The 72,089-nt window shown below is 45.2% G+C and overlaps 1 long non-coding RNA gene across 1 annotated transcript; it reads right to left on the bottom strand.

The window, feature by feature from the left end:
• Positions 1-24,842: 24,842 nt before the first annotated feature.
• Positions 24,843-62,354, bottom strand: LOC138421714 (uncharacterized). Its single transcript, XR_011249606.1, has 2 exons — positions 62,272-62,354; positions 24,843-24,953 (listed from the first exon to the last, which is right to left on the bottom strand). It is a non-coding gene; the product is annotated as an uncharacterized lncRNA (long non-coding RNA).
• Between the last annotated feature and the right edge of the window lie 9,735 nt (positions 62,355-72,089).

Raw genomic sequence — 72,089 nt, 5'->3', positions numbered from 1 at the left:
ATGTGCTTAGAACTGATAGCATTATTGACTCAACGGACATGAGTCTGAGCAAACACCGGGGGATGCTGAAGGGCAGGGAAGCCTGGCGTGCTGCAGCCCATGGGCTCGCAAAGAGTCAGACACAACAATTGGAACTGAAGCTTCAGGAAGATGTATCATATCTATCCAGTATTTCAGGTGCCACCTTGCATTCTCAGGGTACAAAGAATCCAACGTCCTTGATTCTTAAAAGCAGGGCAAAGGGGAGGAGTGAGGAGTAATGGAAAAAGAGAAGCTGTCTGGCCAAATGAAGGGCAGAGTTAAATTTATTAGAAACCAAGAAGGAGAGCAAACCCCAGCCAGGCCTATTTCAAACAAGACTGTGCAAGTGAGTGTGAGCTTTGTGTCCCAGCCGTGCTGGCAACACAGCCACTACCTTGCAGAAAGGCGCGATTGTCGTAGGGCCGCTCAAGGGCTCGTTTCCCCGGCAGGGCTTCTGGTTTGCAACAAGAAGTCTGAGTCATTGAGATGCTTCTGCACTGACCCGGCCTGGAAACCCCCGGAGAGCTTTGCCGTCCTCCTCTCCTTCCCAGCACTGTGGTTCCCTGGGGCTGCGTCTCAGCTGACCCAGCTCAACAGCCCAGGTCTTCCCCTGACGGGGGGCCCCCGGATGGAGTGGGCACCAGGGTATGCAAGCCTGGCTGTCTGCCTGGCACGGCCCTGTGACAGCACCGAGGGCTGTTGTCACCGCCTTACCTGGCCACCTGTGTACGCTTGCGAGGACAGCTGCCATGGCACCCAGCCTGTGGGCTGTGCACATTGAGCGAGGTGGTGCTGGCCTGGGCTGTGCACATTGAGCGAGGTGGTGCTGGCCCAGCAGGGCTCCTCACAGGCCTGAGGGCATGTAGAGTGGTAGGACCTCCAAGAATCCTGGAGCAGGGCCTGACTGACCCTGCAGGGGTGAGGGTACTCAGTACAGGGAGGGGCAGGCAAGAGTCTGAAGACTCTGAGAGATTATGTCAGAGACTCCATAAAGAGCCATCAGACTTCTTCTCTTGCCAGAACTTCCTGGGCCACCACGGCTGCCTTTGGCTATCAGATTAGGCCAATTCTAAACAAAGATCAAGTAGATCTATGTATAAGGTTTTGAACTGTGGTGGAGAAGACTCTTGAGAGTCCCTTGGACTGAAAGAAGATCTAAGCAGTCCATCCTAAAGGAAATCAGTCCTGAATATTCATTGGAAGGACCGATGCTGAAGCTGAAACTCCAGTACTTTGGACACCTGATGCGAAGAACCGACTCATTGGAAAAGACCCTGATGCTGGGAAAGACGTGGGAGGAGAAGGGGACGACAGAGGATGAGATGGTTGGATGCTGTCACCAACTCGATAGACATGAGTTTGAGCAAGCTCTGGGAGCTGGTGATGGACAGGGAAGCCTGGCAAACTGCAGTCCATGGGGTCGCAAAGAGTCAGACATGACTGAGAGACTGAACTGAACTGAACTGAATGTATAAATATACAGTTTTATATGTTATTAAATATGCACATTATTAAATATGCATTATTGTGTGTGCAGCAATATTTCCTTTCCTAGAAAGGAAAAAACCCCAGCATATTTGAAAAAAAGTAAAGCTAAAATAATTTCTATAGTTTTCAAGTGAAGAAAGTATAATGGGAGCTAAACTCCTGTTTCCTCAGGAACGGTGGGGCATAAAGGAGCAGGAAAAGTAGCAGTGCCTTCTGGTGTGAGAGTGAAAAAGAGGAAGGGAGAGGAAAAGAAAAGGGGAAAAGAGAGTCTTCTCTGGTGGCCCAGTGGTTAAGATTCCATGTCTCCAATGCAGATAAGGCAGGTTCAATGCCTGGTCAGGGAACAAAGGTCCCACATGTCACATGATGAAGCCAAAATAAAATAAAATTGTTTAAAAAATAATGAGAAGAAGAAATTTGAAAAAAACAGAAAAGGAGAAAAGAGTAAAAAAAGGAGGGTAACTTGAGAGGAGGCTGAAGAGGCCATTTCATAGTTAGGCAGTCAATATGTTAAGGACTTTGAGAGCAAATAAACCTTAAGACTTCACCCCAATAGAACCCAAAGAAATTAAAAGTGTGAGTTAAGCAGAAGTCACAGCGCTGGGTTTTGAACTTGCTTCAATGTGAGCTGGACAGAGGAAATAGAGCTCGGGGCCCAGGAGGGCAATGATACCTTACAGGGCACATCCTTGTAAGAGTGTGCCGACCCTCTTCCAAGAGTGCCCCACATTTTAGTGTTCACAGCAACCCTGGGGGTGGGCAGTATGACTCCTCTTATTTCATAGAGGTGGAACCTGTGGCCCAGAGGGGTCACGTGGCTTGCTTAAGGTCACACAGCAAGTAAGTGGGGCACTCAGGATTTGAACACAGGTGGTCTGACCCAAACCCCCCTCTCTCTTAGCCACTGCCCTGTACCACTTATCCAGGGCAGTGGTTCTTGAGTGTGTGTTCACCATTCATAATTTCCCAAAGGAAATTATAAGTTTGAAAAGGAAAAACTGGGTAGAGGAAATTTTCAAGTAGTTTTTGAAAAGCAATCCGATGGAGAGCCGCATGTGGGAGGGCAGGGGAGGCCACCTCCTCAAGAAGGAAGGCCGTCTGTGGGGCTGGGAGGCTGGCGACACTCCCCACACGGGAGAAGGAGCCCAGCAAGCACAGAAAGTCCCCCTTCTGTTTGCTGTTCAGCTGGTTCTGAGCTCTAGGTAAGTAACGGAAGGGTTTCTCAGGACTGTCACCATCTCGCAGCCCCGAATCTTGCTGAAAAATGCTCAGGCTTGAGTTTTTCGGTGTCTTCAGGTCTTTTTTAAAAACTCAAACTGGAGTTGAAGTTTGAGCAAACTTCAAAAGCAAACAAATAACTGTTAATTGTAATTATCTAGCGCATTGTTTGTGTGTGTGTGTTTCAATTAATTAATCTATTTTAATTGGAGGATAATTCTTTACAATATTATGATGGTTTTGCTATATATCAACATGAATCGGCCATAGGTATACATGTGCTCCCCCCATCCTGAAACCACCTCCTATCTCGCTCACACTGTATCCCTGTGAGCTTTCCCAGAACACTGACTTTGAGTGCCCTGCTTCATGCATCCAAGTTGCCTGGGTCATCTGTTTTACATGTCTAATGCATTGTTGACTACACACACGAAGTACTCAGGTAGAGCAATATTGAGAATCCTTCAGACAGAGAATTCACTAGAGCAGAAGTCCCCAGCCTCCAGGATCTAATGTCTGATGATCTGAGGTGGATCCAATGTAATAATAATAGAAATAAAGGGCACAACAAATGTAACATTCTTGAATCATTCTGAAACCGTCGCCCTCCCCTGAGTCCATGGAGAAATTATCTTTCAAGTAACCACTCCCTGGGTTCAAAAAAGGTTGGGGATCATTGCCCTGGAGTATTCTTGGCCTTTTCAACATCATCTTACCTGCAAGCTTTGTCTTCTTCCCCTTGGCCTTGAAGAGAAATTGCTGGGAGAAAGTTGCCCCCAGATACCCTGGCCAAAGACCGGTCTTTCTGCCACTCCACCATAGTCAAGGAGGCCAGCATTTGGCATCCTCAGCTTTCCGTGGCCCTCGGGGGGCCTGAAGATCCACTGAATACTTGGAATACTATTTAAGTGGGCTACAGACATCAATTCCTTGCTGGAAAACACATACACATTTTCTTTAAAATAAGCAAACTTATTTATATAAATGAAACCTCAGAAAAAATTAAAAATTTTCATGGCTGTAACTTTTCTTCTCTGGATGCTACTGTGTGACCAACTTGGACAAGTAGGAATCACTCTCAAGATATAATCACTAAATGCCTACGTAAGAGATGAATGATAGATGCTCTGGCCTGGTTTCCAAACCTTGGGCTGCAGAGTTTCTGTAGATGAAGAGGGACATTGTTTCCAATAAGTGTCGCTGATTGAACCACTTGGGGCAATATAAAATCTTGTTCCGTGATGGGCTTTCTGTTGTCTTTTTGCTTTCCTTTTTGCAATGCCAGTTCAGGGGAGAGTGTGTTGTTTGCAGTGGGTGTGTAAGATGAAACCATTATGAACTGAAAATTCAATTCAAACTGACTGCTATGTTGCAATAACTTAAGAGTGTCACAAATAAGCTGATGCTTGTAAGTGGATACCAAAGTGTGGGAATGAGTTCCTCTACAAATTAGAGCCTACTCAACACTCTCCACAGGCTCACAATGAGTCAGACGTGACTGAGCGACTAACGTTTTCACTTTCTTTTTCCAACGCTCTCACACTTTCAGAGTCTCTCGTAAGCCCGTGTAGTCCAAAATGCTTTCCTAAACGACAGAGAGAATTATAGCTAATGAAAGAAATAACACATCCTTAATATCCAGCCATGGGCCAATTCCTGCCAATCAAGACAGATACTATTAAAAATAAATAAAAACAAAGAATTAAAGAAATAAGTGTTGGCAAGGATGTGGAGAAATTGGAAACCTTTGCACTGTTGGAGGAAGTGTAAATGGTGCAACTGCTATGGAAAATAGTATGGAAATGCCTCAAAAGTTGAATATAGAATTACCATATGATGCAATAATTCCACTCTTTGGTATATTCAAAAGAATAGAGCACACTATATCAGTAGCAGCGTTATTTACCATAGTTCAAGGGTAGAAGGTTACCCCTACTGTCCATTAGTAGACAGATGAATGGATAAAGAAAACATGGTATATACATACAATAGAATGTTATATTCAGCCTTAAAAAGGAAGGGAATTCTGATAACTACTACAACATGAATGAACCTTGGGGACATTACGCTAAGTGAAATAAGCCAATCATAAAAACAGATGCATGTATGAGAATACAAAAAAAAAAAAAACCAGATACTGTATGAGAATAGCTAAACTCAGAGAGATGGAAAGTAGAAGAGTGGCTGACAGGAGCTGGTGAGAGAGACGGGGAGTTGTTTAATGGGTTTCAGATTTGCAAGATGAGAATTCTGGAGATTACTTGCACACCAATGTGAATGTACTCAACACTACTGAACTGTACACTCAAAAGATAGTTAAGATGGTAAGTTGTATGTTATGAACATTTCACCACAATTTTTTAAATTAAAAAATTTTTTATGAGATCATGGAGTATGTTGCCCAGGAAACATCACCCAGCACTTGTGAAGGTAGAAAACCATTTTTCAGTATTGCGAAGCTGAAGGGTCCTCCTCAAACCGTCACCCTCTCTCCTCCTCCTCCTCCATTTTCATCATCTCCTTCAGTCTTGGTACATTTGCCACCAAGCCTACTACCTGCAAAATCTTGCTGATTTGCCTGTTCTTTTCCGTCTCTGCTGTCTCTGTCCTCTCGTACCATCTGCATCCTAACTCATCTGCCCGACTCTAGTTTTCTCTTCCCTCCAATTCTTTCAGTGTGCCATTTCCATTCAAGGATTTCTACAAGACACCTTCGTGCATGTCACTAGTCAGCCCAATAAAAATAATTTTGTTGTTTTTGAGTTGCTTAGTTGTAACTGACTCTTTTGCAACTCCTCTGTCCATGAGATTTCGCAGGCAAGAATACTGGAGTGGGTTGCCATTTCTTTCTCCAGGGGATCTTCCGGACCCGGGGATTGAACCTGTGTCCCCTGCACTGAGGGCAGACTTTGTCGCTGAGCCACCTGTGAAGTCCTAATAATTACCCCTGAACTTTTGCATTGTGCCTGACTTCAATGCTCTTTAGTACTAAACTACCACCCTTCTGGCAAACTTGGTTCTCTGTAGCTTTCTTACACAAGCTTTCACCTTTAGTCCAGCCAGACTCTCCATCAATCACCCCTCTGTGCCTCATACCAAATCTCCCCATCTTTAAATGCAGGAAAACCCTCATTCTACCTGCGAGCAGCCTGGAAGTTCTATGGCCTGTGCTTCTCTGTCATCCATCTGAGCCCTGCACCCAGGGGAAGACACGTGCACCACCCAGTTAGAAGGGAGCCTGCTTTCATCTGCACCTCAACATGGCCCATGGCTCTCCGTTTGCCACTGCAGAGGCAAAAAATCCTTGTGTTTGGCTGTAGCTTATGGAAGAAATGAAATATGATCATGGAATTGGTGAAACTGGGAGCTTACAAAAATCAAGGGTCTATTAGACCTTCCTTCTCTTCTCCACAGGTTCATTCTTTCCTTGTTTAAGAAGCCTCCCCTGGTTACTCTGAGGCTTGGGGTTCTCTGCCCTTTCTCTGTTCTGGTGACAAGAGAAGAAACTCTTTATCCCTAGACATTTGGCACAGGTTTATATTCTATCTGATATTGTTTCTTAATTTACCCGTTTGTATGATCCTTTCTTGTCCAACAAGATGGATGGAAAGATTAGGTACCATGACTTCTATGTCTCTTGATTTTTATAACAACACTAAGTCCAAAGCTGGAGAGATTACAGAACCCTAATATATCTAAAGAGTGTATCTGATGACCGCAGAAAACGATGCCCTAGGCTGACCCTCCTAGAGAACAGGGGTCTCCCATGAGGCAGAGCGTTCTCCTTTATTGGCATGTACCACTCTAGGGTTTTTCTTCTCAGTGTTGAGACATTCCTGACATGCGCTAGAATAATCCATCATTCTGGAATTCTATGTCAATGTGGAATCTTGGATGGGAAAATTCCAAGAAATTTACTTTCTTTTTTCGTATCCTATTTTCCTCATTTCAAAGTGGAATTGGTGGAGGTTCCCTGGCAGCCCAGGGATTAACTACCCTGTAAAATCTCATCAACTTGCAAATATAAAGCATTGCATTGTTGCCCCCATCATTCTGACATATAAAGTGAAAGTCAAATCTCCTGGTGGCTCTCACACTCCATGGAGCTTTTGGCGACATTGAGGAACCTCTGCCCGGGAAAGAACCTCTGAGAAATAGACAACAGATTATCTAGCAGCCTAAGAGAATTTTAACACACGTTGTCCTAAAGTCCCAACAGAGCCATGACTAGTCAGAAACCTGTCGGATAAGCCCACACCCTGGCAGGGCTACCCTCGATGGCTCCCAGTTCCTTGCAGGCTGTCTCGAACAGTCGGGGTTGGCTTCTATTGAAAACACCAAGGGGAATGAGAAACAATCAAAAACACTCCTTCCATCCCTGGCACAATAACCCTTTGTTTTGCATATTCTTTATGCAAGAACATGGCAATTATTTTCTGAGCCAACTTGTTTGAGCAATAGTGCAGAGGGGTGAAATGCAGAGATATAATTAGAATATCAAGGCTAATGAAACTAATAGTTTCAAATTAAGCCCATCTATGACTGCAGCACCACATAACTGCCTTCCCTTTTTTGCTTTCTCAGGGAAACTTTCCAGATATATTGGGGGTGAAAAAAAATAGCTGTCTTTTCTAAGAGTTAAAAAGGAACAGGCCCAATGCACAGAACACCCTTCAAGATTTTGAGGTGAGCCAAAGGAAGCTGTTATGGCCTCAGGGCACCCTCTCACAGGTGGAATCTAGCTGGCCCTCTAGCGATAGGGAGGACCCAGGCCCCTTCTTTGCCTGTTTCAACCACCCTCTCCCCTTTGTAACAGATGCATCACTAAGGAAAACACGGCAGCCTTTGTGCTTCTGTGGAGCTGAGTGATGGTGCAAAAGAAAAAGGAATGGGTTCAGCTTACAGTTTGAAATCAGAAGTATGATTTGGGGACATATTCCTAAAGAGCCCATGATTTGAAGAAATCGTTAGATGGCTAGAATATGCAAGACGGTTGTTACAAGTCAGTTAACTGCAGTCCTGGTTTGATAAAATGCTCACAAGTTCTCTTTAATTGACGGGGTCTGGTCAGTGGGTAAAGTTTCCAGGTGAGAAGAATTTGGTCTGTTAGACTTGGCACACCTTGGAGTTTGCCCTGTAATCTGAGGATCTGGCTCCAGGCGCAGAGCCGAGAGAAGTCCCAGATGTCTTTCGTGACAACTATTGTCACATACCGCTTTGTCCTCGCCCATGCTGAACCACCACACATGGGCTGTTGACTTCAGCTCTCTGTGGAGAAATTACACCCACCACATGCTTCAGCAGAAGGACTACAATGAACTGCTGGTTTTGCTTTTGAAAAGCTGAGTGATGTGGAAGACTCAAGCCTGCTCAGTCACCTCCCATGAGGACACATGGAGCCGCTTCCAAGCGACCTTCCAAATAATAATACATTGACTTGAATGCTACCAAGAGTGTTACCTCAGGATTCAAGAAGGGGACTGTTTATTGAAACAACTTAGGTTTGCCAATCTGAAGTCGTGATAGATTTTTTTTCTTCTACAGTGTAGTTACTTTATTTGTAAAAGTGAGCTTCCCTGGTAGGTCTGCTGATAAAGAATCCGCCTGCAATGCAGGAGAATTGGGTTTGATCCCTGAGTTGGGAAGATCCCCTGGAGAAGGGAACAGCTACTCACTCCAATATTCTGGCCTGGAGGATTCCATGGACTGTATAGTCTATGGGGTCTCAAAGAATCGGACAAGACTAAACGACTTTCACTTCACTTCTATTTGTAAAAGTGGACTCCTTAGTAGAGAAAAACTTTTTCTCAGCAGCGATGTTTCTTTTGCTTCACAGTATTCCCTCCCCTGGGCTTTCCAGGTGGCACTAGTGGTAAAGAATATGCCTGCCAGTGCAAGAAATATAAGAGATGCGGGTTCATTCCTTGGGTCAGCAAGATTCCCTGGAGAAGGGCATAACAACCCACTCAAGTAGTCTTGCCTGGAGAATCCCATGGATAGGGGAGCTTGGTAGGCTACAGTGCATGGGGTCGCAGAGTCAGACATGACTGAAGTGACTGGGCATTCATGCACATCCCCTCCACTATATGTTTTACAAACTCTTGTCCATCGTTGAAGTGAAGCGTTAGTCGCTCAGTTGTGTCTGACTCTTGCCACCCCATGGACTGTAGCCCACGAGGCTCCTCCTTGTCCATGAGATTCTCCAAGCAAGAATACTGAAATGGATTGCCATTTCCTTCTCTGGGGGATCAGAAGGCCAGCTGAGAAGGTGTCACAGGGCTGCCACAAGAAGAGGGTAAAGGATGTAAAATCATCTTTAACTGTGGGCCATCTTCAGGAATTGCCCTGGCTGAAGAAAACGGCCTCACCTGAGGTCACACCTCTTCACTTAGTGACGGACTGACAGGGGCATACAGAGGCTTAGACCCATGTCCCAGCCACAAAGGGCCATCCCGGATGCAGGGCATCCCATGGAGCGAGTTAGCGGAGGCCTTCGCCGGGACACCATCAGCTCTCCAAAAGCCCCTTTTCCCTGGGCTGCTTCTTTCTCTTCTCTTCCACAGGCACCTACCCTAAGAGTGCTCCCTTACAAACTTCCTTCATGTTCGTCTCTGCTCAAGGTCCCTGTATTAGTTTGCTAGAGCTGCTGTAATAAAAAACCACAGCCTGAGTACCTTAAAAAACAAATTTATTTTATCGGTTCTAGAGGCTAGACATCCACAATCGAGGAGGTGGCAAGTTTGGTCTCTTCTGAGGGTTGCGAGGGACGGATCTGTTCCATGCTTCCCTCTCTGACTTGCAGATGGCCACTTCATGTTCACATGACGCTCTCCCTGTGTGTGGGTCTGTCTGCAAATTGCCCATTTTCACAAGGACAGTCGTCTCGGTTTAAGGCCCACCCTAATGGCCTCATTTTCTCTTGCTAACTTCTGCAAAGACCCCATCTGCGGAAAAGGTCACATTCTAGGGGCCTGAGGGTTAAGACTTGGACATATAAACGGAAGAGGAGACACAATTCAATACCTAACAGCACCCAACCTGCAACCGCATTCAATTATGTTTTCAACCAAGAGTTCGATGAACACGGACCTGACAGCTTCCTGAGCCCTCTAGAGGATTCAAGTCCAGTCATATCAAGTCGCCTTTTTTAAAAAGGGTCTGCCCACTCAGAAAGCTGAGAGAAAGAGAGATGCTCGGCCAGGTTACATCCAGATTCTCCAACACAGTTGGCAAGATTTAAATCGGGAAGGGCAGAGTCTGGTTCCCAGGCTGGAGAGAAACCTGAAATGGGGAGTGGATTGGGAAATCGGCATTTACGAGGGAGCTCTTTCTGACACATAGCTGGGTGATGAGAAGCGTGGCTGATAGACTAACCTCTGGAAGGGTGTCTGGGAACCTAACATAATTAGCTTTTTATGTCCTTTGTTCTCAAAATTAATAACTGTTATGACATGAGAGGAGGGAGATGCAGGCAAATTGATGATGGGTTTTTCACTAGAGAGAGATGGATTCTTTTTTAATTTGTTTATTGGTAGAGTTATAACGGCATCACTGAGGTTTTTCTCCACACATGTATTGGTAGTTTCAAGCTGGAAAGGAAAGACGCATTGTTGTGGGAGGTACTGCTCCCATGAAAAGCCTTGAGCATCAACACTATGCTAGTGGAGGCAGGGCAGCAGGAAATGCAGGTTAGAGAAATTCATACATGAACTCTTAAAAGCCACTCGAAGCCAGCCTGCCATGCTGGAACTCCAGGATACGCTTACTCAAGTTGGTGTCACCAGCCGTATCTGGAGCCATCAAAACCGTGTTTGGATGGGGCGTGTGAAGGGGCACACACAGGCAAGGTTACAGTCTGGCCCCGGGCCCTGGTTCCCAAGAACGCTCACCTCAGAAACATCAGAAAGCCGTGGAGGTCTGAGAATCAAGTGCAAATGTGATCATGTGCCAAGAAAACCTAAGACGGCGATTTTCACAGCGTATTGGGGTTTGGCCGAGTTCCAGAAACCATCAGCAAAGTAGCCTGCCCTGATACTTCAAAGGAAGAACTCTCCCTGATAAATCCTGCCCCACACTTCCCACAGCACACACTTAATCTTGAGGCATATAATACCACAACAATGAGTCACCAGCCTGGAGCCTTGGGCCTGTCCACAGGACAGGGAGGAAGAAAAAAAGGCTCTCACATCTGTTGTCTGGGGCAATTCCCCTCACTCCTCAGAAGAGTACTAAAGCAGACTAATAAAAACCGTCACACGGCAGTGAGTTATGGCCTGGTTTACCTGCACAGACCCCAGCACAGAACCGTAACAAACTCAGTCTATCATTTTCATGACCCTGTTTTATCACGTTTTGATAAAAACCCATCAGATAGGCGCTAACCAACCTACTCGATTCCTCAGATTAAGTTCAGAGGCTTCTAGAGAACCTTTGGCCGTGAGACAAGCCGAGAGCTTTACTTTAACCCACACCTAAGGAGGTCTGAAACTTGCAAGGCCTGCGTCTCCTGAATTGTACTTCATACAAATTAAAATCCAACCAATATTCACTAGAAGACCCAAGATAAATGATATCCAGCCTAGGTGTGGCGGAAGAGAAGCAAGCAACAAGGGAGTGCCAAGGTCAAGGGGGAAGGTGTTTGCTTCTCTGTTAGGGGCGGGTTGGGGGGGTGGTTGTGGGGAGAATGATGCTAACACCTTTGCTACAAATTCCCTCTGTCTGGAAGGTTCATGGGCTGCTTGGCAGTTAGGTCAGGCAGTAGACAGTTTCCCACCTGGTCATTTAGCTGCGGTCTATGGAAGGATGGTGGAAACTGTCTAAATCTTTTCTTGAGTAAGACCAGCAAGCCAACAAATTGAGTGATTGAATAATAAACTCGTGGGGGCCTCTAAGGAGACAATTGTGGTAGGTATTTGCGTCTGACCATGTACGCACTGGGGCAGATTTCCCGGCGCACAGACCCTTCCCTGCCCCACCCCACCTCATTCTCTTCTTGAGGCCATTGCTCTGCACACCTCCTGAGGCGACACACGTTCCAGATGAACCTACACCACGGTCCTCTATTCCACAGCTCTTCCTAGTTTCAGTGAATTCTATTTCTTTCACCCAAGTTTTGACTGCTCTCTCCTGGGGTACCTGTGGTCAGATGAGTCTCTGATAGGCATCTGGGCACAGACTCCACTGTCACAACTGTGAGTGAAGGGGAAAACGAGGAGCCGCCAAGCTGCCTATTTGTAGGTCAATAAAATCCTGCCCGTGCCACCCCTTGGGCCCTCCAGAGCTCAAGTCGGTGAGACTGGTTCAGGAACGGTGGCCTCTCACTGGGAAGGGCCACCTTTCTCATCACCTATGAAATAAAACCTGTCAGGTCTCATGCAGAGCCTTCCATAAATCTTACTGAGTAATTGTGTGCACGTGAGCCACCCTAGCATGAAGAAAGTGAGAGCTGATGAGCGTGCGGTTGCCTGTCAAGGTAAGGAGCCTCGAGTCTGTGCTTCAGGGCCTGTAGGCATTAGCAAATGGTCCAAACCCCGGGGAGGGGTGGAAGAGGGGCATGTTCTTCAAACACCTCCGGAGTCTAGGATCCTGTTGACCCTCACACTGAGGCCCACAAGACCCCCCCAGAAGGAAAGGGCCCTGGAGGCAGGGGCTTCAGGGAGTTTCTGAATCTGGGATGAGGAGACTCAGACCCAAAATATACACTGGGGTTTCTTCTTCCAAGCCCCCTTTGGGAAAAAAACAGAATCCGGAAGAAAGTTTCTATCACTGAAACCTCCAAAACATCCTCCTGACGACAAGAGCTGTCGTGGGCAGGTCTGTTGGAGCACAAAGGCCACCTCACTCAAGTCAGAAGACTGGTTCCCTATTCAGACTCCATCACTTACTGCCTCCTGGAACTTGAGCAAGTTACTTGATTTCTCTGAGCTTCATAAAGTTCTTGTGACTAAATAAAATGGTATGTAATATTATAATAATAGGTAATGCTTACTAAAACACTTTCTGGAAGCCAGGCACGGGGCTAAGAAAAATAAATAGTGGACAAGAAACAAAATGAAGCCCAGAGACAGAGTAATTTGCCCCGGTTCACACAGCAGATATCCAACTCATATTTGATTATATTATTTGCCAATTTAGAACCAGGAGAATCTCAGGCGCCTCCACAATACATGATTTTTTTTTTTTTTAAGAAAAAAACTTCAGTGGCTATATTTTTGGTTGTTTGTTGGCAGAATAGAAAACTTGTACAAAGGTTTGCCCAGGACAGGTTGGGAGGTTGATTAAACTAATGGGAAGCCTTGGTAAAGAACCTGCCTCCCAGTGCAAGAAAATTAAGAGATATGGGTTTGATCCCAGAGTCAGGAAGGTCCCCTGGAGGAGGCAATGGCAACCCACTTGAGCATTCTTACCTGGAGAATCCCATGGACAGTGGAGCCTGGTGGGCTATAGTCCATGGGGTTGCAAAGTGTAGGACATGACTGAATCGACCTTGATGCATGGGGCCTTTTGATGTTGTTGTTGGGTTTTTTGCTGTTTGTGGCCCTTGGGCCACAAGCCTGTGGCTGAGCCAAGCAGAGATGTGACTGGGACACAGAGAGATAAAGTGTGAAAACTTAGAGGGCTGAAGAGAAATCTTAGAAAATACACCACTCCTTACAGAAGAGGCATATAAAGTGTTCCCTCTTCCCAGCCCCCTTTGGGAAGGAAACAGAATCCGGAAGAAAGTTTCTATCACTGAGACCTTCTCCAAAACATCCTCCTGATGACAAGGGCTGTCGTGGGCAGGTCTGTTAGAGCACAAAGGCCACCTCACTCAAGTCAGAAGACAAGAATTCCAGCTGCCCCAAATGGAAGGACAGCTCTTCAAGCCAATCGTGTTTCCATCTGCACACGTGCCTAAGTGGATGCCAACTGACCAGGGTGTCTGCTTTGTCACGATCATTCCTGTTCCCACATCCCACAGGGCTGCCTGCCTGTAAGAGCCCTGCTCCCACCTCTCTGAGAAGAAGGGGCTGGACCATGCAAAGTGAAGAGGGGGTGACCTCAAGGTGTCTTTCTATGCCCAAATCCAGAGACTCTTAACTGTGTCGAAGAAGCTACATTGATCTTTTGTTGGCGTTCAGTCGCTCCGTTGTGTCTGATGCTTTGCAACCCCATGGACTGCTCAAATTCATGTCCATTGAGTCAGTGATGCTAGCCAACCATCTCATCCTCTGCCGCCCCTTTCTCTCCCTGCCCTCAGTCTTTCCCAGCATCAGGGCCTTTTCCAATGAGTCAGTTTTTCGCATCAGGTGGTCAAAGTATTGGAGCTTCAGCTTCAGCATTAGTCCTTCCAATGAATATTCAGGGCCGATTTCCTTTGGGATTGACTGGCTTGATCTCCCTGCAGTCCAAGGGAATATCTCTCAAGAGAAGACTCTCAAGAGTCTTCTCCAACAACACAGTGAATTCTTCTGCACTCGGCCTTTTTTATGGTCCAACTCTACATCCGTACATGACCACTGGAAAAACCATAGTTTTGACTAGACAGACCTTTGTCAGCAAAGTGATGTCTCTGCTCTTTAAGCTGCTGCCTAGGTTTGTCATAGCTTTTCTTCCAAGAAGCAATCAGCTTTTAATTTCATGGCTGCAGTTGACCTTGGTAGTAGTGTTAGTTGCTCGGTTGCGTCCAACTCTTTGTGACACCACAGACTGTAGCTCACCAGACTGTAGCCCGCCAGGCTCCTCTGTCCATGGGATTCTTCAGGCAAAAATACTGGCATAGGCTGCCATTCCCTTCTCCAACTTACTTTAATAACCAGAACCCAAAACAATGCTCATCTTGGGCCAAGCATCCATTGTTGACCATTTTTACTGTCTAATATTTTAATTAATTTTTCAATTTTTGGCCATGTGGCATGTGGGATCTTAGTTTATCAACCAGGGATCAAACCCACCCCCCGGAATTGAAAATACAGAATCTTAACCACTGGACCACCAGGGAAGTCCCTGTTCCTGACCCTTTAAAGCTTGCATTTTATGTCTCTTTTCATGGTGGCTTGAGAAGGTATTTCAAAATCCCTACATTGTTCTTTCTCTCCTTCTCCTCCTCTTCCTTCTTCATCCCCCTTACCATCATCCTCTGCAGAGGCTGCCTTACTCAAGCCACTGCTCCTCCTTGCTGAGGAACAGGAAGTAAGCCATGAAACTCCCAGTCCTCACATAGTATCAAAGCTGAAGAACACCCACCAACAGACCCCTGCCCTCCCCACGCCACTCCAAGAGGGTCCCACCCACAGCCCCAGCTAAGGGGTTTTGATGCATAAACTCCTGGGTCCATACCACGTGACCCTACCTCCCAGGTAACTGGTCTGGGTATAGACGCCTGACCCATGAGCAGCCAGTCTCTGAGGTGGCTTAACACAAATGTCACATCTGGCAAAGACAGCGAGGATAAATGGAGCCACTTGGATCCTCTCTGCTGACGAGTCTGAATGGAAAATCAGAGAGAAAGAGAGACTGGAAACCTGGAGGGATGGGAGCTGAAGGCAAGGGAAGCTTGGGCAACAGGAGCATGTTCCCCGGACATAAGCCTGGGCTGCTAGAGACCGCACGATGCACCGGAGACAGGCTGAGCTCATTGGTTGTGGAACGGCTTGAACAGCAGGAAATTAGACCCCCTGGTTGCTCTAGGGCAACAAGATACTCGAGCTCCTAAAGTGGCTTTTGATTTTGTATAACCTTCCAGTTTCTGCTGGTTCTTCCATTCTCCATAAGACTTAAGTCTTTGTAATTTCCCGAAAGGGATGGTACGGATTTCTGCCTACGTCTACCCATCAATGAATCTCCATTTCCTCACTGTAATATGAGTCAGTCTCTCTTTATTATCATCAAAAATGCCTATTAAATGTAAAAGGCCACATGGACTCGTCTGAACAATAATTTCCTGTTCACAGCTCCACTGACATTGATGTTTCTGTTCCAGAAAATTCCAGGGTTCATCCTTCATTTTTATTGAATTGACCACTTGCCTGTTTTTAAAATGCTCTAAACTTTGCTTTCCATAAATGGCTCTTATACCCTCTTTCATATACTTCTTATACTCTCTCTGGCCACCCAAAGGTAAAAGCTCTGGCACTATTACTTCAATTGCCACCTTATATATGTACTTTTCCAGACCGATTTTTCCAAGTACTTTTCCAAGGGATTTCACACACATGATCTCTTTTGAACCTTGCAATAGCCTTATGAGGGAATAATAATAAAAACACCTAATCTTTGTAATGTGCTACACAATTTAAAGACCACTTTCGCGTATGTAATCTCCCTTGATGAGATCCCGTTAAACAATACTGTGAGGTTCTTTTCTCATTTTACAGATAAGAAAACTGAGACTTGAGGACAGTGAAGAACCCATCCAAGTTCACACAATAATAAAAAAAAGGGTGTCTATAGGGATTTAAGGCCTCCATAAAGGTGTTCAAGTGCTTTGCGGTCTTTTCCCACCACAAACAGGTGCTAATCTTGCATGTACTCATTTGGCATTAGAAATGTCTAGTTTCTTATCTCTATTAAGTCAAAGGTCCTTGAGGTTTACTGTGTACATTACACGTGACTATAGTCTGTCCGCATGGTCTGGCTGCCTCTGCTCAGCAATACTCGAAGGATGGCCGTTTAACAGGGTAACTCACCTTTGTTCTTGCACAGGTACAGAAATAATCTATTGATAATATTAACACAGAGACCTGTTTCTTCCTGGTCACGTGATTTGATATATATGTGTCCCATAACCTAGGCTATCTGAGGCAAAGCCTTGCTTGTATTAATGCAAGCACTTTTTTTTTTTTAATACCAGGGAAATTGATACTTTCAGAATAGTGACTCATATCAGCTTGCAGTAGATACACTGTGCCATTTCAACTTGTGGGACAGAATCTTGAAATCACTTTGGTTTAAAAGAGAGACTCAAAGTAAATATTGTTTGATTTCATCTACAGGAAATGTGGTTGTTCTAAATGATAGCACACAAAGCTCATTTTTATGCTCCCTGTTCTCTGCCTGGAATGTCCTTTGTCTTGCAGGTGACTTATAAACTCCTCCTGATCCTTCAAGATTAAATATTATATTATCATCAAGCCATAACTCACCTCTAGATAAAAACCCTAGAGAAACTTGTACACCAGAAAACAAACAAACCCAAACATTTACAGCACTGGGTAAATAGCCAGGAGGAATAGCTAAATTGTGGCATGTTCATACAACAGGATACTGCCACAAAGTAGTGATGTACTGAACGTTAATGACACTTGTAAGCAATGCAGCATGAAAGAAGCAAAGATGGAAAATTATATCTATGCTATGATTTTCTTCATAAAAATTTCCAAAGCTGGCAAAACTAAACCATAATGTCTAGGGATTTGATATAGATGTGTCCCATAGGTGGTGACACTATGAAGAAAAATGACAGCTATGATTGCCATAACAAAGAAGAGGAGAGGTTGTCAGGGCTGGTGGGAACACGTGAGGGCTTCCAGGGCACAGATGATGCTCCGTTCCTTGAAATCGATCCTGGTGACTTGGTGTTTATTCCTTGTTACACAGCACATTTGTGTTTTGTGCACCTTTCTGTGTGTATGCTACAGTTAATGGTTTTTAAAACGGTAAAGGAAAAAAAAAAGTCTGACGTCATACTGCCCTGAACATGTCCAATCTCATCTGATCTCGGAAACTAAGCAGAGTCAGGCCTGTTAGTACTTTGGGGCTTCCCAGGTGGCGCTAACGGTCAAGAACCCACCTGCCCAATGCAGGAGACAGAAAAGACATGGATTCGATCCCTGGATCAGGAAGATCCCTGGAGGAGGGCAAGGCAATCCACTCCAGGATTCTTGCCTGGAGAATCCCCACGGACAGAGGAGCCTGGCGGGCTACAGTCCATGGGGCCGCTAAGAGTCAGACAGACATGACTGAATCGACTTAGCACACAAAGGGGAAAAAATGAAATTGCCCAACTGGCATTTCATGGTTAAGAAATGTCATAAAAAATGCAGACATCATCTACTTGATTAGAGCCCCTGTGAATGGACAGAACCCCTCTGTGGTCCTTTGTTGATAAGGAAGATTCCTGCATCAATGTCAAACATACTGCTTCAGTAGAAGGTGAAAGAAATACACCCCCTTCCTCTGGTATACCATGACTGCTGTAGCATGGAATATATGTTTACAGAAAATAAATCGATCCAGTATTTTTTGAATATGCTAAATTCTTGCTTTGTCTTGTCTGCCTAGAGCAGGGCCTTCAGAAATGTGACTCACTACTTTGGTATTCTCCCTCCTGGGGTCACCTCTTCCATGGAGGCAAATTTTAAAGCTGTTTCTGGAAGCCAGCCTTGGCTGGCATTATGACATACACAATTTTGTAATTAAAAAAAAGAGTAAGGCAGAATCACAAACTCCCTTGAAGCTGGGAGGCAGAGAGGTGCATCAGAGGTTATCACATCCTGCCTCCTCCAATGCCCCCTGTGGCTGCAATTGGCTACCGTCCCCTTCTTCATTCCCAGGCCTGAACTGGTGTGCATGGTCGCTCTGGGTATTCAACAGCTGCCAGGCCTTCTGCAGGCAGCTGCTTATCAAGACTGTGCGTAATGAGCCTGGTACCCCAGCCCTTGGACCTCTTGGCTCCCAAGTCCACGATACACTCCAGTGTGCAGGTAGAAATTACATGCTCAGAACATAAGATTCTTTTTTGGCAGCTTTTTTTTTTTCAGTACAAGAGATCAGCATTTTATGGTGAAGCTCAGGTTCTCAGAAGGGGGTGGGAGGCTAATATGACCAGCTGAGTGTCTTGACATTTTGCCCGTGAACCACTGGAACTGAACCACAGCAGGCAGCAGCAGAGATGGGAGGCAATACTCAGACTATGCTGAAATCATGAAGAAAAATCTACCCACCTAGCCATCACTCTGGCTGCAGCTGACAAGGGGGCCAAAAATAAAAGGTGGGATGCTAAGAGTAAGGGCAAAGAGGTATCGGCTGTTGTTTTGTTTTTATTTCTCGAAGAATTTACATAAGTTGTTAGACTTTGTAACATTATATTGAAGGATTTTAGGATTTTATAAAAAGAGGCATCTGCCAGAAAAAAGAGACACAGAATGCAGAGAAAAACAGAGATGGAAAGAGAAGTTGGAAGCAGAGACAGACCAAAAGAGCGGCAGAGACAGTGAATGGGAACTTTCCTTGTCTGAGTTCACTTTTTTGTTAGGATGTCAGAACTCTTTGCACCTCTCCAGATTAGTGCTGCCCTTAAACCCATTTAATTACTGTGATGGATTGCATACTTGCCACCAATAGACTTGTTCTCACTTGCCCTAACTACTAATGTGCTGTAAATATGGCCTTTCAGAAAGGAACCAGGTTTGATGTGGATTTGTGCTCACCTATGTTAATGACACATGGGGCGATAGAGTAGTTGCTGTCTGCCAGTGACTCAGTGCACTGACTTGGCCTGGCCCAGTGCAGCTGGACAGAGGGCACTGCTCCGCCTGCAGGCAAATCCAGGCTTGGATCATCCATAGATATGTCTCCAGCAAAGGACAGCATTTCCAGCAGGAGCAGAAAGAGCTCTGGTTATTGTTTGGTGAACAGCTGAATCCTAGGGGACTCTTCCAAGCGATGAGCAGCTTCAGCTAGAAATAACTGAACAGCTTTCCACAAAAAGGGGTGGAGGAACAGGGGAGATTAAGGAGCTCCAAGCAGCAAAAGGGTTAGAGCATAATTAACTCCTCCTAGCTGCTGGGCTGCCGTCTAGGGGTCGCACAGAGTCAGACACGACTGAAGCGACTTAGCAGCAGCAGCGGCAGATGGTCTCATGGATGGTACTGCAGGGCTGTCCAAACCAACCCAGAGCTTCCTCCCCGGCTAGAATTAAGTTTATTTCAGTGTCAAAAGGGCATTGGTGGGGCGGGGGAGCCTGCACAGCATAAGAGGGAGAAATCAATGAACTTCACGGAGAAAATCACGGAGAAAGGGTCACAGTGTGGATGATCCTTCTTGCACACTTGGCCGAGTGGGCGGATTTTAAGAGGGTGACTATGAGATCGTCTGACCCAGACTGAAGGAAGTCTGAGTCTGGGCCATCTGGGAGAGAAGCTGATGGAAATATCTGCCTGATGCCTGGAGAAGCTATTTATTTTGACTACTGCTGCTGCTATTTTCCTTAAGGTTAGAGCCCACAGGACGGTGAAAAGCCAGTGCCCCAAGCCTGACAAAGTTTTCTCTTCAAGCAACTGGGAAGCCCTGTGTTCTGGCTCCCACCTGCCACAGTAGGTTCGGGGCGTTCAGGAAAAGGAGACCACAGTCCGTGGCCATTTCATGTATCTGATAGCAAGAGCAGGTCATTTTTAATATCCCCTCCTCTTTTCAACAAAATTACTTTCATCAAAATCTAGGAATGGAATAAAAAATAGCTTGGCCAAAAAAGGCAGGAAAATTTTCATAGTTAGTTAAAATTTTCCTTTATTATAATTTGTATTTATAATCTTGCAGTAAAAAAGAAAGGTTTATTTTACATGTATATAGAAAGATAAAAAGCACCATTTATTCAGTTTTATATCCACCTTACAGTTGAGACTTTGACCCTTTCTTCATAATATGCTATCATGCTTGTTATTTTACATGAAGCACTGCCCAATAACATCTAAATAAGTTTTATTAAAATCCAAATTTCTACAAAAAGTATAGTTGTTTAGTGCTATAACTGTGTGTGTTAATGTTTTATTTACTGGATTTTTTCTTAGTTTTAAAATAAATAATTATAATTTTTAAAGCAGAATACATTTCCATTTTAAAGACATTGTTCACAATCAGTAAAATATCTGATGTGTGAACTAAAATTTGCACTTCACAAAAATGTTATGCAGCACACGTTTATAGTGTTTGGGAGTGCATGTAAGAATTAAAGATTTTAAAATTTAAAAAATAAAAAACTAAAAAAAAAAAGAAATTGCGAAAAAAAAAGATAATCTTAAAAAAAAAAAAGAAAATATTTCAAGTTTTAGACACAAATACATACTCAAGATCTCCAAGGGGTATGACAGAAATTCAAATTCTGTTTCTTTATTTTTTGCAATTGTTGTTTACTTCAAATCTAGTGTTTAAAGGCAGGAATATGAAGTATGATGGAGCTGGAAAAATAAACTCTCATGATGCAAGTTCAAAATAGAATATACAGTCCATGGAATTCTCCAGGCCAGAAGACTGGAGTGGGTAGCTGTTCCCTTCTCCAGGGGATCTTCCCAACCCATGGATAGAACCCAGGTCTCCGGCATTGCAGGCAGATTCTTGTGATTTGAGGTTTACATGTAGCTTTAAAACTCAATATAACCTCAGAGATTATTCAAAATTTTGATCACTAACCTTTTTTTTCCCAGGGAAGATATTTTATCACCTTATTTAGAATCCAGGGCGCATGGTGATAATGAAAAGCAAATTTGATTTTAGTCAGTTTTACAATTGGTTTTAAATTCTTCACACTTTGCACCCTTTGTTGCTGGCATCAGGCTGACCATCTCCCGCTTCTCTGCCCTTCCTATGCCTCTGCCTCTTATTCTCTGCCCATGACACCAGACTGAGGAATCATCTCTGCAGGGAGAGCCCAGAGCACCTCCAGTAAGACTCATCAGGAGTGGGAAAGAAGGGTACTTGACAGAAGTAACATTTATTGAAGATCCCTTTACAAGCATTTTCACTCAAAATGACTCATTCTTCCCAATGATTCTTCACAAGAGGGGTTAAAATCCCAATATTTAGGAATGAGGAAAAGTGGACTATAAGAAGTTGAGTGGCTTACCCATGGCCCACTTCTCATAAGTAGCAGAACCCAGATTAAAACCCAGATAAGGCCGAGAACGAGGTTCCAGTTACCTCCTGAAGGTGCTGCAGATTCTGCAACATCCTTAGGAGATGACCCAGAACTCCCCAGCTGTGTAGAATGCACAGAAGGCACGCTGAGTATATTAGAAGAGCACAGCCTAATCAAAACACTGCTGTAATTGGAACAAACTCACCTCTCCTGGACTCTTTCCTGAATTCAAGTATCACCCCTTGAACGTCACTGGACCACTCATCCTATGCCAACAAAGGGCTTCCATCTACTCAGGAGGTAGAGAAAGTTTCATCGGAGGGTTTCTGAACCAACTCTCCTTCTTTCCTTCAATTCCTTCTTGTTTCTCTTCCTCTCTCTCTCCCTCTGCCCATCTTCATCTCTCTTTCCTTTCTTTTAACGACTTTTCAAACCTACTTCCTTACCAATATCTGCATCTTGGGTGAAATTGCTTCAGCTCTCACATTCTTTTGGAAAATTTCTCATTTGGGACCTTGCATATTACACACAGTTCCAAAGGACTGATAAATCTTTTTTATGTCCTCTTTATGACTAAAGCTTAAGGGGAACATCTTGTCTCTCTCTTTCTTCTTCCTGCTGCATTAAAAAATTATAATCTAGCTTTCCATATGTCCAGAGTTTAGATGAGGTCTTGCTTATTGGTTAGTATTGATCAGTATTCATTTATAACTGGTATAATATTTTCTCTACAGGGTGCATATTGCAATTTTCAGAATCAGGCTGCAGAAAGCTTTCAATCACATAATTGCATGATTGGGAAAAACCTGTAATCATAGTCTCTCTAATTCCCAGCAGAGCTATTTTGTCTCCATCTGTCTTCTTGCCTTTGTGTATGACTGGGGGCAACAAATACAATGCTGGCCATCTGAGACTAGTGGAGGAAGACTGCCCAAGAGGGCAAGATGAACAGCCTTGTGGGAATTAAGGTGCACAGCTAAGCTATGCAGGGCTGGGTGCACCACGAGCCTTCCTTGAACTTCCTTTCCTCCATAGGCATACCCTTGAGAGCCTTCATAGCAACCAGACAGGCGAGTGGAAAAGGCGGAGCAACTCAGTAGCTCCTCTCCTTCCACGGCTGGCAGAGGGACAGGTATCATACTGCTGTTTTCTCTTTACCAGTTGGTCTGTTCCAAACACGTACATTGGAGGATAATAAGCATCTTCAGAAGAACAAAAAAGTTCCAGTTAAGAGAAAGGTCAGTGCATATGAGAGTAGCCCAGATAAATGATTTAATTACACACAAGTCTTTCTCCTACATAAAAGAAGTGGCTGAAGTAGGCAGCCCAAGACCGAAATAGAAGTCCCCCAGTCATCAGGGACCCATGGCCCTTTTTTTTCTTTCTTCTCCATCAGGCTTAGCACATGGCTTAAATCTTTGAGGTCACCTCGTGATCCAAGATGGCTGTTGGAAGGCAGCCATCGTCTCTGTTTTCTAAGAAAGAAAATGAAAGTGAAAATGAAGTCACTCAGTCGTGTCTGACTCTTTGTGACCCCATGGACTACTCTGTCCATGGGATTTTCCAGGCAATAGTACTGGAATGGATTGCCATTTCCTTCTCCAGGGGATCTTCCTGACCCAGGGATCGAACCCAGATCTCCCACATTGTAGACAGACGCTTTACCGTCTGAGCCACCAGGGAAAGGCTGGGCAAAAAAGGAACCTCTCCCAGCTGAGGGAGAATTCTTGACTATTTTGAGAAACTCAACCAAGTCTTCCTAGGAGACTAGGAAAGGCATCTCTTTATCTAGGCACATCACCACCCAGAATAAAATCATAGCTCTGCTGATGAGGAAGAGAGGAAGCAATACAGAATGGCAGCCGCAATCTCTGCCCCAAGCTAGGCACCAGTCCCCCAAAGCTGAGGATATTATGCACTCGCTACAAGCCCATAGAGCAAGAGAAGTCTTAGAAATCATCGATCTAACAACCCAGGTTTATCTTAACATTTGAATAAAGTGTTAGCATTATAGAACTTTCTCCAAACCTCATTTAATTCTCAAAAACACACACTTAAGGTAAATGATATTTTTACCTTAATTTTCCAGATGAGAAAACAAATCTAGAAAGGTTTAAGTGATTGTTTAAGGTTACATATAATAGCTAATTAGAGACGCTGGCTCAACCCTTGGATTAGGAAGATCCCCTGGAGAAGGAAACGGGAACACTCTCCAGTATTCTTGCTGGAGAATTCCTCAGACAGAGAAGCCTGGCAGGCTACAGTCCATGGGCTTGCAAAGAGTCACATTTTTTTTATTGAGTGACTTAACACAACACACAGAGGCAGAACCAATACGAGCAACTCAGAACTCCTGACACCTGGCACAACGTTCTTTTCTTTTTAAAAAGAAATTAAAGATACAGAAAAGTACAAATGTCTAGCTATTTTACCATTTTGCTTTAAATATTTTTATATTTAAAAAATTGCTGAGAAAGTTGAACTCTATTTTGTACCTCTCTCCGATCACATTCCCCTTGCTCCCCAGAGATCAGTTCAATTTAGTTCAGTCACTCAGTCATATCTGACTCTTTGCGACCCCATGGACTGCAGCACACCAGGCTTCCCTGTCCATCACCAACTCCTGGAGCTTGCTCAAACTCATGTCTATTGTATTGGTGATGCCATCCAACCATCTCGTTCTCTGTTGTCCCCTTCTTCTTCTGCCTTCAATCTTTCCCAGCATCAGGGTCTTTTCCAGTGACTCAGTTCTTCACATCAGGTGGCCAAAGTTCTGGAGTTTCAGCTTCAGCATCAGTCCTTCCAATGAATATTCAGGACTGATTTCCTTTAGGATAGACTGGTTGGATCGTCTTGCTGTCCAAGGGACTCTCAAGAGTCTTCTCCAACACCACAGTTCAAAGGCATCAATTCTTCAGCGCCCAGCTTTCTTTATAGTCCAGCTGTCACATCCATACATGACTACTGGAAAAACCAAAGCTTTGACTAGATAGACCTTCGTTGGCAAAGTAATGTCTCTGCTTTTTAATATGCTGTCTAGGTTGGTCATAGCTTTCCTTCCAAGGAGCAAGTGTCTTTTAATTTCATGGCTGCAGTCACCATCTGCAGTGATTTTAGAGCCCAAGAAAATAAAGTCTGTCACTGTTTCCATTGTTTCCCCATCTATTTGCCATGAAGTGATGGGACCAGATGCCATGATCTAAGGTTTTCGAATGTTGACTTTTAAGCCAACTTTTTCACTCTCCTCTTTCACTTCCATCAAGAGGCACTTTAGTTCCTTCACTTTCTGTCATAAGGGTGGTGTCATCTATGTATCTGAGGTTATTGATATTTCTCCCGGCAATCTTTATTTCCACTTGTGCTTCATCCAGTCTGGCATTTCATATGATGTACTCTGCAAATACATTAAATAAGAGATAATAAGTTAAATACGAGATAATGAGATTTGTTTTTCTCACTGGAAATCCCCAGAGATAATATCATTAATTTGGTGTTATCTTCCTGGCCCATACTTCTCTATTTTAATCTCTCATATGCATCCACAAATACATTATTTTTATAGCTTTTTTCATTTAACAATTTTTTTGAATTCTGTTTAGGTTAATGCATATGATGAACTATAGCTCGATCATTTTGATTGCTATGATATTCTATTATATAAATATGTGTTTTATTTATTCATTTCCACTTTCCTACTAGAAATATTGAGTGGTTATTCAATAAACAGATGAGGAAGTATTCCAAGAGTTTATCTTCACAACAAATCTATGAGAAAGGACTGGTGATAATCCCTGCAGTACATGGCGAGCCAACTAAAGCAAGCAAGAAGTAGGAATCTGCCCAAGGTTTCATAGCTGATCAGCAACCGAGCCAGAATTGAACCCCAGAGAATCTGAATCCAGAGCCCCTACCCTTGATTTCTACTCTCTATAACCCAAGCCTAATATTCAGGCATCCTTACCAAGATAGTCCTACCTGTTGTGAAAACATTGCCCCCAACACTTTATTCCCACCAGATAAGGTTCTGTCCAGGCCCATGGCCAACATCTGCTTTGATGGCTTGATGCCTGTACCCTAGTTTATGGCTAACTATGTTGAAGATCACTCCTATATTGACTAGACAGACACTTGTAAAATGTAAATGTGTTAGTCACTTAGTCATGTCCAGCTCTTTATGACCCAGCTGGAATTCCTCCATCCATGGAATTCTCCCGGCAAGAATACTGGAGTGGGTTGCCATTTCCTTCTCCAGAGGATCTTCCCAACCCAGGGACCGAACCCGGATCTCCCGCATTACAGGCAGAATCTTTACTATCTGAGCCACCAGGGAAGCCCAACAGACATTTGAGTTGATTCCAGTTCTTCACCCCTACAAACAAAGGAACCTAAAAGTAGGAAATACTGACTCACAAATTACACCCAAATATACCTTTGATAAAATTATATATCAAAGGTTTTACTGAAAACTACTGACTACTCCGGAAAGTTGACTATACAAATGAACTAATAAATTATATAATAAGCTACTATAAACTCCCATTCTTCCCTAATATTTTATGTCATCAAACTTTCTCATTTTGCCAGTTTATTGGATATAAAATAATATCTCCTTATCTTTACTTGCATTTTGCCCATTACTAATAAGGTGGATAGGGTTTTTTTAATATAAATTTATTTATTTTAATTGGAGGCTAATTATTTTACAATATTGTATTGGTTTTGCCAACATCAACATGAATCCGCCATGGGTGTACATGTGTCCCCCATCCTGAACACCCATCCCATCCCTCAGGGTCATCCCAGTGCACCAGCCTTGAGCACCCTGTCTCAAGCATCAAACCTGGACTGGTGATCCATTTCACATATGATAATATACATGTTTCAATGCCATTCTCCCAAACCATCCCACCCTCGCCCTCTCCCACAAAGTCCAAAAGACTGTTCTATACATCTGTGTCTCTTTTGCAGTCTCACATACAGGGTTACTATTACCATCTTTCTAAATTCCATATATATGCATTAGCATCACAAGCACGGAGATTGAAACTGTAATCAGAGATCTTCCAGCAAACAAAAGCCCAGGACCAGAGGGCTTCACAGCTGAATTCTACCAAAAATATAGAGAAGAGCTAACACCTATCTACGCAAATTCTTTCAGAAAATTGCAGAGGAAGGTAAACTTCCAAACTCATTCTATGAGGCCACCATCACCCTAATACCAAAACCTGGATAGGGTTTTTAATATGTTTATTGGCCATTTTGGTTTACTCTTCGTTGAATTTCCTTTCTCTCTCTTTGAGCATTTTAAAAATAGCTTTCTTCTTTTATGTATTTTATTTTTCTCTGTATAACTTGGACATTAATCTTTTCCCAGTTATATCTAGTACAAATTCTCCCCACCACCTCTTACCTCTGGCCCCCATTTCTCATGTCTTATGCCATATAGAAGTTTTTTTTTTTTCATATAGAAGTTTTAAATTCAATACTATCAAATCTATAAATCTTTTCCTTAATACTCTACACTTTTTTTTGTTGCTTCTCATTCTTGAAGTAGTGAAGAAAGTCTATATTTTCTTCTAGTTATCTTATAATTTGGTTTCTTCTGTTTATTTCTGTGTGTGGTATAGGAGGGAATTCAAATGATTATTATTCTACTTTGAAGTCACTCCAACACCATTAATTTAATAACATATCTTTTCCCCAATGATTTTTTTAGTACCACTTCTAGTATAAATGACCAAGTTCAATAAATACACTGGTTTGCTTCTTGATCATCTATGCTATTTCACTAATCTGTTTTTTATTCTTTTTTTTTTCAGTTTAATTCTCTGGCTAAACAATAATGTATGTCTGAGACTTACACCCTCCATCTGCTCATATAATTCTTATTGTCCTAACACTGAACATAAGCCTAAAAGTTTAGTAAGTGCATGACAGTTCTTCAAGATAGTAGGCTAGAAATCAGGTGGTCTCTTTGGTTTCCCTATTGGAGATTCCTCTTGCACTGCTGAGGGATCTAGGAGTTTAGAATGCTTTCTTCTGCAGTAGAGGGAAGAACAAATTCTAGATGTCATGAACAAGAAGGAATGAGTCTCAGGCTCTGCATCCACAGAGGTACCCACTACTGATATTCACTCTTCAGCATCTTATGAATAAATCTCAGTGAGAGCACATCATTCATAATCATCATTCTTATTAACTTAGGTTGGCCAAATATCCCAGTTTCTGATTACACAAGTATAGAAAGAAGCTTGGGGGGAAAAATCAATTTCAGAGAACAAATAAAATTTTTATATCACAATGCTTTCTATAAAGGACTGCATTTATACTACATAATGGTCTGTGGTTTTTAGTCCTTTACAGGGTTCATCTGTCTGTTTGTACTCATGATCTGGAGTCTGGCTAGGGAAAAACTCCCTTCTAGCACAAGTTATATGCACTGTAGGCTGAGACTGCAAACATGATGGACTGATGTTCTGCACACAACTCCCTGAAGTAAAGAAGGGTAGGAAAGAAACAGACCCCTCACAGCAATCCTGAGTGTGGCTGCAGCAGTATCTCTCTGCCTGAGCAACAGGACTCAGGTCAGGGATGGGGGCATGAGGAAGAGGGGGGCAGTCCAGAAATGAGCATCTCGTGGAGCCTAGCTTCTGACCATCACCCACCCCAACCACAATGATTAGAAAGATGAGCCACATTCTTAGTTAGCATTAAGAAGAAGAGCATAGGCAGGCCTGACAAAAATGTTTTTTAACTCAAATCACCAACTAAATTAAGCCACCAGCTTTATTTTTCATATTCTAGAAATCATAAAGTACCTGGTCTGCAGAATTTTTAAGATCCTGCTAAAGATTCCTGCATGGCAGCTTTGAGAATATGCCACAGTCCAATCAGAAGATTGTTTTCAATATTAGAACGCATTTTCCCACAGGCAATTTGACTTTCCCTAGGCTGGTGAACGGTAGAGGGTGGGAGAGTGGAGAAGAGCTACTTCTGAAGACATGAGAACTTTCTGTTTCTGCCGATGAGACTGCATAAAAATGGCATAATGTGGGTTGCACGGAACCAACATTAGAGATTCACAGATTCTATACTTTCTGGTCACATTCCCTCCCCCTACCCTAGCCTTATCCTCACCTCCATCTTCTCCTAAGAAAAATTTTACAAAAGTGAAGTGAGATCGCTTTTAATCATTCAAGGAATTTGAGGATATTTCTGATTTGTAGTGTAGGAGAAGACTCTTGAGAGTCCCTTGAACTGCAAGGAGATCCAACCAGTCAACCCTAAAGGAAGTCAGTCAGTCCTGAATAGTCATTGGAAGGACTGATGCTGAAGCTGAAAATCCAATAATTTGGCCACCTGATGGGAAGAATTGACTCATTGGAAAAGACCCTGGTGCTGGGAAAGATTGAAGGCAGGAGGAGAAGGGGACGACCGAGGATGAGATGGTTGGATGGCATCACCGATTCAATGGACATGAGTTTATGTAGTCTCTCGGAGTTGGTTATGGACAGGGAAGCCTGGTGTGCTGTAGTCCATGGGGTCACAAAGAGTCAGGCACGACTGCATGATTGAACTAAACTGAACTTATTTGTAACCTTTAATTTCTATAATGAAAATTATATGCAGCTCAGATTAAATTTGAATAAATAGGCAACTGACTATATATCCAAGGATATTTCCATTAAAACTTTTTTTGTCTCCTGCGTTAGAGTTGATATGTCTCCTCTTAGCTTCACCAAACAAAAATGTTGTTATAAAAAAGGAGAACAACCCAAGCTACCCATTTGCTCAAAGCAGGTTGAACAGAGAATGAGGTGAGTACTCCATCGCCTTCTTACAAACCATATTGGACCTCCCCTGTAATATTGCTCTCTGAGTCCATGTCTGAGACCATGGTTTAAGTAAGCCTTGTTTTAACAAGAATCTCCTGCTTCAGCCAGTAATAAATCACCTTGAGCAGGATTCAAGACTCAAATGCCATGCAATGTAGTATATGCCACATGTCACATTTATGCAAGTCCCCAGTGCAACTGGTGGTACATTTTTTTTTCTTTTTATGCTATTTCTTAACATGCAGGCTTGATTGGCATGCTTATGTCAGTTACTCTGATACTCTAACTTTGTTGCAGTTGTACATTTTAATGAAAACTCTTCCTCCTGAAAGACAGGATCTATGGAACCTAAAGATTTTCTTCCTGGATAATAAAACAAGAGCTTGGATTCAGTTGGCCAACACACACATTCGCTAAATGAGGTTTTCCTCAAATGTCCCTCATTCATTCAACAAGCATGTACTGAGCACTTCTTAGACTCCTGGTACTGTGCTTCTCTGTGAGCGCAGTAGTGAATGAAAGAGATGCGCAGGGTCCCTGCCTGCGTGACGGGTACCGTCCACTGGCGGATGAAGAAGAGCAAATATTTAGTTCCTTGGCAGGAAGGAAAACACTGGATGCTCCAATAGAAAATAGTGCTGTTACTAGGCAGAAGAGCGGGGGAAGACCTCTTGGAAATGTGACATTTAAGCCAAGTCCTAAAAGATGAGGCCAACCCACCATCCAAATGGAAGCGGGAAGAGTGTGGGCTGAACAGCAGCTGTGAAGGCCCTGCAGAGTACTTCGACTGCCTCCGCTCACCACGCTGCCCATCTGCCCCCAGCCAGCTTGCAGAGGGCAAGTCCAGTCCTTCCGCCCCCGGGCGGGCTTCCGGGCCAACCCTCAGCCTGGTCCTCTCTCCTCTGTGGCCTCCTCCAGCCCTTCACTGGTTTCCCCCACAAATTCCCACCTAACCATGTACTAGGTTATAGTATCTTCAGGTAGTCCCTGTGGTTAAACCTGACCGCCCCCCAGATTGTGTGACCCCACTGAGAACAGACGGGTATGAGCCCCTTGGCACCACCCCCCACAACATCCGTGGCGGCGCCTAAGCAGAACCTACGCGGGCTGCATGGAAATGACCTGGCGGAGCAGGTGAGCAGCCGTGGCTAAGCCGCTTTTCTATCTGCATCTGCTCATATTAGACAAAATGCAAATAGATGGGCCCCATCTCTCTCTGTTCTATTTAGCATTTATATGACACCTTTCAACAGAGAAATGAGTAAGTGGAACCAGAAGTGGCTGTTCGGTGCTCATCCCCCAGCTCCGCTGCAACCAGGCATCTGGTCCCCACCTGCCCCACCCGCCCAGCCCTCCTTCCCGAGGGGCACAGGCCCCGCACTTTGCTTTCAGCAGCGCCCTTCCCTCTGAGCTGCACGCTGTTGAAAGAATGCATTGTCTGCTCTACAGGGAGAGTGCGGGCAGCACGTTACAAATCTGAGCTGTTAGTCATAAATGAGCAATGAAAAGCGTCCTGACATTATTAAGGTATTCCGGAACGCTTGCCCCGCTCAGTATCGGCCGCATGCAGGCGCGAAGACAGACTGGCTTGTACGGTGACCTATCCTGGCCTAGGAGTCACAAACGGGATCATTCCTACCCTATGGGGTTTTCCTAGATTCTGCCAGTTGGGAACACAGTCACTTTATAAAGACTGTTAGTCTCGGACCTTTGCAGACTTTCTTAGAGGATAGGGGGCTTCCCTTGTGGCTCAGCTGGTAAAGAATACACCTGCAATGAGGGAGATCTGGGTTTGATCCCTGGGTTGGGAAGATCCCCTGGGAAGGAAAAGGCTACCCACTCCAGTATTCTGGCCTAGAAGATTCCATGGACTGTAGCAAAGAGTCAGACCGGATTGAGCGACTTTCACTTTCACTTTAGAGGATTCAGTTCAGTTCAGTTCAGTTCAGTTGCTCAGTCGTGTCCAACTCTTTGCGACCTCATGAATCACAGCACGCCAGGCCTCCCTGTCCATCACCAACTCCCGGAGTTCACTCAGACTCACGTCCATCGAATCCGTGATGCCATCCAGCCATCTCATCCTCGGTTGTCCCCTTCTCCTCCTGCCCCCAATCCCTCCCAGCATCAGAGTCTTCCAATGAGTCACCTCCTTGCATGAGGTGGCCAAAGTACTGGAGTTTCAGCTTTAGCATCATTCCTTCCAAAGAAATCCCAGGGCTGATCTCCTTCAGAATGGACTGCTTGGATCTCCTTGCAGTCCAAGGGACTCTCAAGAGTCTTCTCCAACACCACAGTTCAAAAGCATCAGTTCTTCAGCACTCAGCTTTCTTCACAGTCCAACTCTCACATCCATACATGACCACTGGAAAAACCGTAGCCTTGGCTAGACGGACCTTTGTTGGCAAAGTACTGTCTCTGCTTTTGAATATGCTATCTAGGTTGGTCATAACTTTTCTTCCAAGGAGTAAGCGTCTTTTAATTTCATGGCTGCAGTCACCATCTGCAGTGATTTTGAAGCCCAAAAAAATAAAGTCTGACACTGTTTCAACTGTTTCCCCATCTATTTCCCATGAAGAAATGGGACCTGATGCCATGATCTTCGTTTTCTGAATGTTGAGCTTTAAGCCAACTTTTTCACTCTCCTCTTTCACTCTCAACAAGAGGCTTTTCAGTTCCTCTTCACTTTCTGCCATAAGGGTGGTGTCATCTGCATATCTGAGGTTATTGATATTTCTCCCGGAAATCTTGATTCCAGCTTGTGTTTCTTCCAGTCCAGCGTTTCTCATGATGTACTCTGCATAGAAGTTAAATAAGCAGGGTGACAATATACAGCCTTGACGTACTCCTTTTCCTATTTGGAACCGGTCTGTTGTTCCATGTCCAGTTCTAACTGTTGCTTCTTGACCTGCATACAGATTTCTCAAGAGGCAGGTTAGGTGGTCTGGTATTTCCATCTCTCTCAAAATTTTCCACAGTTTGTTGTGATCCACACAGTCAAAGGCTTTGGCATAGTCAATAGTGTTCTTCAACTGTATGAAAACGAACTTGCCTTTTCACTGTCTGGAGTATTCCCAGATATGAAGCAGTCCCTCTCCCCTGCCAGCCCCAGGTTCTGGAAGCCCCCCTGAAAACCCACAGGACAAACTTCTGGACTGGCCCCTCTTGCAGAATCCACACCACATTCTCCAGATCCTCCTGACTACTCCAGGACCCAGCACTGATAGGGAATCCAGGATGGACTGCCTGGTTGGCGAAAGAGCAGCTTATGTGATATTAGAGATAACGTTTGCCAGGGCCAGAAAGGGCATTTCTTTAAGATCCTTTAAAGAGCATCTTAATCCCTGGAATGCTGTGGGGCAGCCGGGGGGGGGGGGGGGCGGGGGGCAGGTAGAGCAACCCCTGTACTTCTACCTACTAGGGTTATAAAATTCTAAGTTTCTAGAGAAGAGTTCAGGTGTTGGTCAGCAGAACCAGTGGAGGTGCTGGATTAATGTCCTTATGGCTCAGTAACTGCTAATTTGCTTTTAGGAATCTGAAGACCATTGGTGCAGAGGAAGAAACAGAATTCCATGATAAAATATTGTAACAATATGGGTATAAATCCTGACTCTGTCTCTTAGCAGCTGAGTTACCTTGGACAAGTCACTTAGCATCTTGGTTTCCTTACCTGTAAACTAGGGGCAAATGGTGACAGATATCACATAAAATATTGTAAGGATCACATGAAGGCAAAAGTTCCATGGTCGGGGCAATGTCTGGCACATAGAAGGAATGTCGTAAATATTTACTGCTTATCGCAGACCTACTTAATATGTCACGCACTGAATCGCATGTTTCATTTGGTTCTCTAATTTAATCCTACAACAACTCTCAAAGGTAAGGCCTGTATTTATAATCACTATGCTATTCTACTCACTTAGTTTCCCTACGAGAAATATTTTCATGTCAGTGGCTATTCCTGCCTGCAATTTTCCCTTGAAAAATTGCTCCAGGATGGGTACTTCCTAAGGGGAAGCTTTCTCCATTAGCTAGACAGGAGGGGAAATGCAAGGGCAAGCCTTGACCCCCCATTACCAAGAAATCAACCGTGGAAGTGAGTCATCTTTCTCTCGCCACTGGGCTGTATGTGGTGATTAATGAGAGATGTTTAAGATTAACACACTTTCTTGTTCAAGTTTTGAAAATTAAAGCCCTTGGAAATGTGAGCCCAGAGAATGAACGAAAAAGAAGTAAAACAAGATTCTCTTTCTAGTGGCCTGCTTTCAAAAACTCAACCCCCTCCTGGCAAAATGTAGAAGATCACCTGGCCTTGTCTATGTCACGTTGCTTTCCTTTTCTCGATCCTCGCCTCCAAAACAACCTTAGTTCCAGCCAAAAGGGTTATCATAGATCCTCGGCGCAGTTTCCAAGTTACCAAATGAGACAGTGGAACAATTGATTGCGCTGGCACAGGCCAGCGGTAGGAGATAAGGGATTAACACGTGGGCCCAAACAGCTATTGTCGCTGAGTTTTTTCCAAAGCGTGAGTGCACAGGCTGTACTGGCCTGAGTCCTTGAGCTTCTTGGGAAAGAGAAGATAGCTCAGCTAAAGTCTTATCAAGGCCAGACTCCTCAGGGCTCCGTGCTGCCCTGGTCACCTTAGCTAAGCTCACACCACCCCATCCTGAGATGGGCTCTGAGACCCAGCCACCAAGATCAGCCTTTGACTCTGTATGTCACCATCAGAGTTAGGCCACTTGAGCACTTTCTGCTGTGATGAAAGTGCTTCTTTGCTTTCCCTTTAAATAGCAAACAGAGGCGCTGAAGAAGGAACTTTCATTTTTATTCATAAGGCTAAGGAAGACAAAGCTGAGAGACGTTGAGAAGCTCACCTACCACTGGACAGCTATTTATGGCAGGGCCGGCATAGGAGCCCAGACCTTGGACCCTAAACACACTGGCTGAGGATGAGGCGAGACAAAAGAGAAGCACAGGAAGCGAGGAGAAGGAAGGAGATCAAAGCAGAAGATGTGATGCAAGACTTAACGTGAAGATTCAAAGCGTTCTGTGCAGCTTTGATGACTGACAGCATGGAGGCCCTCACACGGCAAGCACAGCTCTTCTCCTGCATTCCCCGGGATGAGGTCCCCCAGCCAAACTATCCTCCTTCTCAACAAGGAGCTCTGGTTCTAAGCCCTCCAAACTGCCCTGGCCTTTAGGAGAGAGGGATGACGGGGAAAGCTATTCTCAGTCCTTCAAGCAAAAGGAATCTGCAAGCACCCTGTAAAGCTGGAGCAGCTGCTGGGGAGAATGTTTGAACATTTCTTCACCAAAGGGCACTCACAGTTACTCAGTGTTTTTTCTGGGGCAGGCACCAAGAGAAAAGCATTTACACGTAAGAACTCATCTCATGCATTCTCACCATAGCCCTTGACATCCATCCAAGTCTCCCCCTAACTTTGCCAATAGGACACGGAAGGACAGACAGATGCATCACTTCACTTGAGGTTCCTAAATTCTGTGTAGCTGCTCTGGGGACAGGGCCCAGGCAGTGGGCTATTTTCAAAGCACACCCTGGGGATCTCATGTGCTGCTGGGATCAAGAACCACTTGACTGAACCAGTGCAAAGATCCTATAATCACATAATGCCTTGCACTGTGAACTATTCTCTACAAATGTTTTATGTCTCCAGTTAGATGGTAAACTCCCAGGTCTGATAAGGTTGAACAGGAACAAGGTCTTAACCTGAAGTCTGTTCTTTCGGTACTGGCACCACGGGGTGAAGTTGGGGTGTCCACCTCAGCAGACTCAGATCAGGCATAAGGACAGCACCCTTCTCATTGTCAAGGCCGGCTGGGCACCAGTTCTTTCACGTATTTGATGAGGTCAGTATTACTCTTATTATTCCCATTTTACAGATGAAGAAACACAGGCTGTGTCCCAATGGTTAGAGACATACAACTAGTAAATAACAGAGCTTTGAGTCGAACACAGTCTGGCTTCAGAGCCCGGTTTAATCCAATATGATCAGCAAGGGCAGAGGGGGAAGGAGAGAGAAAAGGAGGAACTATCTCTACAAAGATGGAGGAAAATAGAGAATTGAGAACTCCAGGTTCTACTGGTTTGGTTTGCAAGGCCTGCCAAAACAAAGTACCATAGACTGAGGGGCTTAAATAACACAAATGTATTGTCGCATCCTCTCAGAAGTCAGGAGCCCAAGATCAAGGTGTCAGCAGGGTGGGTTTCTTCTGAGGCTTTAAGGCAGAATCTGTTCCAGGCCTCTCACCCAGCTCCTGGTGGTTTGCTGGCGATCTTTGGTGTTTCTTGGCTTGTAGAAGCATCAGTGATCTCTGCCTTTATCCTCCATGTGACATCCCTCTGGTGTGGGGGTCTGACTCCAAATTTCCCCTTTTATAAAGACATTGGTCATGTTGGGTTAAGGCCCACCCTAATACCTCATTTTAACTTGATGATCTCAGTAAAGACCCTATCTCCAAATAAAGTCACATTCTGAGCTGCTGTGGGTTAGGACTTGAGTGTATTAATGAAGAGGTGGTGTGTGTTAGTCACTTAGTTGTGTCTGACTCTTTGCGACCCCATGGACTGTAGCCCACCAGGCTCCGCTGTCATTGGGATTCTCCAGACAAGAATACTAGAGTGGGTAGCCATTCTCTTCTCCAGGGGATCTTCTCAACCCAGGGACTGAACCTGGGTTTCCTGCATTGCAGAATTCCTTACCATCTAAACTGTGGTTCAACCTGTAAAACATGTTAAGGGCCATGTGGGTTAATAAGCCAGAGCTCCATGAGAATGGAGACCTGCGACTCAGAGCTGCCTGGAGAAGGGCTCTAGTTTCCAGGGGAGGTGGGGCCACATGCAGCGGAGGCCAGCCTGGAAGGGCCAGGCGCACGCTTTCTCCGGCACCAAGAATGAATGGCCTCCGACTGGCTGCCCACTTCTCCTGGCAGTGCCTCAGCCTCTGTGTTGTGCAGCTGCCTCATCAATGAAAACCAATAAGTTTAAATCAAAAGGAGAACCCTCAACAATAACAACAAAAAGAAACACACCTCAAAAAGCATAACCTTATGTTGTCTGTGCTGCTGCTGCTAAGTCACTTCAGTCGTGTCCAACTCTGTGCGACCCCATAGACAGCAGCCCACCAGGCTCCCCTGTCCCTGGGATTCTCCAGGCAAGAACACTGGAGTGGGTTGCCATTTCCTTCTCCAATGCATGAAAGTGAAAAGTGAAAGTGAAGTCGCTCAGTCATGTCTGACTCTTAGCAACCCCATGGACTGCAGCCTACCAGGCTCCTCTGCCCAAGGGATTTTCCAGGCAAGAGTACTGGAGTGGGGTACCATTGCCTTCTCCATATGTTGTCTGTAAAAAGCTTCAAAAAATGCCAACTAGTGCTGAGTCAGGAAGTTCTCCCCTAATAGCTTTTGTTGGAATAGTTTAACATTTCAACTTTATCTCTTCTTTTCTTGCAGACAGCTCCTCAGAGGTATTCAAGTGCAACAATACCATCATTCAGGCCTTCTGGCTCCCAGAGCCCTGGCCAGCATACACAGGCGCGCGCGAGCACACACACACACACACACAGTCACGCACACACACACACACACTCACACTCTCATGGAATCAGAGCAGCATACACATTCTAGGGAGCTGACTTCCTCCAGCCCTACCCAGCTGGGGGAGAGGGGAATATACCTGCCTTGTTGCCATCTCCACACCCTCGAGGGCATCCCCGAGGCAGGGGCTGAGAAGCAGGCACACCGCAAGGGCTGAGGCTTCATCTCTGGCCGTGGCCAAGAAACCCCGGGGAACCCCCGTCCTGGGCCCTCCAGTGCCACATCACAGGACAGGAGTCTGGCCACGGCAGGACCACGCCGCTCCCTCAGCTTTCCCACCCTTCAGTCTTCCGCAAGGGACCCCAGGCCGCTGAGCCATCGCCGCGCCCTGTCAGTATCGCCCCTCAGGTGGCTGTCGGGCCTCTGGGCGCCTCCACTGTGTCTCCACTGCAGTCTACCCTGAGTGGGACGCCACCCTCTTCAGACCCAAGCAGGCAAGCACGAGGCCAGAAGGGGAGGTGCTCGAGTGGGGTCAGGGTGGAGAGAGTACCCGAGGGGAGCAGAAGCAGCCTCCCTGGCGCGGCCTAAGCGGGTTGCTGGCCTTCCTCAGTGAGACACCATCTCTCTGGCCAGAGGCATGAAGAGGCCTCTTTTAATGGAGAACAATAAGTAACAAGGAAAAGACAGCGTGTTCCCTTTGTCCCCACACTCAGCCCCAAAGGCACAATCTACTCCCCAAAGGGGATACATGAGCGTCCAGGCCAGCACGCGTGACCCTTACTCGGCAAAGCCCATTTTTCTCCCAAACTTGGATGGAATCAGTGAACCCACTGCACTCAAGACTGAGCTGAGAAATTGTACGTACAGACAAAAGAGCCAGTACTAGAGATAATCTTTGGCCACCTGATCATCATGCTAGAGTAAATAATGCATCAATAAGCATTGATTAGAAAAGGATATGGCAACCCATTCCAGTATTCTTGCCTGGAAAACTCGGTGGCTAGAGGAGCCTGGTGAGTCACAAAGAATTAGACACTCCTGAGCACCCGTGTGTGCAGAAAAGGACATATTGACTGTCCAAATATCATGAGGATCTTATGCCCAGATTTGAGAGCTAAAGAAAGAGGCTGAGCTGGCAGCTTTTGCCCTTTTCAGCATAAGCGTGAAATTTCACTGAAGACACAGCAGAAAGGGCCAGGCTCACCATCGGGACACAGCCCAGCAGCCAATCCAGAAAAGGCCAGGGAGACTGAGGCACAGGTGTCACTCACGCAAAACTGAGTGACATTGCTCACCTTGAACAGTGTTGATACACATCACCTGGAAGAGAAAGGCGAGGGAAATGAGGGGTCTGTCGGGCCCTTGCTCACCTCATGAGCAGATGCACCATCCTCAGGACAACACAAAGAGAGCATAAGTGACCCACACTCAAGGACCTGCTATCGAGTCAGCATCCATTTTCCCTGAAAAAGGATGTTCAAGTCAGATTCGAGGCCAAGGAAAGGGGGTCCCTAGTTTGGTGTTGGGTTATTATAAACACAGGATCTTTGAGAGCATAATCAGGTTAATCCCCTTGTTGAGGTGCAAAAGGAAGAGAGGTCATCCCCCCCCCACCACAAGGTCTCACAATGTGAGGCCCCCCTTCCCCACCCCCATACAACCTCGTGTGTTCACTCTAGCCTCCTGAGCTGCTTCCGTCCATAAGAACAAATCCTGTTTGGTCCATTAAGAGCTTTTCAGGCATTAAAATGTCCCATCCAGGACCAGACTTCTCTGTCCCTCCATACTGAAACTTGCCTCTTCCTGAAGCTGAGGCCAATTCCACTTGGGTGAGAAGTGATGAGGGATGTGGGAATCTTTCTTCCCCTTTTTCTCACCCATCACTCCTCTCCCTACTTCTCGGTCTTTCTGGGTCAGAGCAGGGTTGAGGGGATGAGGAGGTACTCTGGGGTTTTGCTTGTTCTCTTAGCAGTGATCTCTTGAACATTCTATGTCACAGGCATCACCTGCTGCCCATGAAGACCCTGAACAAGGGCCCTCCTCCCAACACAGTTCCAGCTTGTGATCGAAGAACATTCTGGCATATCTCGTGTGGATGCCCTCAGCGTCCCACCTTTGCCCCTGAGCTTCACAGGGAGCCCCTGATCTTCGTAGAAAGCCCCTGACCCTCACAGGAAGTCCTCCCCTGAAGGTGCCAAAGCCTTCCTGACCCACAGGAAGCTCACACATGCCTGCCACACCAAACAGAGGGTACGCAGACTGCCCACAACCATCTTGCCCTCTCACCCTGCCCTGCTGGACTCTTTCAGCTAGGCCCCCTGCCCCACGTCTGCAGTATGCTCCAGGCGACCTCCCCACTCTGGGTCCACATCTGCCTCTCGCCTCTCAGGGGAAGGTGTCACCCTCTCCCAAGGCACTGGGTGAGCCTCTGCTCCTTTGTAGCTCCCAGCAAGCCACCCAGAGAGCAAGAGCACAGCCCCTTCCTGTCGGCATGCCAGTCCCCCTGAGTGGCAACCCCCCAGTACCACAAGGCCCAGGGCAAGAGTCCACATGGAGCCCCATGTGCCGAATGTCCAAGCATTTAAGTTACAAATCTAGCTAATGATACTGTTGAATAAAATATCTTCTTACCTCCTTCCTTTACAAATATACCTCCGTGTTGGCCTGGAAGGTCAGTTTGAATTTAGAATTCCCCATCTCCTTGGAATTTGAAGCTGAGAGAGGCATTCCACCCAACCCCAGACCCCGCACCTGGCAGACAGCCTGCTCTGTGATTCTTCCTGCCCTCATCCCATCCTGCACACACAGGAGGGGTGTGTGTGTGTGTGTGTGTGTGTGTGAGTGTGTGAGTGTGTGTGTGTAGGATGGCTCAAGCGCACACACGTGGCCACCCAGGCTGCATCCCCAGGTTCCACCCAGAGCCCCCCCAGAGCTGCCCCATCTATCACTGTCGTCAGGTCCAGGGCTGAGCCCCGTCCACCTCGGGTCAGAGGACCTTGGATCGGGTCTGAGCAGGCCCCAGAAGGGAATCTGGGAGCCTGGGAGACCTGCATTCCTGGAATATGGGGATGCGGGGGTTCCAGGAGGACATGTCCCCTCCGGGCTGCAGATGAGAGGCTCTGTGCCTAGGAGACTGCTGGAGGGATTCTTGAGAAGTTCTTTCTAGAATGTAGAGGTCAGAGCAGGGATGCTGCTGGAGGGGGGTTTCTGGGGAGCATTCTCTTGGACTTGCTTCCCTGACCCCGGTGTTCTGGCCTAGACAATTCCACGGGCAGAGGAGCCTGGCGGGCTGCAGTCCGAGGAGCTGCAGAGTCAGACACGACTGAGCGCGCACACACCCCTTGACTTCAGGGCACAGCGTGGGACGGAGGCGGGGCTGGGGGCCGGGAAACGCCGCAGCCCTGTGCTTCGAAGCCCTTAGTCACCACTCAGCAAGCCGCCTTCCTGTGAGTCTGTTCCTCCGGCTTCTACAGGCCGTGAAGGATGGTCCTCGGGCAGGGCCGCCTGCTGCTGGACTCCAGAGGGCGCGCTCCAGCAGCCCCCCGTCTGCTCTCACAGGACCACGGAGGCTTCTAACCTGCTGTCCTCAGCTTGGTGGCTTCGGCCATAACTCCGAGACCTCCGGTTCCGGCAGGCAGTGAGATGAACACATGTGGTCAGTTAAGCAGGAGTGTTTTACATGCCCTTGTTTTAACACCACACAAGGGAGGGAAAGATGGACAGGGTGGTTCTCCCTGGGGCAGCTTTCCAACCAGGTCTGACCTGTGCAAGACCGTGTTCGTGGAAACGTGTCTGCAGGGACGCCGGGAGGGACATGCGGTCCTTGCTAAGGAGAAAGCCCACCAGGACTTCGGGAGAGGAACTTGCTCAGAGAGCCCGGTGCCTCCAGGATCAGTCCTGCTTTCTGTAGGCTGTCCTGGGAGCCGAGGTGCTAGACTCGGTTCCATAACTGCCTCCTGATGATAGACCAGAGCAGGCTTGAGCCTGTGAATGGCGGCAGGCCTGGTGGCCCCGATGTGACAAGGAGAGGCCAGGGAGGCCGGAGTGATGTCCGTGGATTTTCCAGTGTTCATCTGGAAATTGAAAATAGAAAGACGCCCGCGATTCACTTTCCTGCCTCCCGGCTCCACAGAGGGGCCTGGGTCAGGGAACACCATGCTGCCCCCACGCTCTTAGGTAGGCAGGGGCAGCCCCAGCTCTTGGCAACGTTCCTCTCGTGTTAACCGAAGATGGATGATCTAAAGGTGGGCCCTGGAGACCGGCCCCAAGTGCGCAGACGCACCAGGCTGTGCTACCTGTGAGCTGGCAGGCCCCTGCCAAGTGTCCCACCAGCTGGGCAGTGGCCTCCTCCCCTTCGTGTCCACCTGCGTCTGGCCTCCTGGTGCAGGTGGGAGCTGAGCCGGTGAGGAGGGGCCCAGGCTGCAAAGTGACTCTGTGTGGTTAGGGGAGCAGAGCCCTGGATAAACCCCGCCTGCCTCCCACCACTCCCCACCCACTCCCTGCAAGGCTCCCACAGGCCACTCGGGGACAGAGTCCCAGGGAGCTGCGTTTTCCGCCTGTGTGGACAACGCCTGGGAGAAAGGTAATCTTTCGACAGCTCCAGCCTGATGATCTGGGCCTCAGGCTTTTTTCCTTATCCTCGTTTTTCCCACACAGGAAAAGGTATGCTGGCCTGGCTCTGCAGATCCAGCCCGGCTGTGATGCACGGCGGCTAATTCCTGAGTGCACAAGTGCCAAGAGCGCTGGAGGGGTCACGGGAAAAGATGATAGCGCCACTTATCTTTCAAGGAAACCCAGAGGGCAGAACGGTCCCAGGATTAGACTGGGTGACTGTGTGGCCAGGAACAGGATGGCAGGCAGGAAGGAAACCTGCCTCCCAGGCCACCGGGAATCAAGGTTTTAAAACATTTGCAGGCGTTTATCTTGACGCCTCAGAGTAGCTTCGGGGGAGGAAGGGTGAGTGACAATTTAATCTTTCCACCCTCACCAATCTTTATTTCCTCCTCTCTCTCCCACCCTCCCCGCCTAGAAGAGCCATCTGGTGTCAACCGGGGCTGAGCTGTGGTTCACAAAAAGCAGCTGGAGCCCCAGGACTCAGCGACGTTCAGTTAACGAAAGAGTTTTTTAAACGGGAACCGTTTGGCTGATGCTTGGGTGATGGTGGGTGTGCGGAGGGAGAGAGGGAGAAACAGACAAGGATCCCAGACAAGTGGATAAGCCTAGACTGGTGGGAAGGGAAGGCCCAAGAAAAGGCCAAAGGACACGGGAAGACAGAGAGTGAAGAGCCTGGAGGAGGGGGGCAGGGGCGGAGGCAACGGAGAAGAAAATGCTAGAAATGAGGGAAGAGATAAAACAAGAAGGAGGCTTGGGACTTGGAAAGAGAGTTATAAAGAGATATGACATCAGACATAGAGCACGGACTTGTGGACACAGGGAGGGGAAGGAGAGGGTGGGACAAACTGAGAGTAGCCTTAAAACATAGAAATTGCACGTATGCAGCGACTTAGCAGCACATGCTCAGTCACTTCAGCTGTGTCTAACTCTGTTCAACCCTATGGACTGTAGCCCACCAAGCTCCTCTGTCCATGGGATTCTCCAGGCAAGAATACTGGAGTGGGTTGCCATGCCCTTCTCCAGGGGATCCTCCCAACCCAGGGATTGAACCCGTGGAGTCTCCTGCGTCTTTTGCATCGCAGGCGGATTCTTTACCGCTGAGACACCAGGGAAGACCCCAAACATACATTGCTGCTGCTGCTGCTGCTAAGTCGCTTCAGTCGTATCCGACTCTTAGCGACCCCATGGACTGCAGCCTACCAGGCTCCTCCGCCCATGGGATTTTCCAGGCAAGGGTACTGCATAAAATAGATAGCCAGTAGAAATTTACTGTATGTCACAGGGAGCTCAAATCAGGTGCTCTTTGACAACCTAGAGGGGTGGGATGGAGTGGGACATAGGAGGGAGACTCAAGAGGGAGGGAACACATGTATACCTATGGCTGATTCATGTCGATATACGGCAGAAACCAACACAGTATTGTAAAGGAATTACTCTCCAGTTAAAAATAAATAAATAAAATGACAAATAAATAATTAAAATCACGTTTAAATTTTTAAAAGAGAAACAGGAGAGGAAAGGAGAAATCCCCAGCTTGTAAATAGGTCATGCCCTGGAAATGTATTTACTACATGCAAGTTTACAACTAAACAATAAACCCATCTCCATGCAAACAATGAATGTTGCTTGAGTTCCTACTGTCACCCCCAAAACAGGGCTGACTCGCACCCCTGAGAGTGGACAGATCCTTGAATTTTGCCCCTAGTCTCTCCTTGGGCCTCACTGCAGCCTGGCCCTGCTACAAATCCCAGGGCTCTCGATCTTGTCCCCACAGTTCAATTCCCCACCAGGGCAGACTTGTTAGGAGCACCGCTGCCTGGCCCCTGCTTAGACAGGTTCATCTGCCTCTCTGCTTGAGGGACCCAGGCAGGGTTTAGAAGCATCCCCAGGGGACTCTAATGGGTGGTCAGAATTTAAAATCACTGATATAACTTGCATGGTGACGTTGGACTCCATGAGGGGAGAGTGGGCTTTCTAATCTCCATGAAGGATATTGTTTCTAAGTGAAAATGCATTTGGACTCTCACTCCAGATGTCAGGCACAAACCAGCCCGCACACCTGTGGGCCCTGCCCACACACACAAGGCTTGCTGCAGTGGCCTGCTCAGCAGTGAAGGTGGGGGACAGAGAGTCTGGTGGAGGTCCCCAGAAAGCACGTCCGCCCTGCTCCCAGCGTGGGGGATGTCATCCAGTCACGTGTGGGAAACCTTTCATAATTTGGGTGCTTGACCGGCCAAGGGGTTCTTATTCAAGTTCGGTGTGGGCTGAAAGGATAGGGGGAGAGGGAAACGTGTCAATGATAAACAGCAGAGGGATGGGAGTCCCGCGAGAAAGAGCATGAGCTCTGAGTTAATAACGAAGACACACGCCTGGAAATGGAGATCAAGGGTGGCTTCACAGCTTGTCCTGAAATTAGCCGAGCCAAGACGTCAGGGAAGCGGATTTCTGGGTTCCTTTGCGTCCGAGCCACCAGACATAATAAGTTTGCTCCAATCAAACAAATGCAGCCGTTTCTCCCAGGGAGGGGAGAAGGCCGATCATCAGCATTAAGTTCTCTGACTCGTTGAGGTGGGGGCCAGGACACCCCACCCACTTGTCAGCAGCTGAAGGGTTAGGTCCCCACCCCTCTTCCTTCGGAGGACACACTCCTGGGGAACAGAGGGCTGCTCGCAAAAAACACCCCGGGAGACTGCTGGCAGCCACACAAAACTTTATGAAATCCTTAAAGCCAACAAGACAGAACAGAACAGGCCAGAGGGTACAGCCAAAAACCTGTTGTCTCTTCACCTCTTCCAGCACCGCACAATGTAAAGTCAATCAAATAATCGAATTACGCAAGCAACGGCCTAGGAAGGATTATGTAAAATACAGCTGGTGTCTGGTGGCCAAGCGGTCTTCCCTGAATCCCTTTCCGAAGAGACTCCCCGTCAACCAACAGGAGGCCTCGGGGCCCTGGTGCCCAGGCTGACGAGCCGCTGTGCCTGCACAGGACAGAGCGGCGGCCAGTCCTAGCGGCTGTTCCTAACGAGCAAATGTAGGAGGTGCAGGAGAAGGAGGCACAAGCCAGCACGCCGGTCACCCTCTTACTCCGTGAGGGGCAGAGCAGCACACCGTCACGCCTAAGTTATCAGAATTCCTTTGGAGACAGGCTCTGCGGCTCCCAGGATGGAACATCATTACAAGTTAGCTCAAAATGGGGCACATGGGGGGCAAAGGAGGCAACAGCCCAGGCAGAGGACAGTTGGGACATGCTCCCAGATTCAGGGGTGCCCCAGCAACCTCAGGCAGAGCAGTGGCTTCGGAAGCTGGTCTTCCTGCCCCTCACAGAGCAGGCTCCTGCTCCCATCACGGTAATTCGACACTGTTCAGTTTCTGCAGCTTAGGCCGCAACCTTGTCCATCCGCTTCACGGCTTCCACCTACTCAGCTTCTGCTCGGCATCTGCTTCCTCGTCTCCTCTCTGTGTGCCCTTGGCTTCTGGACATTTCTAGAATCTGGAATCAAAGAGTGACTCTAAGACGGAGGGGCTGATTGGGTCAGTTAATTACCACTGAGCTTTCTTACTGGGCAGAAGTCACACTGCAGCCTCCTGCTGGCTTCCTCCGAGTCAGGTACCACCCACTGGATCCAAACTGCTGAAGCCAGGGTAGAAGGGCACAGGCAGAAAGTGGCAACCCACACCTGAGGAACTACCTGCGGCTTTGTCAGAGTCAGAGAGGGTTATGGGCTGGACTCACACTTCATCCACCACAATCTCAGCCTACCTGCCACTCGGGTTCCCCTCCAGAGATGCGCGACGTGACAGCTCCTGAACAAACTGAAGCTAGTGTGAGCGGAGGGAGCACGCACAGGAAGCAATGCATTTCTCGAAAGAAAAGAAGTCCAGTAACTTTCTACTACTGAATAGCAATGGTTCAGGTTCATGTACCACATGGTTGGAAACCACTGGAGTTCAGTCAGTGCAAAGGGAGGAATAGGTTCTTGCAGAATAATAACTAACAATGATCAAACCCAGGCTCTGGGTCAGGCTCTGTGCATAGCACTCAACTGCTGGTGACATCCTGACATCATTGGGGGCCAGTGTGGCACAGCTGTCTGCTGGCCGACCCCAAAGCATCTCAACCTGTTCTCCTTTAACCACTACTGCAAAAGCTGGAAGAGACTCTGCCAACTTCCCTCACAGATGAGGGGCCATGTAGCCCTGTTCTGGCCAATGAAGTACAAGAAGAAATCATTTGACAGCTTGGGGGCAAGTTTTTCCTTTTTGGAGAAAAGAGGAGCAGTCCTGAAACATGGGCCTTTGCCCTGTTCACCTTGGCAGGGGTTGGGGGCAGGGCGGCGGGAGGGTATAATTGCTTCACAATGCTGTGTTAGTCTCTGCTGTACAACAAAGGGAATCAGCTCTATTACACTAATACCCTGTCCCACTTGGCCCTCCCTCCCACTGCCCCCCATCCCACCCATCTAGGTCATCACGAAGCACAGAGCTGAGCACTCTGAGCTCTATAGTAGGTTACCACCAGCTATTTATTTGATACATGGCAGTACACCCACGTCATTCCCAATCTCCCAGTTCATCCCAACCACCCCTCCCCCATGCCCACACGTCTGTTCTCTGCATCAGTATCTCTATTCCTGCCCTACAAATAGGTTCATCAAAACTTTCCTTTTTTTAATCCTGCTGTCACCTCTCATTTCTACTCCCCACTTCCTATGACAAATGAAGACAACATCTGAAAAAACCACAGTCGTCTTCTAAGATGAGGCAACAAATACGAAGGTGAAAAAATGACGATGCTGAAGTTGTCAAAAGAGACTTTGTCCCTGGAAGTCAGCTGAGCAGCTGCATATGCAAACTGATCACTAGCCCCATCTTACAGGTCAGGAAACTGAGGCTCAGAGTGAGTAAGCAATAGTCTGGGATCTTAGTTACCAAAGGGCTTCATCAAGATTTAACACCAAACCTGCGGCTTCCAGAGACCTAACCATCATGACATAACTCCTCTCCTACCAAAAGCAATCTTGGAATTGGAAAGTCCATATATGGAAGGTCGCTTAAGGACCCTGGGATTTCCCAGGTGGCACAGTGGTTAAGAATCCGCCTGCTAATGCAGGAGACTCCAGTTGGATCCCTGAGTCGGGAAGATCCCCTGGAGTAGGAAATGGCTACCCACTGCAGTATTCTTTGTCTGGAGAATCCCATGGACAGAGGAGCTTGACGGGCTACAGTCCATGGGGTTGCCAAGGGTCCAACACTACTGAGCACCCAAGCTCTCACACTTAAGGACCCTGTGGCTCAATTTCTGTCAGTTAGTGTAAAGGCCCACTGTGGTTGAATGCTGGGCCTGAGTCCCATTGGCTTTGCCGTCCTGAGTTATTAGGACTGAATCCTCTTCATCCAGGGTTTTTTACATTGCTTTATGGTTTACAATGGGCTTCCCAGGTGGCGCTAGTGGTAAAACATACTCGCCAGTGCAGGAGACATAAGAGACACAGGTTCAATCCTTGGGTCAGGAAGATCCTCTGAAGGAGAGCATGGCAACCCACTCCAGTATTCTTGCCTGGAGAATCCCATGGACAGAGGACCCTGGTAGGCTATATAGCCCATAGGGTTGCACAGAATTGTATACGACTGAAGCAACTTAGCACACATGCTTGACATCACGCATGGCTTCTCTCCTGAGAATGGCTAGAGACTCTAAATCCTGCAAGGTACCGTGATGGCGTCTCCACTGCCTTAGCCAAGGATTTATCATCTTGACTCATTTTGGACCTCTGACACCACAGGAACCAAGACAGAAGTAAAGACAATAGTATTGTATGTCAGAATGCTGTCATGTTGACCACAGTACGCTTCAATGTATTTAGACGATATTAAGCCAAGATATTTTATACCAGAAAATGTTACCTGAGAAGGACCATTATTAGTGGCTTTTGCAATATTCATGCTGGGAGGCTGCTGCGTGGTCCCTTAGGGAGAACAGTATTGCAAGGGGAAAGCAATGGCAGGCCCAATCCCTGAGGCAATTTCTATTATTAAGCTGCTTAAAAAAAAAAAAAAAAAAAAAAAAACCTCTCCAATTTCCTGAGGATCATAATAAAACAAAGAGGTCTGTTTACACTTAAATTTGTCATCTCTCCAAAGGGTATTGGGCATGATGGAGACTGGTTTTGAAAACCCAACTCTAAGGATCAGTTTATTCTGCACTCTGGCTTCTTTTCAAGCATCTCTGAACTTTCCCAAAAAACTGCCACTGTCCAATGATTGATGCATTTCTGGAGACTCAGCGGAGCTTGTCTCTTCACATTATCCAGCTGTTCAGTGCCTGTGGTTTTCACTCATGGTCGTTCCATTTGATTGTTCCCTCCTTGCCCCTAACCTTCTGGCAATGTGCAAGAAAAATGGAGCATGAAGCTGGGACTGAAAACCTTGCAAATTGCACAGAGTTTAGGATAGTAAAGGGGGTTTCCCTGCTGGCTCAGAAAGTAAAGAATCTGCCTACAATGCAGGAGACCCGGGTTCTATCCCTAGGTCAGGAAGATCCCCTGGAGAAAGGAATGGCACCCAACTCTAGTATTCTTGCCTGGAGAATCCTATGAACAGAGGAGCCTGGTGAGCTGCAGTCCATGGGGTCGCAAAGAATCAGACATCACTGAACAACTAACGCTTTCACTTAGGACAGTAAAAGGTCTTACATTTGAAACAATATGGAATTAAGGTGGGAAATCAGAAGAGTCATTTGTTCAATTGACTCCACCAGTGTTTACTGAACACTTACTGTTAAGCAAGTTCTGTGTTTAGCCCTCTAGATGCACTCTGCTATTTAACAAGACCGCAAATGTGCCAGTTCAGCACCAAGATTATCCTCATTCTATTCATCAGGAAACCATGGCTTACCAAGATAGAATAACATACAGTCTAGAAAGGGAGACAGCAGGTAGTACACACACATGTGCCCATGTGAACTCCAACACACAGCAGAATATATCAGTTAGATGATCTAAACGTCAAGGCTCAGATAAAGAAGAGACTGCATTCCAGCCTCATACAGAAGATCATGTTTTATTAACAACAAGGTTCTACAAGATGGATAAGACTACAGCAAAATAATAATAATAGGGATCTCAGAAGAAATGGCATAAGTAAAGGCGAAGAGGCAAGCAACACAGACCACATTTGAAAATGGTAGCCCACGTAATTTAGAAAGAGAAAAGTGGTATAGTAAATAGTTTGGTGGTGGTGGTGGTTTAGTCGTTAAGTCATGTCTGATTCTTGCAACCCCATGTACTGTGGCCCGCCAGGCTCCTCTGTCCACAAGATTTCATTAGGACTTCAAAAAATCTTAAAAAAAAAAAAAAAAAAAAGAGAGAGAGAGAGAGAGAAACTTCCTGGTGGTCCAGTGGTTAAGATTTCGCCTGCCAATGCAGGGGGTGCAGGTTCAGTCTCTGGGCAGGGAGCTAAGATTCCACATGCCTTGAAGCCAAAAAGCCAAAACATAAAACAGAATCAATATTGCACAGATTCAATGAAAATGTTTAAAATGGTTCATATAAAAAAAACTTAAAAAAAATAGAGTTTAGAATTGGGTACAGATCACGGAGGACCTAGAATATCAATCTTAATGAGGGATTTATCAGCATCACAAAGAGAAGCCACCGCAGAACTTTGGGGAACCAGGAAACTCTCCCAAGCTGTCCATAAGTAAAGTGTATTTAACAGTAAGAAGAAGATGGAAAGAAAAGAGGCAGATGGCTAGGAGCCTAGGCATCCGCAACCACAGAAGCCGATGATAAACAGTGTAGATCTGCACCTTGGGAGGAGCAGTGGGGATGGAAGGATGTCCACACAGATGAAAAGACCAGGCAATTGACAAATGGGTCAGTGAGGTGTCAGGGATGACTCTGACGCTGAGTGCCCTCAACACACATGCAGGCAGGACATGTTGAGCAAAAAACTACAATGTAAAGAACTTCCAGTTAAAAGTGATACCTGGCAAGCAGTCCCTGCCCCACTAATTTCCTGCTAGACATACACATGACAACACATTTTCAAGACTGAAACTCAAAAATAGCACAAAAACTGAATGGCCAAAATGTGGAAAGAATTTCCACCCACTCCAGCACGGCTGAAGGCGAATTCAGAGAAACAGTGAGTGGCAGACGATCCTTGCTCTCCTGAGCAGAAAAGCCCACATATGGCAAAGAAAGTCATTTGGCCCCTGGCCCTTCTCCACTGTCTGCCCTTCCTCCAAGATCCAGGGTCAGTGCCCACAGGAAAATTGCATAACCCTCCCTCAATTACGCAAGTGTTTCTCTTCAGGTGCCAGAATAACAGGTCAATTATTTGTTCCCATTGGGAGAAAATAATAACAAATGAAACAACTGACAAAGGATTAATTTCCAAAATATACAAGTAGCTCATACAAGCCAACACCAGAAAAATAAACAACCCAATCAAAAAGTGGGAAAGAAACCTAAACATTTCTCCAAAGGAGACATACATGTGTTACCAAACACAGGAAAGGATGCTCAACATTGCTCATTATTAGAAAAATGCAAATCAAAGCTATAATGAGATATCACCTCACACAAATCAGAATAGCCATCATCAAAAACTCTACAAACAATAAATGCTGGAGAGGGTGTGGAGAAAAGGGAACCCTCTTGCACTGTTGGTGGGAATGTACATTGAGACAGCCACTATAGAAGATAGTACGGAGATTCTTTGAAAAACTAGAAATAAAAGCATCTCATGACTCAGAAATCCCACTACTAGGAATATACTCTGCAGAAACCAAAACTGAAAAAAACGTATGTACTCCCATGTTCATTGCAGCACTATTTACAACAGCGAGAACACGGCAGCAACCCAGATGTCCATCGACAGATGAATGGATAAAGAGGCTGTAGTATATATATACAATAGCATATTGCTCGGCCATAAAAAGGAATGCATTTGAGTTAGCTCGAGTGAGGTGGGTGAACCTGGAGCCTATCATACAGAGTGAAGTAAGTCCGGAAGAGAAAGATCTGACACACAGATATATGGAATCTAGAAGGATGGTCCTGATGAAATTTTCTGCAGGGCAGTGATGGAGACACGGATGTAGAGGACAGACTTATGGACATGGGGGAGCAGGAAAGAAGGAGCGGGTGAGACGTACGGAGAGAGTAACATGGAAACTTACATTATCATACGTGAAATAGACAGCCAGTGGGAATTTGCTGTGTGACTCAGGGAACTCAAGCAAGGGCTCTGTATCAACCTGGAGGAGGGGTGGGATGGGGAGGGAGGTCCCAAAAGGGAGGGGACATATGTATACCTATGGCTGAGTTATGTTGATGTTTGGCAGAAACCAACAAAATTCTATAAAGCAGTTATCCTTCAACTGAAAAATAAGTATTTTTTTAAAAAATCATTTGTTCCCCATCCTGTCCTTTCTCACTAATCTTGTCCCACTCAAATTTTCTGTCACATCGGTGGACTGAAACCTAAGCAGTAAGTGGAAGGGGTCTCTCCTGAGGCTTTGTATCCTCTAGGGTGCAGTCCACACACTGAAGCTATATACCAGTAAGAAAAAAGCTGTAGGAAACTAACAGTAGGGCATGCGGGAGTTGTACATTTCCACCCTCAGTTTCAGAGTGTCAAAGAATCAGGCAGTGGGATGAGAGGATTCCATTTCTATGCAGCAGAACCACAAAATCTGTCATCTGTTGGCAAACCCCAAATCCAGGGGGAACCTCCCTAATCTGAAGATTAATAAACAATAAGCTGAATAGGAGGTCTATGGGGAAAATGCCAAAGCTCCAGAGAAAGGGAACAATATCCTAAAGATCAAGGAGATAAACATATCTTGAAAATAATTTACTATCAAAAAAAAAAAGTGAGAAAATACTTTGAAAGGTTTTTGTATCTTCAATAGGACCTAAGAATGTGTGACTTCTCTGAAAAAGGAGCAGAAAGTAGGATGATAAGATGAAAAGACAGGACAATGGAATCCAGAAACAATGAGCCAGATGGGTGGGGAGCTGGGTGAGGCTGGGAGGCCGACAGTACAATAAGAGAACTAAGTCAGCCCTGAAGACTGTAAGCCAGACGGTGGGAAATCAAGCCTGTGACATGTAGAATTTGAAAAAGCTCTCCTGAAATTTGGGGAAAACAAGAAGGAGGTCAAAACATTTGTTCTGAGTGGGCTCTTATCTAACACTTGGAAATGAGTTATCCAAGGAGACACGCGTGCTGACAAAGCAAGAGACTTTATTGGCATGGGGCATCTGGGCAGAGAGCAGGAGGGTGAGAGAACCCAGGAGAACTGCTCTGTCATGTGGCTTACAGCCTTGGGTTCAGGTGATGCGGTTAGCTTCTGAGTCGCCCCTGGCCAATCATTCTCACTCAGGGTCCTTGCTGGTAATGTGCACACATCGCTCAGCCAAGATGGATTCCAGTGAGAAGGATTCTGGGGGGACACACGGATGTGTCTCCTGTCTGCTTTTGACCTTCCCCAAATTCTTCCAGTTGGTGGTGGCTTGTTAGTTATGTGTTCCTTACCAGGATCTCCTGGTGTAAAACAACTCATGCAAATGGTTTCTGCGGTGCCTGGTCTGGGCGTGCGGCTTCAGTCAGTGTTTCCCCTAACAGGACCAAAGCAATGAGCCTGGGGATAGTTTACAAGGCTCACACAGGAAGCATCTCACATAGGAAATCTGCTTAATTTCTCCATGTCTTGGAGTTATTGTCTCTAAAATGGGGTTCTAAAACAATAAGCAGAGCATTTTGAGGGCCATAAAGGAGATATAATGTGTAATGTGCTTGTCTTCAATAATGACACATAGTAACACCAGGTAGCATCGGCTGTCATTTATTATTTCTCCTTAAATAGTCCACACAAATTGATAGGCAAACTTGAATCAATAACTGCAAGCTTGAAGAGTTGATTCGTGAAGTAAGAACTAGAAATAACACAGAAGCATATGAAAAATACCTTATTAGGAATCAAAGAAACTCAACTGCCAACAATGAACAACTTTTCTAAAAACAGGTTAGCTACAGATTTTTCTTTCTTTAATGATGAAGCTCTCTGTTGAGAGTATGCCTAAAAGGAGCTCTACATACCTTGCCTATGAAGCTCTAAACTGATATTTATAGATCAAGAGGATGAAAAAGACTTGTGTTCTTGCTGTGGACTGAATATTTGTGTCCTTCTCAAAATCCATATGTTGAAGTCCTAATTACCCAACATGACTGTATTTGGAGATGGTTTGTTGTTCAGTCGTTAAGTCATGTCCAACTCTTTATGACTCCATGGAATACACCATGCCAGGCTCCTCTGTCCTCCACTATCTCCTGGAGTTTGCTCAAATTTATGTCTCTTGAGTCAGTGAAGCTAACCATCTCATGCTCTGCTGCCGCCTTCTCCTTTTACCTTCAGTCTTTCCTGGTATTTGGAGATGGGGAGGCGACAAAGGTTAAATGAGATCATAAGGGTGAGGCCCTAATCCCACAAGGCTGGTACCCTTATACGTACACAGAACTCTGCCACGTGGGGACAGTGTGAGAAGTTGTCCACGCACAAGGCAGGAAGAAGGCTTTCACCAAGCATGGAATCAGCCGGCACCTTGAGCTGGGACTTGCAGCCTTCAGAACTCAGAGAATTAATTTCTGTTATGGGTGTCACCCCATCTGCGGTATTTTGTTATGGTAGCCCAAACAGACAAACAATTCTTAAGCAGAATCTCCGCTTATAGGAGTCTACTCTAAGGGAACCAGTCCATCCTAAAGGAAATCAATCCTGAATATTCGTTGGAAGAACTGATGCTGAAGCTGAAACTCCAATACTTTGGCCACCTGATGCGAAGAGCTGACTCATTAGAAAAGACCCTGATGCTGAGAAAGATTGAAGGCAGGAGGAGAAGGGGACGACAGACGACAAGATGGTTGGATAGCATTACGAACTCAAAGGATGTGAGTTTGAGTAAGCTCCAGGAGATGGTGAAGGACAGAGAAGCCTGGTGTGCTGCAGTGCATGGGGTCACAAAGAGTAGGACATGACTGAGTGACTGAACAACAAATTCTAAGGGAATAATCAGTGAGGTTGACAAGGATTTGTGGATGTGTCCTATAGCATTCCTGGAACAGTTAAAAATAATCTAAATATTCAACAATAGAAGACTCTAGAAAAGTGCAAGATGCACCAGGTTTTATGGCTCATTTATGATATGGGAGAATGATTATTAGATGATATTAATACAAAAGCAGTAGAGAAAACTATATAAATATGATCCTCATTTCATTAAATTATGTATTTACCAAGTACATAGAAAAAGGAATGAAAGAATACACACCCAAAATAATAACAGGAGTATTATCTCTGATAGTGGGCACAAGCAGAACTTTCTTCTTTATATTTTGAGATGTTCTAAATCTCCAACAATCGTCTTATATACTATTTTACAATCATAAAAAATAAAATAATTTTAAAAACAAGACATGTGCATTCTACTTCTGCCATTACTTGAAATAGTCTTTAAAGGGAGCCTCATTTCTTCATGGTATGCTTGTTTCCTGCCTATAAAGTTCTAGAGACATTATCAGTCATTTAACTGCATAATAAAAATTTACATTAAAAAAAAACTGCCGCCACAGGATGGTGGCATTGTTACTTTGTTACTAACCCCTGCTTTCTTTTTTATGCACTATCCCCAAATAAATGTGCATGGTTTCTGCTTAGGGGTTTAGTGACAGAGCCTAGGGAAATGCTTGCCTTTTTCTTTAAGATGTAACGCCCCCAAATTACAACAGGCTCCTTGGAATTTTAAATGTTGAAAAAGGTAACCTAAGTAAACATGAGTATGTTCTTGAAAAACATACCACAAATAAACCAACATGGAAAATATTTTGTGGAAGAGCTTGTCCTATATTGTTCCTTCAGGAAGAAGGAACTAGAATCAAGAGGTAAAGGCTATGGGAAGGCAGATTTTGGTGCAGAACCAAGAATTCCATAACAATGACAGATTCCTTACAATGTAATGAGTACCTCATCACCAATAATGTGGAGAGTAAACACATGATCACTTGTTTGGAAGGAGGAGGAAAAGTAAATGCTGCGTTAAATTTGAACCAAACTGAAAACTGAACTGTATAATCCTTAAGGCAAAAATAACTGTAACATTTGTCCAAACTGGCACTTCTGGGAGAAAAGAGGCGATGTTATTAATAATTACCCTGGGACCAAGGGCATCCTAGTTAAACTGGAATGAGTGGCCATCCCTCTCTAGGGTTTTCTCTAACTCTTGGCACTAACTAAAATTCTACATTCATAGACTGTAAGTCTTTAATCCACATTTCAAGAGTTAAATTCTTCCAACACCCACATTTGAATGACTTAATGGCTTATTGTAATGGTCAGACATTCTTGTGTATAACAACCTTTCTCTGAATGGTTGGGGATGGAGGTGAGGGCAGAAATGTGTGTTTTCCCCAGTAATTGGCCCTTGGAGAAAAAGAAAGAAGTGAGCACAGTTAATTGGAAGCCTACAAGGCATATGGCACTGGCAACCCCAGAATTATTTTGAGCTGCAGTTAGCATACCTAGATGATTAGTACTTGGATATTTCAGTGCTTCCTGAGCATAGCTGGAATGTGTAGCTCTGATCTGTTTTCCAGCTGGAAATGTTACAGACATGGGAAGATTTCTGCTTTTGAGCGTCTTGTCGTATCCTGTCTCTGCTTGGCAGGATCCCTGCTCCGATAGTCTATGCGTCTCTTCCATCACTTCTGCTGTCCTCCGGTCTCAACATAAGTAATTTCGAATGAGCTACAGAAGCTCCAACAGAACCTCCCCAGCAGCAGACAAGCCCACCCCCAAGCTGATCCTCTGCCGTTTCATTGTCTGTGATTATTACAGGGTCATCAAGCAGAAAAGGGTGAAAAAAGAAGAGGTAAAATTGTAGGAGATGTGATTTTAATGTTCCTGCCTCTTCTGACTGCTTCCCCATCGGCCTATCAAAAGTACCATTGGACTAAGGCCTCATACTCCCATAATTTCCCTACGAGAACCATAAGTGTTTCATTCTAGAAGCAAGACAGCAATGCTTTCCTGCAATCAGACTATAAACCCTCCCAAGGCAGAGGTTCTTTGTATGTTGTGTGTCCACAAGACTTAGCAGAAGGTAGGTGCTCAGCACATGTTAGGAGGAAACAGTGGTGACGTAAGAGTGACGAGAGTGACAAGTATTTTAAAGAGAACAACTTTTCAAAGGGATAATTTTTAGAGGAAAAGTATGCCTGGTCATAAACAGAAAGGGCAAGGCTGCCAAGGGAAGGAGCCAGGTAAATTTTGAGAGGACATGAGTCCAAGAATGACCCAGAGATGCTCTTAATGTCAGATCAGGCTGGGGTACATGGCAGAGAACAGTGAGGCTGGGAGGGACTGGGCCTAGGAAGGATGCAGGGAGGTGGAAGGAGAAAATCCTCTGTAATGGGGACTGAATGGAGCCGAAGATAAACCATCCCAGATTAGACATTCTGCTGGGAGCTTGGGAAATACACAGAGGGGATAAAGGGGATCCTCTGCCTAAGCTCACATTTCTAAAACCCAAGAGGATGAACTCTTTCTAGAGATGCTTGTACGTCAACTCACGAGCAATTGACTTAAACTGCAAGCATACAGTCTTGGGCATTCTTGTCAAGCTCTGGCAATTGGGAAGGAGAGAAGAAAAAAGTAGGCAAATAATACCTTCAGTGCTTTGCACCTTCAAGAAAGCCAGCACACTCTTAGGGAGGTTATCGCAGTGATCTAGCTTCAAGCCCCTTAAGACATTCAAGAGCACAGAAACCACCTTTACAGGTGAGCAAAACTGAGATGTCCCATGGTCACCCTTGACCAGTTAACCCAGCCTCATCTCTAAAGCTTTCAGAATGTCAGCCAACAAGACAGCAATACCAAATTTCCTGGAATGCAGCCAAGCTGCCAGTTGAGGGGTGATGGCCCATCTCTGAACACAAATCCCTGGTTGCTGAGCTGGGCTGAGGGGGAAGAAAGAATACTAATAACCGTGCGGGTTCGTATGGAGGGTTAGTCAAGGCAGATGCTCACTTTGAAGCCAGAGGTGCACTTGTCAGGTGCCCAGAAGCACAGCTTTAAGCAATTCAAATTAGCCAGGCACCTGAATGCCACTGGCAGACTGGTGAGACTTCAGAAAGAGGACTGTGCAGGTTTCTTTCTAGCAAAGGCTGTGAATTATCCAGAAAATCTAACAAGCAAGATAGGAATAACCTGCTGGGACAAATGCTATTTCAGCTACAAACTGAAGAACAACCCACAGGTGTCTACTGAGGCGAACTCAGTGCACAGCCCACTTGGACCATGGATGGAACCATCTTCATGAAGGATGTCAGTAGATCATGAAAAAAGTTTTGAAAGTGTTAGTCACTCAGTGGTGTCCACCCCACCAGGCTCCTCTGTCCATGGAATTCTCTAGATAAGAATATTGGAGTGGGTAGCCATTCCCTTCTCTGGGGGATCTTCCCAACCCAGGGATCAAACCTGGGTCTCCCACATTGCAGGCAGATTCTTTACCACCAGCTGAGCCACCAGGGAAGCCCAAGCCAACAGGTCATGAGCAGGATTAAATGCTGCCTTCTCAGGAAGGATGAACACAATATCAGGATGCACAAGACGGATTCAATGTGTCTTATGACCCTGGACTTTTATCTTAATTTACTGTGCTCTACAGTAGGTCTTTGTTGGTTATCCATTTTAAATATAGCAGTGTGTACATGCCCATCCCAAACTCCCTAACTATCCCTTCCCCACATTGGACTGCAAAGTCTTAACCACTGTACAGCCCTGAGTTTTCAAGTGACAGTCAGTGACATAAACAGCACTTCCCTTCTGGCTCCAATTAAGTCTTGCTTATAGAAACATTCAAGTTATTCAAGTAGGGAATGAGATAACGGCTAAGAAAGTCATGTGGAAACAACAAAGTTGAATTCAAATGTAAGGTATTGCTATTATTTAATGGAAGGCAGTTAGGCTAAAAACTAAACAAAATAACAAGGTCACATGCTCAAAGAGGAACAAAGAAAACCTTTGATAATGTTCCCAAAGAAAACAGTTTCAAATCATTTGTCTTCCAAACAATGCCTATTGCCAAGAAAAGAGTCCGTCATTTTTTGTCTTCAAAACTATTCTCCTTATCACTTGAAAACTCAGGCAAAGGACTTCCCTGGCAGTACAGTGGTTAAGACTTTGCGGTCCAGTGTGGGGAAGGGGTAGTTAGGGAGTTTGGGATGGACATGCACACACTGCTATTTTTAAAATGGATAACCAGCAAGGACCTGCTGTGGAGCACAAGGAACTCTGTTCAATGTTACGTGGCTGCGTGGATGGGAGGAGAGTTTGGGGGAGAACAGATACATGTATGTGTATGGCTGAGTCCCTTCCCTAGTCACCTGAAACTATCACAACATTGTTTGTTAATCGACTATACCCCAATACAAAATAAAAAGGTTAAAAAAAATCAAATCAAATTAAAAAAAAAAAAAAGACGTCACCTTCCAATGCCAAGGATGCAGATTTAATCCTGGAGCTAATCCTGCAGCTATCCTGGTCAGGTAGCTAAGACCCCACATGCATCTCAGCCAAAAATCAAAACATAATGGAAACAATATTGCAACAAATTCCATAAAGACTTTAAAAATGGTCCACATCAAAAATAAATAAACAAATAACCCTCAGGCAATATGACTGCAACTGATGAGTCTTTTCACTCTGAGATTTCCATCTCTACCTTTCTTCCCCAATCCTGTGACCAAAAGTGGGTGCCAGTAACTGCTGGCAAATGAATCTCCTAGATAGGAGACATGCCAGATCCCGGTGGGCAGGCACCACCCCCTCACCCTCAGTCTCCAGCCCAGAATCATAGAGATTCCTAAACTACACTGTGAGGCCGTGTTCCGTGCAGCACTGTTTCCCAGTTATATTCAACATTTTCACTCGTCTCTACTCGCCTTGCATAATTGAGCAGTGAAGAAAAAATTTCTAAACATTCACGCCTCTATGGCTCTGTAAAAAATAAGCAGTTCCATGAAGGCATGTAGGCAGCATACATTTTAGCATAACCAGAGAGTGGTGGTAGGAAGTTAGAGGCCTCAGAAAAGCTTGCTTACAAATACGTAAGCTGTGTCTCCACAAAGACCAGCTGCCCCGAGCTACCCATTTGTTGGCATAACTTGCACTGAGTCCTTGGCACATGCATTGTAGCTCTAAAAGTACCCCCTGGGTTATCTTTTTAAGCTTCATTATCCATTTGTAAGATCAGCAATCATATCACATAAAACTGGGACCTGTACATTTGACACTAACCAATATCACTTTTCAAGGGCTCTCCGAAAAATAAAATGGATCACGCAGGAAAATTTTGTAAATGGAAAATATGGCATACACAGAGTCTGAGGTAATCCAGGACAGTTTAAACCAGAAAGCAGATGGAATAAGAGCAATATAAATTAGTGGAACCATATTTTGCCAACTGCAAAGTGACTCTAACTCCAAACAGAACTTCTCCCCAACTTGTTGATTGCATATATATTTGTTTTTAATTACCACCAGGTAGAGTTTAGTGAGACATTTAGTGTTAGAATCATAGAGTCTATGAAACTAAGGAAACAGCGCATAAAATACTTGTGAGGTATTTACATTGGATGATAATATCCGCGCATGTTATACAAGCCAGTTAACGAAAATGATGCATGTGGCAGTTTTAAGAAATGCCCTACAAAAAGAAAGTATATTAAACAATGAACAGAAGGGCAAGACTTCATGAGCAGTCCTTCCTGGCCTCGCCCTCTCGCTATGACCTCCATCCTTTCTCTTGGATGCTTTGGCAGCTTCCCAGTGGAAGAGTCTTGGCCCCTGGTTATCAGAGTTGAGCAGGTCTTAATCAACCCAGTCCTCTCTAGGCCATCAAATCAGACTTAGGAAGATTTTGTCCAAATTACTCTGCCCTTGGTGAATCAACTCAATGACACTAGAGCAAAGCAACCCACTAATTTACAAAGGAGAGAGGGAAGGATTGGCACGGATTTTTTCCCTGCATTGCAAACTGCCGTAAAGAGAGACACTGATGACTTCCTGGTGAATTTGTCCCTTCTCCATATTCCTGCCAAGGTGCTCAAACCTTGAGCCACTTCCTTGTGCTTGGTGAGCAAGAATATGGCTTGACCGCAGACCATGGTTAACCAGGGTGACTCTCCAATCCACTGCCCAGTAAGGCTCCAGTCTGAACAAGGAATCTTACTCGATATCCTTAATCATGACTGGCTCAGGTCTTCAAAGCCCAAGTTTTCAGTGACAAGCCACTCTGGAGGGTGGATGAGGGTAGAAAGAAGATGCTTCCTATGTCTGCTGTCTCTCTTGCCCATTGCATAAACGTTGGGGTACAGAACTGCAGGTCCACCCTGAAAGGGACAGGCATTACAAGGAGCTTGCAGCAGTCTTACTTTTTCTTTGACATGCATCTATATTCTTTCATTCCTGACACAAAGACACCTTCATACCCCCTGCCCAGTTTCAGATCTCACACCAGCTGTTACTACTAAGTAGAAAGGTTCAGGTAGGACCGACATCTGGAAATGCGTTAGTTTTGCATGAGATTAGAGGCTGATGGCAGAAATGACAGAGACTGCAAACTAGAGACATCTACGCATTATAGCATTCTGCCTGCCAGACAGTGACAATGTGAAGAGGAGCAGCAGGAAGGTACAGGAAGGTACAGAGGTCTGCCAAGGAAGGCACTCTCTACCCCAGAACTCAAAGGGCACCCTCAGAAGGGCTTGAGAGAGACAAACCAGGGAAATGAAACTGGCTAAACTAACTGGAATGTGGGAAAGCCTGTGCCCTGATATACAGGGGAGGTTAGAGGGGTCAGGATTCCCAGTCCCTGTTGAGCACAGCTTTAGCCCTCATTCATCCCTATAGAGCTCAGGAAAGGATGTAAGGACCAGTCTTTGGGAATCACAGGGATGAGAAGTGGAAAGCACACTTCCAACACATTATCCATGTGCAAGCACTCAGTTCTGGGCCAAACGAAGGCAGATAACTGGATTCATTTCCACTCAAAATCAAAATAAATAGTATACAGGCCCTTTTCTTAATCCTTTAACTCATACTCAACTCAATGGCCATAGTTTGCTCTGCCCTTCACAGCTCAACCAGCCTCTCTGCAGTAGCTTCTGGAATCAGGGGTCCAGCCCACCACAGGAGCTACCAGGAAGCTGGGCAGCTTCAGGCCCCTCAGAGGGCTTCTCTCCCTAATAGTATTTCCACCATGACAGACCTGCTCACTCAGTCAAAGGAGAAGCACTTAATTCTTAATTCTCTCCTATAATTAAGCAATAGCATAACGCAGGGACTAAACTCAGTGCAGATTTGTAAACCGTCTTTCCTGCAAAGTGTCTGGGGGAGAAAAGCAAGTGGGATTATACAGAGCAAACATAACCACATTCATTTACCTCAGAGGGCAACTGAGAGCAATGGCTAATAAAAATTATTACAAATCACCACAGACGCATAAAGTGCTTTATAATCAACACGAAGACTTTAATCCCATGTTGACTGTTTTTTTAGGCTTGAAGCTTAAGTAAAAGTTGGGCTGAAAAGAGTAAGAGAAACAAACTTCACATTCTGTCATTTTCTAGTTTCAAGCAAATAACAACAACAACAAAAAAAGTAGAAGAGAACCCCAAGAAGTCCATTTTTAACTTGCTGCTTATGTAACAAGAGACTGTGAACTGCACCAGAATTTAATTGAAGGAAAAGTAACTGTAGGGGAATTGCTTGGAGAGCTGCCAGAAGGGTTTTAACAGCTGGAAGTTGAAAAGTGATTAATTTTGACAGCAATAAAAGCCTCATGTTCATACATAATTATGCTTAGATTTGTGGGCTGCTGGAATTTTTTTCTATGCACTATTAACCTTTTGCTGTCCAAATTGGAATTCAGATACTTTAAATGAGTGCCTATTTTTAAATTGAATAATAATTTGCTTTCCACGGCATTGACTCATCTCAAGACAAGGAAGACTCAGGAGAAAGTGTGGAGAAACAAGAACAGGTATCCTCTTCCGAGTATTTTTAGAACGTAATGCAAATGAAGTTATCTCCTTTTACCCTATGCAGAATCACAATGATAACCAAAAATAAAAAGGGTTCAGGAAAAAAAGCATTCAGAGCAAATAAAAAAAATTACATCAAAGTGGCCATCCACTGTCAACCAAATAATTCAGCTAAATTCCCAACATTGGGAAATGGAGACAAATCTGTCTGTGGATGCTAGTTTCACAAATATTGTATAGGCAGAGAAAGCTATTGATTAAACTGAGTTCTAGGACAGGCAATGTTGCTAATTAGCTATAAAAGCTTGACAAATCACTTCATCTTTCTGTGACTTCACTGTTCCTCACATGAGAAAGGGATGGAGCACATAACTGAAAAGATCTAAACTCTAATTATTCTACATCATCTGCTCTAGGAGCCACATCCTGAAAATTTTCTCTCTTATTCACCTTTATTATTCTCATGCCAGCCAGTTTGACCAGTAATAGAAAATATTTTCAATTACTTGAAAATAATATTTAATAATAGTAATTCCAACAGTTTCCAAGACACAGTTCTAAGAACTCTATATAATATCAATATTATATTTTAATCCTCACAAACCGTCTGTGAGATGGCATCCCATTTTACAGAGACTGAGACAATAAGAGGTTACATGAGTCCCCAGAGTCAGCAGTCACCTAGTGGGAAAGCAAAGAGGCTTTAATGGAGTCCTTAATGCCCTGTTGTCTCCAAGCAAATACTATTATTGTGAATACTACACTTAATTTGTGGCTTTAAAGGTGAAATGGAAAGAAGATCTATGAACCTAAACTCCAAAGAACTGAAATCAGTTTGAGCTCTTCCATTTTCTTGGTCAGTCCAATCACCTCGGACAATCCACTAACTTCTCCACTCCAACCTCCTTAACTGTAAAGCAGAGCATTGTCTAAATTGGTGGTTCTCAAGGTGTGGTATCCAAACCAGAAGCATCATCGTCACCTGGGAACTTGTTAGCAATGCAAATTCTCAGGCCTCACCCCAGATGCTTGGAATTAGAAACTTTGAGCATTCATCTGCATTTTGACAAACCCTCAAAGGGATCCTAATGGAGAAGGCAATGGCACCCCACTCCAGTACTCTTGCCTGAAAAATCCCATGGGCAGAGGAGCCTGGTGGGCTGCAGTCCATGGGGTCACGAAGAGTCCGACGTGACTGAGTGACTTCACTTTCACTTTTCACTTTCATGCCGTGGAGAAGGAAATGGCAACCCACTCCAGTGTTCTTGCCTGGAGAATACCAGGGACAGGGGAGCCTGGTGGGCTGCCGTCAATGGGGTCGCACAGAGTCAGACACAACTGAAGTGACTTAGCAGCAGCAGCAGCAGCAGCAGCAAAGGGGTCCTAAAGTTTGAAAACAGCTGGCCAAAGTGATCACTAAGTTGTTTTCTGATTCCCACATGCCACAATTCTATTTATAAATATCTGGTTTGGGGTTGCTGGATTTCAAACTGAGGTGATTTTACTAGATTTAAATTCTTCTTCCCTGATTCAGCAGACATTCTGGCCTCTGTTGCCAGAGGACAGGATACCTCATGCTGGCTCCTAGCATGACTGTTTCCTTACTCATCACTGGGTCATCATGGAATTAAGATGGTAGAAAGGAGTTCAGTTCAGTTCAGTTCAGTTCAGTCACTCAGTCGTGTCCGACTCTTTGCGACCCCATGAATCGCAGCCCGCCAGGCCTCCCTGTCCGTTACCAACTCCCGGAGTTCACTCAAACACATGTCCATCAAGTTGGTGATGCCATCCAGCCATCTCATCCTCTGTCGTCCCCTTCTCCTCCTGCCCCCAATCCCTCCCAGTATCAGGGTCTTTTCCAATGAGTCAACTCTTCACATGAGGTGGCCAGAGGATTGGAGTTTCAGCTTCAGCATCAGTCCTGCCAAAGAACACCCAGGACCAATCTCCTTTAGAATGGACTGGTTGGATCTCCTTGAAGTCCAAGGGACTCTCAAGAGTCTTCTCCAACACCACAGTTCAAAAGCATCAATTCTTTGGCGCTCAGCCTTCTTCACAGTCCAACTCTCACATCCATACATGACCACTGGAAAAATCATAGCTTTGACTAGATGGACCTTTGTTGGCAAAGTAATATCTCTGCTTTTGAATATGCTATCTAGGTTGGTCATAACTTTCCCTCCAAGGAGTAAGCGTCTTTTAATTTCATGGCTGCAATCACCATCTGCAGTGATTTTAGAGCCCAGAAAAATAAATTCTGACACTGTTTCCACGGTTTCCCCATCTATTTCCCATGAAGTGATGGGACCAGACGCTGAAAGGAGTTAGGAATCTAAATAGAAAGATGATACTGTTAATTTTTTTTTTTTAACCTCTAGTCAAAGCCTAAAATGGAAGCCCACAGTCAGAACCTCAGCATAATCTGAGTTCTTAATCCACCACCATGTCCCACCAGGGGGGCTTAACATGTCCTTGTTGCTGCCTGAGGCAAATGGCACTCAAGCTCTGAGGACCAGCTTGCAGGGTTTGAACTAAGGTTACTCCCATGTTCTCAACTGTGCCAAACTCCAGACCTACCTTCCTCCTCTGAGTCAAGAGGGAGGCAACCAACCCCAGAGAGACTATTGAATTTACTTCTTGACACCCCGTTGCCATGGGGTAATGTAGCAGATAAACATGACTGCTCTGAGCCAAGAGCCTGGATGCCCCACAAAAGAGAATTCCAAGTATCCTCAGGGGCCCAAATGTAAATAGGCCTTCACCTTATTCTCTTCAAGGAATCACATGCTCATCAGAAACAATGGAGGAAGACCTTCAAGTTTTTGGATCATCCATCATATGAATGTCCAATGCCTCTTGCTTAATAAACCTGCTTTTAAAAGCAGAACACTGGATGACTTCATACCTGATGGACAAGACTATGAAAAGCAGGGGAGCAAAGACTGGTGTCTCTACTTCCTTTGTATTTTGTCTGACATTTCCTTTACATAAATTGATGTTTGCTGACTCATTTTTTTTTTTTAAAGATACAATTAGAAGAAACAAAGGAGCAGAAATGCAAACACTATCAAAGTTACAAAAACTCCTGGAAAAAATTATGAATTTAGGCAGGAATAACATATTGAGAGAAAAGGTAGCCTCATAAAGCAATAGAAACTTCTTTGGAACTGTAGTTATGAAGTAGGCAGACTTCATAGAGCCGATTAAGCCTAAGCTTTACAAGTGGAATAACTCTGTTCATTTGTTTCATGAGAGTGGAAATTCCCAAATCTTTATTCTAGATCATCCTGAAGACAATTTTACATTTGAACATTATAAATACAAGAAGGGTTGAAAAAATTTTACAAACTATTTCCTCATCCAAGTTTATTTAAAATGATTTATTAGCAGAAATTTTATATTCTTTTATTGAAAATCTTACATCCATACATGTATGGATGTGAGAGTTGGACCATAAAGAAAGCTGAGCACCAAAAAATTGATGCTTTTGAACTGTGGTGTTGGAGAAAACTCTTGAGAGTCCCTTGGACTGCAAGGAGATCCAACCAGTCAATTTTAAAGGAAATCAGTCCTGAATATTCATTGGAAAGACTGATGTTGAAGCTGAAACTCCAATACTTTGGCCACCTGATGCGAAGAACTGACTCATTGTAAAAGACCCTGATGTTGGGAAAGATTGAAGGTGAGAGGAGAAGGGGATGACAGAGGATGAGATGGTTGGATGGCATCACTGACTCAATGGACATGAGTTTGAGTAAGCTCCAGGAGTTGGTGATGGACAGGGAGGCCTGGAGTGCTGCAGACCATGAGGTCACAAAGAATCAGACATGACTGAGCAACTGAACTGAATTAATTAAAAATCTAGACCTAGTTTTCCAGCTGTGGACACCTGTGTCCTGCTGTGACCCCATAAAGAAGTGAACTACCCTGGACAATCTAGGTAGTAGTGCCATCTTACAGATAAAGTAACTGAGGCACAGAGATTCCTAGTCCAGTCCAAGTTACAAAACGAGTAAATAGCAGAACTTAGATTCCAATGCAGGCAGTCTGGCTCCAGAGTTCATGCTTCTGGACGATCAAGTCATGTTTTATTTACTCCATGCATCAGTTAGGAATGCTTCTGGGGACATGACAGAAAGCCCAATCGACAGTGGTCTTTAAAAATAGGAATTCACTTTTCTCACTTTGCAGTGAGTCTGGACATAGCCGTGACTAAGGAGTTCAGTGGCTCGCGATATCCTCAGGGACCTAGGGGCTCTCTATTTTGCTGACCCATCACCCTATAGCATCCTCATCCTTCTTCTCTCGTGGTCACTGCCCTTCCATGCTTCACCTCCCACAATACGGAGGCAGAATGGGTTGGAAAAAAATATATGGAGAGATGTTGCCTTTTCTCTGGAAACTAAGTTTATTTCAGTGGCCGCCCCTTATGTCTCACTAGCCAACACAAGATCTCGTGCCACCCTTCAACCAGCCAGGGGCGCCAAGCAAAACGAGTGTGCAGTGACTGGTTCTGATTAATCATGACTTATATTTGGGAACTGGAAAAGGAGCTGAACCATGGGTCTCTACCTAGCTCCCGAATAAACTGGACTCTTTCCATTGGCGAAGAAGAGCGAGCAGGATGGGGGATGAGCATCAGGTGACAGTAAAGAGGTCCTGCCGTGCTCCCTGACACTGGTGTCTATGAGGCTCCCCACTATTCAATAGCTCACTTATTTGAACTGCAGTGAGAAGGCACTTCACTGAGAAGTGCAAATAAAAATAAAAGATATAATCTCTATATAGTAATCCATCATTCAAAGGCTTCATTTAAGAGAACCGATCTCATAACCACTTTTAAACAAAGAGGTGAAAGAGTTTAAACTATGTTGGTTGAATTGGCAAAAGACTGTCCAAAGAACCTGGGAGACCTTCCCTGGGCTCCAAGTACACAGCAGGGAGAAAAGAATAAGCCTCAAGGTACCGTTCTTAGACTGTAAAATGACAGACAGGCTTGGGAGGGGAGTTTGGGGGAGACTGAATACATTTATATGTGTGGCTGAGTCCCTTCACTGTTCACCTGAAACTATCACAACATTGTTAATCGGCTAGACCTCAACACAAAATTAAAAGTTAAAAAAAAAAAACACACACACGCAACAGACAGGGCAAGCTTCTGTATGTGCTTAAAAATAGAAGAGGGTGTATATTCAGGACGTTTGAGGCACCGGGCACACAGAGCCGGCTTCTAACCACATGTAATTATAGAATAGCCTGAGTCTCTCCAAGTCTCACCTCCACTGAATGTAGACAGTATCTGGAAAGGGTAATGACTCAAACCTCACTGGCACCAGCCCCCCTCCACCCCATGCCCACAACCCCTGAAACACCCTGCTCTGTGTCTCTCGAGGTCCCACGGGGTTCTCATACATGCACACAGACCAGTCCAATTCGTTTGGGACTGCCCCTGCTCAGATTCCAAAGAGCCACATAGTGCCCTGGAGCAGACCAGAGGAAAGCAGTTCTCTCCTCTCTCCCCCGGTCCTTGCCCTCCCACCTGCAACTGTTAGAAGGTTCTGGAAGCAATCCTGCATGTAGTTTCCCTCTCGCTGGAACACACACGTGTGTCCACAGGGCTGGGCTGGGCACAAATTCAAGTGCTAGTGATGTGATAAACTCACTGAGGCTGCTCTATCTCCTCCCAAATACCACATCTTGCTATTGCCTCAGGTCATCCTCTTTCTTCCCTTGGGACAACTGACTATCTCCATTCTAGGAACTTGTTCTTAGGAAGTAACCAGATGCAAGGCCAAGAATATGTGTAAGGAATCAATTATGGAGCTCTTCATTCTGGCTTTTAAAAAATCCTAAATTTTATCAGCTCTGTGTGTCTGTGTTTATGTATGTGTGTGTGTGAACATGCTCAGTTGTGTCTCACTCTGCAACCTCATGGACAGAAACCCCATGGACTATAGTCCGCCAGGCTCTTCTGTCCATGGAATTTTCCATGTAAGAATACTGGGGCAGGTTGCCATTTCTTTCTCCTGGGGATCTTCCTGACCCAGGGAGTCTCTTGCACCTCCTACATTGACAGGTGGATTCTTTACCACTTCACCACCTGGAAACACCTTATCAGCTGTAGACTGGTTAAATTAATTATAGCACTGTTATTTTGAAGAAGATTTTGCATCTGCTTAAAATGAAACATATCTACATTTATTAACATAGAAAGATATCCATGATACATTGTCAAACTAGAGAAAAGCATAGTCTCATTTTTGTGAAAATTTAAACACATACTTGTGTGAATGTATGTGGATTGCTGTGTACATACACCCACACAGAGAAAATAGGGTTATCTTTGGAAGGCAAGATAAGGGTATTTTTACTGTCTTCTTTACATCTTTCTGGACAGCAAATGTTTTTACAAAAAGCATGAATTACTTTCCCAATCATCATCATAGAAAGATAAAGCCATAACCATTTTGAAAAATAATTATTTTAATAAAATGGGCTTTATGGATCAAAATGAAGTCTTTATTTAGTGAGATTATTTTAATAAAAGGAAGTCTCAATCATTTATTGGATATTCCTGGGTAATGTGGAGAATACGACCCTTCAAGATGATTAAAACCATACATCGCCCCCAAAATATCATGACTCTGGCCAGCAGTGTCATACCCCCAACATTACTGATCCTGAAAGTCTGAAAAAAAAAAATCGTGATTTCTGAAAGGAAAAAAAAAAGTACGTAGAGCAAAGCAAGCACATAGAGTAGTGTATTTGTGGTTGCCTCGTTTTAGTCTTGCCTCAGTTTTTCTTTTCAATTGGTTGTTTATCTTTTTTCAATAGATTAGTAAAAGTTCAAAGCTTAACAACACTTGGCATTTACGTTGCCTATTTGTTCTCGATTTGTTTGCCTTTCAAGCTTTTTTATGTGTAAGATTTGAAACCATACGGAAGTTCTCATTGTTTATGCGATCAACTACAGCGATCCTTTCTTTTAGGATTTTTGGCTTTGGCATCATGTTTAGAAATGATGCCCCCAAAGACATCAAAATTATTCGCTCCTATTTTGCTTAATCTATAAATGTTCCTGTTTTACAAATAAGTGTAAAACTAATCAGAATTTATTTTTGTGTGAGGCATGCATGAGGCAGTGAAATAAACAATTTGCCTCCATTGGTTGGTCATTTTCCCAACACCATTTATAAGCTATCCAGCCTTTCCCCAAAGATTAGAAATGAAATTTCCATCATATATCAAAACAAAACAAGTGCACAAGGTTACACACATCCCTTAGGTCTGTTCCGGACTTCTTTTCTCCTATCATTTTCCTGCCTATTCCTGAACTAATACAATACAATTACAATTATTATAGCTTTAAGCTGTATTGTATTTTCCGATAAGACAGAAAAGTACATCACTGTACTTTTTCCAAAAACATATTAGCTATTCTGAAGTGATCATTCTTCTAAATAATTTAGATTTCATCAAATTCCTAATAACACTCCATTAGTATTTCTACTGGAATTACATTAAATTTATAAATGAATCTATAGCAAACACTTAATACTTTCATTGGGAAAACGTCTTTTCAATCTCCTTTTAAGATTTTGTATCTTTCTCTACACTGATCCTGGATATTTCCTGGTAAGCTTGTGGAGAGTTGATTTTCTGTCTGTCCCCACACGTTGCATCACACGCACCATGGTGGAATCTCCTTATCAGATTTATAGTTGTAGGACAGGTTTGCGCATCTCAGCCCCCAGGCAAATTTCCTCTTCCCACAGACTTGAGTTCTGTCTTCTTGGTGTGCCACTTTCCTCTGACCCCACTCTCTGAATTCTGGTTTCAGAGAACCCACTTAGTCACCCTGGTTCCCGGCATGCCCTGCTCCCCGGCTCTCATCTACTCCCCACACAATGCTTACGTCATAGAGACCGAAACTCACTCAGTTATTTTTCTTTTGCTGCCCAACAGAAAACCACAGGCAACGTAAAGCAACACACACTTGGCATCTCAGCTTCTGCGGGTCCGGAGTCGGGGCCTGGCTCACCTGAGTCTCCTCTCAGGGTCTCACAAGGCTGCCATTAGGGTGTCAGCGGCAGGCACTCCTTTCTGGATCTCGGGTCCTCTTCCAGGCTCGCGGGCTGTCAGCAGGATTCAGTTCCTCGCAGCTGTAGGGCTGAGGGCCCCACCTTCTTGCTGGCTGTCGCTAGGGTCCTTGCACGTGGTCCTCTCTTGAGCCTTCTCACAAATGGCGGCTTCCACCTTCCAGGCCAGTGGGAGACTCCTGTAACATAAGCACGGGGGCGACGCCATCCATCACCTTCACTGTCCTCTATTGGCTAGCAGCCAGCCACGGGCCCCTGCCCTCAGGAGGAGGGGATTATTCAAGGCTGTGAGTAATCGTCAGAGGTTGCTTTCGGGGGCATCTACCATATTTACAGGTCTTAGGCCATCTCCAGCACCCCCACAACTTCCCAGTCACTGCTCAGATTTGGAACATTGACCGAAACGTAACAGGATGGACGTGCGGACAAGGGGAGAGAGGGACGGGTGGTATCGGGAGGAAGGAGAGGAGGAGGCAGAAATCCAGGCGCTCTGCTCCCTTCCAGCTCTACAGAGTCTCTGACATAGGCACTGGCTCTCCAAAGCGTGGAGGCACCGCAAGGGGGTGACACAGCTGTAAGCCACACTGGCTATTCTTGGTCCTCCCCGTCTGCCTCATATTTATTGTCAGTTCCTTCATAATTCTGGAATTTTGTGGTTAGTTATTTTTCAGTGTTATTGTAAGTTTTGTCTTTTTTTTTTTTAAGCCTTTGTATGTATGTTAGTAAGAGGTTAGGGAAAACTGCCAGCCTTGTGATGCTTTGAACCAGTTTCAACCAAGCCAGTCTCTAGCAGGCTTCCACTCCGTCTTCCCAAGAGGGTACGGCTGCCTGATTTCTTGTTCTTTTGGATCTAGTTCAAGGATGAATGTACACAGACTAGCTCTCTGTGCCTCTGGATGCTGTGGCTATCAGAAGCATACCTGCAATGCTGGCAGCCGTTTCATTCTCATGATAACCTACTGAAGTAAATATTATTAAACCACTTTATGGAAGAGGAAGCAGTGGTTCTGTCTAGACAAATAACTTCCCCAATGTCACACAATCAGTAAGTGACAGCGTAGATTCAAATCACCCTTTGCCCGACTCCAAAGCCCTTCTGTCATATCATGCTCTCAGGGTAGGGGAACACCTCCTGAAATAGTTAAAGGCATTTAGTAAAAATCAACACATTTTTCCTATTCTTAATTCAGTCTATAATCTCAGAACCCTAAAGTAATAATCATCTATAGCTTTATGCTGTTAGGAGTTTTTCATAGTGAAAATGGACAACATCCCCATATCTATGTAGACCTCATCATCTTTGTCCCGTAAATTTTATACCTTAAACAAAGCAAGTAAAGTCAATGCTTGAGGGGTTTGATAGTCATCCTGGGGCTTTCGATTCAGCCATCACTTGAACCTCTGTCTCACACCTCCCTGAAATCAGCCACACTAAACAGGAACATCAGCAAGTCACAGGTAGACACCCCACTTGGTTCCTTTGAGAAACTCTTTAGGAGGCAGTGCTTCCTGAGGGCAAAGGACCTGGGTACTGGAGTCAGAGTGTCTGGGTCAAACCCGGGGGCTGTGTGCCCACCAGCTGCCTTTGCAGGAAAGTCATGTGCAGGATGGTGGGATTATAATAGACATACACTAAATATAAATTCTTTCTTTCTTTCTTTCTTTCTTTCTTTTTTTAGTCCCTAAGTCACATCCAAGTCTTTTGTGTCCCCATGGACTATAACCAGCAAGCTCCTCTGTCCATGGGATTTCCCAGGCAAGAATACCAAAGTGGGTTGCCATTTCCTTCTCCAGGGGATCTTCCCGATCCAGGGATCAAACGTGTGTCTCCTGCATTGGCAGGTGGATTCTTTACCACTGAGACCTGGGAAGCCTTTTCTTTTTTTTTTTTTAAATTGGGGCATAGTTGCTTTACAATGTTGTGTTAGTTTCTGCTGTACAACAAAATGAGTCATCTCTTCACATACATATATCCCCTCCGTAGGATCTGCCTTCCACCCCTCTCTCATCCCGCCTGTCTAGATCGTCACAGAACACCAAGCTGAGCTCCCTGTTCTAGACAGTAGGTTCCCACTGGCTGGGGTTTACACATGGCAACGCACGTACATCAATAGCTGAGATACCAGCATTTACAAAGGTGTCTTACAAAACAGGAGACCACACAGCGTATCCGCAGGTGGAGGCAGAGACTCCCCAAGTCCCCACAATGTATTTCCGCTGACCACAAGCCCATCCCCACTGACAGACTGAGCTGCATGCCTGCCTGCTAACTAGGTACAAGTAATTACCGAAACCAAGCCCAGCGCATTCCTAAGTGTT

Source organism: Ovis canadensis, chromosome 16 (assembly GCF_042477335.2).
Source record: "Ovis canadensis isolate MfBH-ARS-UI-01 breed Bighorn chromosome 16, ARS-UI_OviCan_v2, whole genome shotgun sequence".
NCBI lineage: Eukaryota > Metazoa > Chordata > Mammalia > Artiodactyla > Bovidae > Ovis > Ovis canadensis.
The sequence above is the reverse complement of the archived record's forward strand: the minus strand, read 5'-3'. Positions and strand labels throughout refer to the sequence as shown.